Here is a 72089-nt window from a genome sequence, read left to right on the forward strand (position 1 = left end):
TACCTGTGTGCTATTACATGCTGCTCCCTGGACAGCAGGCTGGTGTCTCCTCACTCAGCCTTCTTCTTCATAGAATTCTCTTTGTCTGCTTATCCTGCCTATACTTACTGCCTGGCTACTGGCAAATCAACATTTTATTAAACCAGTGTACAAAAGCATTATTCCACCGCATTTCTCTTTTTCTGTTAAATTAAAATGAAAAATTTTAACTTTAACATAGTAAAATTATATATAACAGAACAATTATGAATCAAGAATTGCAGTTATAATAGGCATTTTTTTTTAATTGCAGTTTTCTTCCTCTCGGGTGATTAGCTTGTGTCAACTTGGCATAAAATTATCCAGCATACCCATATACACAAAATCTAGGCTCTACATATAAAGTTAATACATGTTTTTTTTTATTCTAGAAAGATTTTACTAATAATATGGTCTCCAGTTCTACCCATTTTATATCATAGTTCTTTATTAAAAACATATAAAAGGGTGTTACATTGTTTTAGACGAATTAGTACAATAAATACCTCCAGAATCATAATAACCAAACACTGAATTACAGAAAAGATATAATTTACAGTGTTGGGTGTTGGCAAGCAACTTCACAAAGTTGTTCTTGGACTGAGAATATTGTGTCTCAACAGGACAACTGTCTAAAGTCTCTGCATCCTTCTGGAGAAGAAAGATGAGCTGAGAGTTTCTGAGTTCCGTCCTAGATGTGGTTGGGAGTTATTTATACTACCATTTGGTGAGAAGTAATCATAGGGTATTACTGAGATTCCAAGCACATGCAACCTGCAATGAATAGTTAAGGAAGAACATCCAAGAATGCTGGTAAATGTCAGAGAATTTCTGCAGGACAAGTTATAGCTTTTCCCTTCTGTGTGTCCTCCATCATGTCTGCTGCTCTTTTCCTAAGAGATTTATTTAAATTTTTTACATTTCTGTTCCTGTGTGAGTTTATGTGCACCTTGGGCATGCAATGCTCAGGAGACCAGAGAACTGTAAAGTTGTCTGTCAGGGGGCGAACCCAAGCTAACTGCTTCATCTTAACTAGATGGGATCTCAAAAGGTACTGTTTATTAACAAATTCTCTCTTACACACTCTGTGTGATTCACCTTAAATATGGCATTATGAAGAGGCAGGAATCAATGTGTAGAAGGTCTATAGGATAAACTATACCCAGCTAATTATTTTCTCTGTCTCTTTTGTCTTTCATGCTTCCCATTTAGAGATTTTCTTGTGATTTGATGTGATGTGTGTGAATGAAACTGTGGTATTTTGCATTTGGAATGGAATTTTTTTCTTTGAATTTCTGGAAGAGCATTGCATCCTGGGAGATGCTAGCTCTCCTTTCATCCTTGCCCAACTACAGCATGTGGTATTCCCGCAATTACAGTACTATGTTTTGTCCCAACATCACTGGGCATTACACAGTCCCAGGTATGGGGGACCCAGTCTCTAAGGCCACATCTAGTGTATCTCTTGATACATTTTTGAGGCTTTTCTGTACATTAGTCCACTTGGTTTATTTTGGATATGAATCCTCTGGACATGGAACTCCAGAAACTACATTATGGGCCCATATATTCACTTGTCTCAAGGGTACAGGAAACCAACCTAACACAGTTTGTACATTTGTATTCATTATCATTAAAATAAAACATCAAACCAGCCTCTTCCAAGCACAGACTGTGACTCAAAAATAATTTAAATGTGAATTTTGCCTTTTTCCTCTAAAATGTTGGGAAAGACACTCAAAGACTCTTTTGACCCTTTCTTTAGTTTCTTTCAGGAAAAAGCTTCATATCTTTAAAAAAATCTTAATGTCATAAAGAGAAAAGAATAAAGCTGTATGTAACCAGAAAATTAAGCAATCTTTTACCTGGGAGGGATCATGCTGGGATAACTAATTAAACATCTGAAATATTAGATGTTTGAATTTATAATATTTGCTTCAAGCATGGTTTCCTTTTCTGATTTTCTTTAATATAATTCACCAAAATTAAAGTCATATGAATTCAACACATTTAACAAATGTGCATTCACACACACACACACACACACACACACACACACACACACACATCTCATAATTTCAAAGCAATGATAGCTGTTAATGAGTTGGAGACCTGGGATTGGCAAGGTAGACTTTTAGACGTTTTCAGATAGGATGTTTTCTTTCTTGTGTAGGGACCCTGAAAAATATTATATAGCTGCAGTCTATATTTCTTGATGGCTATCTATTCAAGCAAAAGTTTTAGCACTCAGTGTCTGCAAACTTCCTATAAGTGCTATAAAGGACAAATATGTGGGACTGGAGAAGTAAAAGATTATAATGCTTGAGGATGTGATGGAAACATGATGAAACACTATGCGCCATTGTTCCACAGCCCCGGTGGAGCCATCCAAAGGCTGTTATATTTCTAGATAGGAATAAAGAAATTTATTTTGTCTAAAAATCCTGCCCAATTAATATCAGAGTACAGTGTTTGTAATTTCAACTTTGTAGCTCTCAAATGATCTACAGAGTTTGAATGAATCTCCTTTCATTGTTCTGCTACATTTGTTCTTAAATTTTGTTCATTTCTTTTGGCAGAAGACTTATGTGGAATTTCTACCTTCTTAAATAAACAGTTTCCAACACAGATTAGTAATTTCATTGGAGCACTTATTGGTAAAAGTTCTTTCTTTTTTTTTTTTCGTTTTTCGAGACAGGGTTTCTCTGTGTAGCTTTGCGCCTTTCCTGGGACTCACTTGGTAGTCCAGGCTGGCCTCGAACTCACAGAGATCCGCCTGGCTCTGCCTCCCGAGTGCTGGGATTAAAGGCGTGCGCCACCACCGCCCGGCCTTAAAAGTTCTTTCTTGAGATCCCTCCCCTGGGCCACCAGGTGCCAGGTGGGCAGAAGCCAGCCACAGACCCAACTGGTGTCCTGGCCCAGGCAACCAAGTGCTCACCACTATGATGAACAGGTATGTGGCGGAGAAATGGGAGAGAAGGAGAAGCAGAACTGAAGACACTATGTGAGGAGCAGGCTGATATGGGTGGCCTATGCTGTTACCTGGGGCCATGTGATGTTCAGGCCTGTGCTGCTGCCAAGAGCCATGTCTGGTACAATGGCCCTATCACAGCTGGGGTCTGTGTTGGTGTCTATGGTCCCTGTTGCCACCGAGGGCCATTCAGATCCTCGTGGTCTGGGTTGCCACCTGAGCCACATTGGTGCCAGAGAGCCTGCTATCCCAGACCATGACAATCTGAGTGTTGTGCTCTGCCACCCAGAGCCATGATGAAGTCTGGGCCCAAACTGCAGCTGATGGCCATGGCCCTATTGCTGACCGGGTTTGTGGTGATGTCTGTGGCCCGTGTTACTACTGGAAGCCATGAGAGAGCTTGCCATGATGGCCTGGGCACTAGAGAGCCCCCCCTGCCGCTTGCTGGCTGCCCAGCAGGAGAGCTGATGGGGTGTTGCTGTTGGAGGCCTGGGCTGGCCAACTCAGCTACCACCCAGTCCCATATCCAGGGCTTTGAACTGGCCCACTCCAACATCAACCCCATCTTCGACCTGATGGAGCACACGATGGGACCAGTCCTGTGGAACCATAGCCAAAGGATCACCATGACTAGGGGCAACAGCAGGATATCCCAGAGAGATTTCAGGTCGGGTCCAGTATTGATGGTATACTAGAAGCCAGAGGCCATGAACCAGACCAACACCTCACTGCAATGAACATTTTGTTTGGTCAAAAGGTATACTACATGACATACCTCAGCTCTCAAGATCACCGTGACAAATGACTATGTGTTGGAGAGATGGGAAAGAGAGAAGAGCCAAGTGATTTTTTTGTTTTGTTTTGTTTTTATTTGGGGAGGGGAGGCTCAGGGTGGAGGGTGGACATGGAAAGACTAGGAAATGAGTGGGATTGGGGTACATGATGTAAAATTCCCAAAGAATCTCTAAAAATATGTTAATGAAAAAAGAATGAAATATAAGTGAAAAAAACTTTAAAAAGAATATGATGTATCATTTATTCTGTAGAACTGAGGAAATGTAGGTTAATGTCTTTAAAGCAAAAGAAATGTTCTTTCTTGAAAAGAAAAATGAGTGTCATACACAGTTATTGAATATTTTTATGTAAATATTTTAGAAGAAGAAGAAGAAGAAGAAGAAGAAGAAGAAGAAGAAGAAGAAGAAGAAGAAGAAGAAGAAGAAAGCAGAGACCAAAGACAGCCACTCTGTTCTACAAGCAGAGGAGCACACCTCCAGTCTTGGGGTGCTCATATGGGAGACCTAACCTCCAGTCTTGGGGTGCTCATATGGGAGACCTAAGCTTTTGGAAATTCCATGGCTGTCAAAGCCACCCTGATCCAGGTGTTCCCTAGTTAGCTGCCTCTTGAGCTTGAAGGACAGGTAAGAGTAGAAGAGGTGATCATGGTTTGTTGCAAGGTAGAGAAGCAGCTACCCGGAGCAGACAGGGCTCTGAAATACCAAGTAGTATCACAGCACTAGGGATAGAAGGATAGAAGAAGATAGAGGGCTTCCTTTGTTGTTGTTGTTGTTGTTGTCTTTTGGTTTTTTGTTTGTTTTGTTTTGGAATGGGAATGATGCTGATAAGCTAGTGACACACTTAAAAGAGACAATGATTTGAGATGAACTTGATTAGTTAGTATGAATGTACATTGGGATGCTGATTGGTTGATGGATCTGGTAAAAGTGCACAGACTTAGGAAGGACCTCCAATGAGCAAAGAACAACAAATGGATGAGCTCTCAGAACTGGCTTAGTCCACCAGAACAGGAAAATACTTTGTTTCCCTTGAGCCTGTAGTTCTGTCTACCAGTCCAAGATTGCTAACACCATCAAGACTACATGACCCCGAGTCCTACAGTCTCAGGGACAAATGTCAATTCCCCAAACTCTTCAAGTAAACATCTGCATTTTTACTTCAATGACATAATTGAATATTTCTATTTCCTAAATTACAAGAAAGTAGGATTCTGATTGCATCAGCAAAATTAAATTTCTTTATAAATGTGTATCTACTGAATAGACAATTAGAATCAGGTTTTAAATATTTGAAACTCACTTTGCAATGAGTTTGCCATGTATTTTAAGTATATCTAATTGGTACTATGTATTACAGTCCTTTTTAAAAATAAACTGTACAATCCTAACAAAGAGACATAAAAAGTGGAAAATGAGACAGGATAGACAAACATAAAACAGCCCCCATGGTGACACATACATTTCTCATCTATTGACTTGTTTTACTGTAGAGACTTAAGAATTTTTACTGAGTGTTTAAAAGAAGACAGGCACTGTTGTTGTTCACATAAAAAATGAGCACAGAATCAGAGATCCCCGCCTTTTCAGTCGCTAAGAAAGTAAATTTCCATCTAATAAGAACATAGAATATTTACAGAGCCCAGGCTGGCCTTGAAGCAAGCCAACAGTGAATATCAAATTAAATGGAGGGAAACTCAAAGTGATTCCACTAAAATCAGGAACAAAACAAGGCTGTCCACTCTCTCCATATTCATTCAATATAATACTTGAAGTTCTACCTAGAGCAAAACGACAGCAAAAGGAGATCAAAGGGATGCAAATTGAAAAGGGAGAAGTCAAACTTTCACTATTTGCAGATGATATGATAGTATACATAAATGACCCCATAAGTTCTACCAAGGAACTCCTACAGCTGATAACCACCATCAGTAATATGGCAGGATACAAGATTAACTAAAAAAAAAATCCGTAGCCCTCCTGTATACAAATACTAAATGGGCTGAGAAAGAAATCAGAGAAATATTACCGTTTACAATTGCCACAAATAATATAAAATACCTTGGGGTAACTCTAACTAAGCAAGCGAAAGATCTGTATGACAAGAACTTTAAGTCTCTGAAGAAAGAAATTGAAGAAGATGTCAGAAAATGGAAAGATCTACCATTCTCATAGATAGGAAGGATTAACATAGTACAATGGCAATCTTACCAAAAGGAATATACAGATTCAGTGCAATACCCATCAAAATACCAACACAATTCTTCACAGACCCGGAAAGAACAATATTCAACTTCATTTGGAAAAACAAAAACCCAGGATATCCAAAAGAATCCTGTACAACAAAAATACCTCTGGAGGCATCATGATCCCTGACCTCAAGCTCTATTATAGAGCTATAGTAATAAAAACAGCTTGGTACTGGCATAAAAACCGACATGTGGACCAATGGAATAAAATTGAAGACCCTGACATTGATCCACACACCTATGAAAACCTGATTTTTGACAAGAAGCCAAACAGTATAGTGGAAAAAGAAAGCTTCTTCAATAAATGGTGCTGGCATAACTGAACATCAACATGTAGAAGATTGCAAATAGATCCATATCTATTGCCATGCACAATACTCAAGTCCAAGTGGATCGAAGACCTCAATACAAAACCAGTTACACTGAACCTGATAGAAAAGAAAATAAGAAATAGTTTTGAACGCATTGGCACAGGAGACCACTTACTAAATATAACACTAGTAACACAGACACTGAGAACAACAATTAATAAATGGGACCTCCTGAAAGTTAGAAGCTTCTGTAAGGCAAAGGACACAGTAAATAAGACAAAAACGTCAGCCTACAGAATGGGAAAAGATTTTCACCAACCCTACATCTGACAGATGGCTGATCACCAAAATATATAAAGAATTCAAGAAACTAGACATCAAAATAATGAATAATTCAATTAAAAATGGAAGGAATTTCTCAAAGGAAGAATTTCAAATGGCCAAAAGGCATTTAAGGAATTGCTCAGCATTCTTAATTATCAAGAAGATGAAAATCAAAACAACTCTGAGATACCATCTTATACCTGTCAGAATGGCTAAGATCAAAACCACTGCAGACAGCTTATGTTGGAGAGGCTGTGGAGCAAGGGGAACTCTCCTCCACTGCTGGTGGGAGTGCAAACTTGTACAGCCACTCTGGAAATCAAAATGGCAATTTCTCAGAAAATTGGGAATCAGTCTACGTCGAGACCCAGCTATACCACTCTTGGGCATATACACAAGGAATACTCAATCATACCACAGGACACATGTTCAACTATGTTCATAGCAGCATTATTTGTAATAGCCAGAACCTGGAAAAAACCTAGATGCCCCTCAACTGAAGAATGGATTAAGAAAATGTGGTACATATACACTCAGCAGAGAAAAACAATGACATTATGAAATTTACAGGCAAATGGATGGAACTAGAAAATATCATCCTGAGTGAGGTAACCAGATCAGGACAGATATGGTATGTACATGTGGATACTAGATGCAAAGCAAAGGGTAATAAGGCAATAACCCACAACTCCAGAGAAGCTAACTAACAGGGAAGACCCAAAGAGGGATGCATAGACTGCCCTGGGAAGGGGAAATAGATGAGGTCTCCATGAGTAAACTGGGGATGAGGGGTGGGCAATGGAGGGTAGGGGGTAGGGGATGAGAACATAAGGGAATGGGATGGTCAAGATGGAACAGAGAGGGAGGGGGAAAGCATTAAAAGAGATACCATGATAGAGGGAGACATCATGGGGATAGAGAGAAACCTAATGCTAGGGAAGTTGCCAGGAATCCCCAAGGATGACCCCAGCCTGGACAACTAGAAATAGTGGAGAGGTTGCCTGAACTAAACTGGCTTGCCTCAGAGATCAGACTGGTGAATACCCTAACTGTCATCACAGAGCTTTTCTCCAATGACTGATGGAAGCAGATGCAGAGATCCATAACCTATCACTAGACAGAGCTCCAGGAGTCCAATCAAAGAGAGAGAAGAGGGATTCTATGAGCAAGTGCCTCAGGATCATGATGGGGAAACAAGCAGGGAAGACCAAACCAAACTAGAGGGAACTCATGAAAGTTGGATCAATGGCTGTGGAGCCCACATGGGACTGGACTAGGCCCTATGCGTGGTGAGACAGTTGTGTAGCTTGATCTGCTTGGGAGATCCCCTGGCAGTAGGATCATAATTCATCTGGTGCATGAGTAGGCTTTATAGAGCCCACTACCTATGATGGGATACCTCGTGCAGCCTTGAGGCAGGGGGAAGGGCTGGGACTTGCCTCTACTGAATGTGCCTCCCTATGAAAGTCCTTGCCTTCTTGTGGGTGGAAGTGGAGGGTGGGTTGGGGGCCTGGGGGTGGGAGGAGGGAAGAGGGGGATCTTTGATGTGTAAAATGAATGAAAAAATTTTCTTAATAAAAAAGGAGAAAAAAGAATATTTACAGAAATATATACATATTGGAATAAATCATAAATCTTAGCAGTATCACATGCTGAGTGACTATGGGAATAATTTCATTGATCAAATCAAGGGATACAATTGTACTCCTCAAGGAATGTCAGGAAACAAGCCCTTAACCACAGTGTGCACTGATTATTAAGCACCAAAGGCAAAGACAAGCTGTTCACGGATCAGTGAAAATGTTACTGTGCCCAGAGGTAAAGGGGAGAGAAGGGAAAGAGGCAGGAAGGGAAGGCCTTCCAATTCTGAAAAGCTTTGTCTTCAGAAAATACATGTGATGCATTTCAAACCAAGTACTTTGAAAGCTTGTGTGAGATATTAACCAAGTAGAGAATATGAGATATTAGCCAAGCAGAGAGGCATTTGAGAACTTACTCTGTCCACTCTTCAGGGGATGAATTATAAAGGAATGCATCCTTTAGATAAAGAATAGTTTGTCAGAGAGTGTCATCCACATTAAAAGTGCACTGAGATGAAGTTACCTTTCAACCAGAGTCAGAGGATTCACAGTGAGTAGACACCTCCTCTCTACAGGGTCACCTGGGGCTTAGATATTCCATTCTTTTGCATTAACAATGTTGCCATCTTATACTATCTCTGCTATTTCATAGTTTCTATTCTTTCCACTGAAGCTGCTTCAACAGTATCAAGCTGATCTTCTTGAATTCAAAAGGGAAAATCGGGATCCAGGACATAAGGTCACCTTCCATGGCAGAAAAGGCCAGTCTCCAGAAAATAAAGTCAACCTGTAGGAGATATGATTAGCTTCTAGGACTAAGGACATCCAGCTGGAGATAAAGACAGACTCCAGAAAATAAGGTCAACCTAGGAGGATAAGGTCAGTGACTGGGAGATAAAGGCATGCTTCAACAGATAAGGCCTCCAGAAAATTAGGTCAGAGTCCAGAAGATAAGGGTAGACTCCAGCTGTGGCAAGATTAGCCTCCAGAAGAGAAAGGCAACGTCTATCAGATATGTTCATTACCTTGAAGGTTAGGTCAAAGGCCTCAGGATAAGAGCAGGGTCCTAGAGATGAGGTCAGCCTCTAGCAGATAACAGCAGACTCCAGAAGATTGGGGCAAACTTTGTCAGACATGGGCAGCCTCTAGCAGATTAGGTCTTACGAACCAGGTCAGACTCTAAGAGACAAGGCCAACCTCCAGCAGATAACTTCAGCATCAAGGACATTAGGTCAGATTCCAGGAGAAAGGAACAAATTCCATTACATTGGGCAGCCTTTAGCAGATAAAGCCAGTCTCCAGCTGATAAAGTCAGTCATTTCTCCTTAGAGTAAACACTGTACATGCTGTATCTGCTATCATGTCACTGGTTTCATGTAATTGTAAAACCACATATCCAGTGAAAGCACGTGTTTCTATTATGGAACAGAGAAAAGTACAAGGGGAGAAGCAGAGAAACCGACATGAAAGTGTAGTTAGTCAGTTCATAACAGAAAGGATGACAATAAATAGGCTGCTCACACTCTGTGATCACACAGTCCTTGCAGTTGAGACTCTACAGCCCACACCTCTCTGCTTTTTTTGGGGGGGGTAAGATTCAATCTTTGAAAGATACTTGTACTCTCTCTGATTGATGTTCGATTCTGGAGTCAATCTGCTTCACTTTCAATCCTGATTTCACTTTTACTATTTGTATCTTTCATGAAAGAGACTTCCTGTATCTTCCTGTTCATTTTCAACAGTAGCGAATCTTCTATAGCATCTACCATTTAGAATGATTGCTCCAATTAAGAGTTATAAATGTAAATGTGGTGGGCATGGAGTAAATGTTGAATAAATTCTGGTAATTGTTTCAAATTCAAATCTATCTATCAAATCTATCTACAGCAATACTGGAGATAATCTCCTTCTTTCTAACACATGTTGTATCATTACAGAGTTGTGACCAAGTCAGCCTCCTCTATCATTTGTTTTAATTCCTTCCTTTCTGCCTATACGTCTATGGTGCTAAAGAAAGAAAAACATATTTCTTCTCACACAGAAGAAAATGTATTTTTTTAATCTCAGAGGTGTATGCTATATCTTTTCTAGATCTTGACAATGTTTGTTTAACACAACTAATTTTTATAATAATCTTAACTTTTAAAATTATGGCATAATTTTTAGGTTCAAAGTGCCCCCCCCCCTCCAAAAAAAGGCAGTGCTGATGACAATGTGATAAACAGTAAGACTTTTACCAGGGCAAACAGAAGCTTAAAGGTACATTTTTGTTGACCAGAAAACTGGATCTCATAGAACAGTTTTTATTTACAAGGAACCTCCCTTAATCCACCAGGAACTTTCTTTAATCTGCTCTGAAGGTCAACTACCTTGCTCAGGGATCTCTAGTTTCTGGTCAGTCTGAACAGCTTGTACAAGTTCATATTCTACTGTCATATGAGATCTGCTTACTTTCCCACCTTTTTTCTTCCCTCTGCCCCACTGAGAGATAGCCTTGACATTCTACACTGGGCTATAGAATTTTGTTGAACATTGATTCCCCATGAATTTTCTCTATTCCATGTATGTCCATTGGTGCTGTCATTGTTCCGGTCTTCTTTAAGCAGCCATGTTAGCGAGACTTTATGAATGCAGTTTCTCTGTCATTTCTAGGAGGCACAATTTCACAGCAAATATCCTGTTCATCTGGGTCTTATAATATGGTGGACTCTCTCCTCCATGATCCCAGAGCCTTAAGTGCAGGAATTATGTTGCAGATGGAATTGGGCACCATATGATCTGCTCTCTGCCTTTTGATTGGTATGGTTTTCAAAAATGGTCTCTATCTGTTGCAAAGAGAAGTTTCCTTGAAGAGTGGATAAGAGTTATACTTATCTGTGGGTATAAAAAATATTAGAATATAGTTAGGAATTATGCTAGTTTACTAAAGTGATAGTTGTAGGTTCTCCAAATCCATGACTCCATTGGCAAGGTTCTACTCTCTGAGTGGGCCTCAAGTCTGATTAAGGAACTGTTGGATACTCTTAAGGCAGGCATGCCACTATTATACCCTTAGTTATCATGACATGCTGGTCTTTGTTGTGGTTCATAGGTATTATAGCTGGATAGGACTATTTATTGGCTGCTTCCATCTCTTGGAAGATTGTATGGCACCTTCTGGCACCATGTAAGCTAGTCATCAAGGAAGAAGCTTACAGGTCAGACCCAGCTCAGGCCATCGGGGTCATGTGTCTGAAGTACATGGTGTCTTCAGCAATGGGGACTTAACTTTGACTTCTGGGATATATCCAAGTGCAATAGCAATAGCCTGTAATGTTTGGGAATCCCCTAGGCCAACACTAATCAAGAACTCAAAAAGCAGCTTCACAGACCTCATGTTTGGAGTTTTTGTTAGATGGTTTTTGGCTCTTGGAAGAAACGTTTAAATCCAAGATGGGAAATTTTCATTTAAATTACAAGTGCATACATATGTCTTATATGTATACATTCCATGTAATTTCTGGTAGGTAGATAGCAACATGATGCCTGATGACATTTTCAGACATCCTTACTCTTACTTTTGCCCTGCTTCTTCCATGTTTATCTCCCCCATTTCTAGATGAAGCCCTCACCTTGTCTTTCCTGCCCCCTTCAAATCTCCCATCTCCTGCAGGTCTGGATCCTCTCTATTGCTCCTTAGTGTGACCCCCTTTCATTTTGCACCTGCATGTCTGTTAAGACATGGCTTGTGTGCTAAAGTCTTGAATCTATAAAAACTTCTATATCTGGCTGGTGACAGCTTCCTCATGCCTCACCCCTCATCCTTAGCAAAAGGGCTGCAATTGGTAGAGATCATAAAAAATTAAGACAGACATCCTATCACAAATCCAGGGAAGAGAGGAGTACCTATTTTTATGTGTCAGCAAACAGTCTTGAAAGACTGAAGAAATTAAAGAGACTTGCCTTAATAAATAAAACCAAAGAGAAAGAAAAACCATGAACAACCAGTGCTAAAAGGATCAGGATGACAGGCCATGAAGAACAGGGGACTTGAAGGAGACAGCGATGTTAGTCTAGGAGAAATATCTTTGAGAAAGATGGGCACCATAATGATAACCTGGGGTAGAAAAGAAAGGAGAAGATAATTTACAGTCCATAGAAGCTCTTAAAACTAATCTGGACAGACAGTGCTGGAACAAAGTGGGTAAAGGCAGGCATTAAGATATGCTGTTATTTAGAGGTAAAGAGAATTTCCTAGAGATAAATTAAATCAAATAAACTGGACTTGTGTCTGTGGATTCCTAAAGCATACCCTTCCTTAGGCAACAGGAGACTAAGATGACACGTTTGTTCTCTGTCACGATTCTCACTTGACATGCTGTTGTATTACAGCTGGTAGACAATGGCTTGACACAACTGAATCAGTAGCTCACATGACTATAATTATTAAAGTATAAATAATGAGATTATAGTGATGGAGACAAAGATATCTTGGAAACCATGTTCTAGAAGAGTGGTGTCCCAGACAGAAATTGTCAGTTTTGTATTCTTGATTTAGAATATCCTAAGCCAAAAAAGTTAACAATAGGAAGGTTTACTTAGTTTTAGGTGACAATATTGGAGATTTCTGTCCAGGATTGGGTGCTTGTAATAGGACAGCAGATTGTCACCAGACAGCATAGTAGAGAGAAGATGGCCTCCTTCATGGCTGGGGACAAAAGATGAGGTGCCCAAAATCACACTGTATGACATGCACCTAATGGATGGAAGACATTCCAGTAAGCCTAATTTCTTAAGGTTCTATCTTATCCAAGTTGCTGGATGCTGAGTGTTAAAGTCTTAATACATAGTCTTTTATAGAACATTCTAGATCCAAACAAGAACAGGGGATATTTAAATCAGAGATGTATTATAATTAGGTGTGACTAAAATCTGTCTCCTACAGTGTGAGCAGTATACTGATTGCATTTGACAGTTAAAACATCAGCAGTGAGAATATAAAATAAACACAGAATATTTCAGTTACATTTCTAGGAGATGTTGTTATAAACAGGACAAAATATCTGTAAACCATTAGAAAAAAAATGACACAATTGCTGACCCACATATTAAATTTAAGTTTGCCTGGTAAATTTTCAAATGAAAGAAAGACAAACCCTTGTGAAAATGTAGTTACAAAGAATATAAAAATGAGATTTTCTGTTCACTAAAACAGAACACATATCCTCAAAAGTCAAATGAAAGAGTCCTGCTTAATTATGAACAAAAAATTCAAACCTAAAGGAAGTAGTTTGCTCATCAAGTTTGAACTTTTAAAAAGCTAAACATTTCTAGTTTCAAAAGCAATTCAAATTCATACCATTGTAAATTATTTGAGCAGTGGAATTGCTGCAATTTGCAAGGCCTTAATACTGAGGTAACTATTAAAGCACATGACATTGTTGGACCAGGTATCTATCTTACTCTTTAGAATTTTTTCACAATAGAAAACAAAATAAAAACCTTTATTTAAATATATTTGATTGTATATTTTGGAAATAAAAGTTTTTGATAATATATGGAAAACTGTAAATGCCTGGATATTAATATGCTGCAAAGGATATTTAATTCTTTAGATCTGAAGCTAAAGTTGAATGGCCATGACTATGTAAATGATATCAAGTCCAAAGGGAGTGGGCTGATTTCATGAGCTGCATAAGCATAGGATGCAGATGTTGTTGACCCAGGATTTGTGTGCCTGACAGGGCTAATCTCTGAAAAAACAGTCTGGAACCAAGTGAAAGAACAGGAGAAGTAGCAGAAGAAGGAGAAATGTAGTCTTTCATTTTAAGACACAAAATGCCCCAATTCCAGCTTAGTTCTCTAATCCTTGTTTTTGTCATATGAAAAATAGAGATAATGCCTGAAATTAAGAGCTGTTGTGAGAGTAAATGCATGTAGCTTCCAACCACTGTGCATAGGTCCTGGTTGAGTGCAAGGGGTTGGTCTCATAAGAGGGCATGCTGTGGGTCTATGATGTTTCCCCAAGACTAGTCCACCAATCTGGTTTCCAGACAGAGCTAGGATGCACACAGCATTGGAAGGGAAACAGGACTCGGTGTAGTTCCCAGCATTCCAGAGAGGGAGTGTCACTCTAGGTTTCATTTCTTTGAAATAGTGTCATTCTTCAGACATCCACTGACTATATTCACAAAGGCAACCCAAATATTATAGGTAGAAACCACATTAAAATATATAACCCCATCTTAAGGATTTTCACATTTATTTTATGTGTACAACCCTTGATGTAAAAAATCAATAAAATGGGAAAATGACAATTTTGTTTCGTTCTATTCAAAAGAGAAGAAACCAAGACCTCTGTCCTCACTTCCACCAGAGATTAAAGTGTGCTTCTCTCATCAATTCAGAAAGGCCCTGTACACCCTTGGTTCCATCAAACTCCCATCAGAACACCCCAAGTTCAAACTGTACACAGAAATATATGCAGAACAACATGGCTTTATTCACATGTACTTGCTTTACATAGGAAAGAAATTAGTTTTGTACTTTTGTGATTTTTCTACATGTTTTGCCTGTAGTGTATAGTGGATATCTATGTGACAAATGTGAAAAAATATTTACGTACTCTATCTTCATCAACTTAAGGTCTCGGGTAATCACCTCTAACAACCTTTTAGTTCTAGGATTTCAACGTTTTTTATAGTAGAGTTTCATTTGTAACTGAACTTTATATTCCTCTGCTTTATAAAGGCGCAATGCATATGTGACAGTAATTCCAGATTCCAGGGAAGAATCCTAAGGCAACAGTTAACCATGTGAAAATTGAATTACAAAGACATTCATCATAGCATTTTATGTGTGAATGAAGAAAATAATCAACATAAAGTGTCCTATAATGGAGGATTAGCTTGGAAAATAACAGGCCACTTAGTCAACATAATACCCTGAACCATCAAGTAAAGTTATATTGATGAATATTAATCATTGTGTAATGATGTTTACAATGGCTTAATAAATAAAAAACATGAATTCTTAGTGGATGAAAGAATTCATGCATGATTTAAATATATGCATACAGAAATATAAGCAAAAACATACAGGATAATTATATAAATGTAGAAAAATGTAAATGTAGCTGAGTAATTATCTCGTGGGATATATTCCAACTTAATGCACATTCTCATTATTTCTGAAACCAGAAAGCATTGCCTAATCATAATTAAAATGATAAAACTGATGAAACTAACATTTATTGATGGCTTTCTTTGTGATGAGAATGTCTTAAGAATCAAGTGGAAGTGAGAGTGTTTAATAAGCAGCCTGTTTCTAGAGACTACTTACAAAGTTTGTTTAATTAAATATATAATGAATCATAATTAGTAGTCAGGTGGTCTAGGTGCATGAAAAAGTCTCTTTTTACATGTTCAATGATCACTCTGCCAGTCATTTTTTCCTGTTTACCACACAGCAATCCACTGGGTGTACTGTGTAACATTCTTTAGTTCATTCTTTTTTCAAGCTGCTTGGATACAAAGATAAGCTTGCTGTCTGTCTGTCCTGTCTCTCTGTCTCCAACATCTAAATAAGCATTGCTTGTCAAATGTGAGCATCTCCATCAGATGAATATAATTCATACATATCCTGGAGATATATAAAATCACACAGTCTATAGAAAATGACTCACACATTTGCATGGATATGAAGTTTCAAAATAATTAGTGGCAAGTCCTTCAAAGGAGAACAGAAATTATGTCTTTATGTCCCTGTGTCCTCTCTTACAACAGCTGTAAAGTAGAATCAGCACACAGATCATTGATTTCAAGAGAAGAAGTCTTCAAAGACAAAACACAGGAATATAGGGCCATCTTGAAGAAAAATTCAAAAGACAAAAAAGGACCAATATTTCCTCTATTCTTGCCATAGACAAATGATTACACTCAGAACTTTAATTTTAAAAATGTGTAAGTGAAGATATTTTTATATTTCTAAGCACGTATAATGCATGATCAATGGTGGATTTTAGTCAGATAGTATTGTATTCTTGATGAAGTTTTGTTAATGTTTTAGTATAGCTTCATATAATGGCACTTAGTAAAGTGAGCTTACTGTGACCTCCTAATTTGGGTTTTTCTTACAAATTCCAGATGAATATGCTGGAAGAAAAGCATAAATATTTGTATTCACCTAAGACAAAAAGAAATATTGACCATTACATTATTGAAGTCCTATAAACTACTGAGAGCAAAGATGAGGATTTGTAATTATCCAGTGTTGGATGACAGACCCTGCTGGCCAGGGTTCTGCATTATTGGAAGGTAATCACAGTGTGAATGGATTTCTGGAGATTCTCATTTAATGAGCACTTAGGTTGTAATTTATCTCCCTACTTCCCTGCAAAAAAAAAAAAAAAAAAAAAAAAAGAAAGAAAGAAAGAAAGAAAGAAAGAAAGAAAAGAAAAGAAAGAAAGAAAGAAAAGAAAAGAAAAAGAAGACTGGGTGGTGGTGGAACATGCCTTTAATCCCAGCACTTCCGAGGCAGAGGCAAGTGGATCTCTGTGAGTTTGAGGTCAGCCTGGTCTACAGAGCAAGCTACAGAGATATCTTGTCTCAAAAACTTTTAAAAAATGGAAGGGTAGAGACACTAAAAAAAAAAACATACACTTGTACAAAAGAGATGAATAATTACATTCACAGAATTACATTTTCACTGGCTTAGCAAACACTTTCACATGGGCTGTATAAATGCTGTTAGCTGGTCTTCTTAAAATTTCTCATTCCACATATTACATCTTTATGTATCACTCTCCTTTTCCTATTAACTGTGGTTTACATGACACCTTAGAGCCAGAGTCTGATTGTTGAGTTCAAACTGATGTGTCCAACACTCTTCCTTTTAATTTGTAGGCTTCAGCATTAGTGCCATAAAGTTGGACGTGAGGAGTGCTGTGGTCCTTCTTCCTTTGTACTGACAAATTAAAGGTGATTCATGAGGTGAGACCATTATGGTAAATATAGAAGGGAAACTCAATAAGAGAATATCATAAAGAGACACTTTGTAAACATTCCTGGGTTTCCTTAACCAAACTGCTTGTCTAACAAGATTTATGAGTAGGTTAGAGCCTTCAGGAAAAGTACACAATTCAGAGGTAGTAGTTCACAATAAATATTTTCACCGTCTTACTTCTTCTGTTACCTAACCTTAGAAAGAGATCAGGAAGTGAGCCATTGATCTTTGTGACCTGCTGCCTGATGTAGGCGGATGGGGCTATTGAGGACTCTTACAGGGAGTCACAGAAAAATGAAGTGTTTACTTGATCCATTCGTGATCTGTCCAGCAAAGCCAATGTTGAGGCTGTAAACTGATGCATTTCAGTCATATGCTGGCACTGACATACTGGTGTTTTGCCTTTGACACAAACTTCTAATGTGAAAATTTTAACAATATTATTTAAATGGGGATGGAGTGATGTCTCCATGATTAAGAAAAGTGGCTGTTCTTCCAGAGGACCTGGGCTTGATTCTCAGCACCCACATGGTGGCTCCTGTCTGTAACTCAAATTCTAGGTGATCCCATGCCCTATTCTGGCCTCCATGGGCACCAGGCATGCAAGTAGTGCACAGAAATGCATGCAGGTAAAAACACTCATATGCACAATATAAAACTAAAACTATGTACTATATAAGTCAAACAGTAATATTATTGAAGCTTGATTAGGTGAGATCTAAGAAGAGGCTTGATATCTTGGGTCTTTTTGTCCCATATGTAATGCTTCCCACCCCATTTATCATTGTAGTATGAATGTGAGATTGGGAGCCAAACACCTTTGTTGTTAACTTGATGATGGGCATTGTTTTGAAGAGCACTTGAGATCTTAGATTATTAAAAGTCCTTAACATTTAGCTGTGAAATCATTTCACAATTATGCCAAAATCTCAGTTATCTTTAGATGTACCAGGACTATAATCTTTTTTTCAATTTGTATTTAGCGAATTACTTCATTTTCCATGACAATTCAGGAGAAGTGGATTTATGACAGAGGTGATAGTGTTTTTCATTTTCTTTCAAGATATGATTTTCTGTACAATATAACTTATTGACTCTGAGTCTAAAGGGATTTAGTTTTATTGATAAAAGAGGAGGAAATTGAGTCCCCTATGTGGGCACTTTATTTGATTTCCACATATTGTATGTTCTTATAAGAAAGGAACTTAAATGAAAATTAAAATAATTTAAAGTGCACACAAATAGTTTTTCTGACAAAGCAGTTAATGAAGTGTGCCTTTGAAAGGTGATTGGATGGGTAATGTTTTAAGCACACAAATGACTATGTGCTCTCTCCTGAGATTTAATAAGTATAGGGTATTTGAGATGAATATGTAGACCTCTTTTATGGGTAATCTAAAATATTCACCAGTTCAAGTCCACAGAAGAATAAATAGAAACAGGCATGAGCAGAGGCAAAGAGGGCCTTGTGGGGGGATGTATGCTAAAGGATAGGAAGGTAGAATTTTGTAAGGACATGTGCAGATATGCCATTGGACAGGAGGCAGGGGTAAGATACTGTGTTATATCCTGGAAACATGTTAATATCTGGAGTTATGTGTTCTTACAGTACACACAAAGGTGCTGTGTGGGAGAGTGGTGAGTTATTCACTGAAGTAATCACTTATGTGTGCCTGCCATGATGAACATCTTATATACATACATAGCTAGATCTAGTGTCTTTTTTTCATTTTTTATGCTACTCAGATTTTTCTAAGAATAAAAGTTTAACACTTGCAATAATTAGTTGTCTTTCAAATATAATCTTTCTCAAGTTTTAAGTGGACTCAAATAAATAGATTAATAATTTACCCCAGAAATTAGGCTGAAATAGTTTGAGTTATAGCATGGGAATAAAAATACCATGATTCTTCTTCTTCTTATTATTATTATTATAGTTTCAAGCAGAAGACATAACTAATATGTTTAAGAATTTATGATAGTAACAAACAGAAATGGATTTATAAAAATGTTTTTAGACTTCTAGATTAATAGCCAACATTGTATTCAGTATGGGGGTCTATGACAGAAAAACAGTTACTTATACATGAGGAAGGGAAGATAATCCAGGCAGAGCACAGTGTGAGTGAAGATTTGTCTTGGAAATTACATTGTAAGGATAGATAGACAATGTAAGTGAGACCAGTGAATGACAGAGAGTTAGACAGAGAGAATGCCCCTCTTCCCACTTAGGTAGCTGCTTACCATAATCCTAAAATCAATATGGTCATATTTGAATAGATCATTTTAAATGCTATCTAAAAATAACAAGTTTAAAATTGTTTTATTATCATTTTAAAATGATGATATAGCTAAATCCTACATGTTTTAAATTGAACTTAAATTTTTAAATAAAAACTTAAAAAATTAGATTAGTTATAGTGTTTTATAAATAAAATTTGTTCCTCTTGTCGATCCTCTCTGCATTTTTTTGCCATGTCCCTTCTCCATGTCCCCTTAAGTAATCCTGCATTTGAGCAAGGACTTGAAGACAGCACAGATCTCCTGAGACTGATTGCTTAGGAGAGCTGCCTGACACAGGGTCTCCAGGAGACTCCAACAGGGTTGTTTCAGGTGCTTATGGATACACATACATAAAAGGACAATCACGGGCTAGAGGTCCACAATTCTGAATCTCTAGCTCTAAGTGGCTGTTGCAGAAGATTCTGAAAATATCAGCTAAGGGAAACAAAGGGCACATTTAGGATGACATTTAAACAGATGTGTTAATATCCTCTAAATATATTTTTATTAACTTTCTTCTGAAATTTGCACTATTATAGTGCAGTAACTGAAGACCTTTGCAAGTTCATTCATGTAAGATAACTAATTTTATTGAGTTATTAATGCTTGTAATTGAAGTATGAGAAATTTTCCATACTACAAATTGGTATTTTGATGTTATAGTTCTTGACTACAAAGAAGGAAATCGAGATCTAAAGATGTACAATAATTTGCCAAAGTTCAAACGTCTGACAAATGTCTATGATGAGTCTCACACATAACACTTTTCATATGATAATTTTTTTCTTGCAGCAAGTGGAGATCAGTGGTTACTTAGAATTCTGAGCTGACTTTCTCTCAGACACCATCCATCATAAAATTCTGTGGTTTAATCTACAGAGCTGCCTAGAGAGTTTTATTCCATGAACAAGTGCCGCTGTTGTTCTTATATAGTGTAATAGGTATCAGTTGAGTGTGGGAAAGGAAGGGAAGGAGGAGTGAGGGCACTGTGAAGAGTGGAGGACTGCTTGCCACTGTCTACCCAATGGAAACTCCTCCCTTCTGCTGCCAAAAACATAAGAAGTATGCAGCAAAGAGTTTTCATCTTCTAGCCAGCAGGATGCACCATAAATATCCTCTTCCATTTATAATGATTCCATTAATTTCCTGTTTTCTTTTGGTTATACACAGCTCAGGACCATTTCCAAGAGTGACAGACATGTAAACAGAGACAGCTATCAGCTATCAAGCCTCTTTGAGAATTACATTTGGTCAAAACAGCTTCTTCTCCCAAGGAATTTTCGTTTGATGATTAGTCAGCCTGAACTTGTAAAAAAACAAGACCTCCACTCTAACTTAGAAAACTGAAAACATCATGAGGTTTCCATGATGCTTTGATACCATTGTTACTTGGGCTCACTTCACTCTGCTTGGCCTGTTTCCTTCCTGCCCTGTCCATGGGCCCTGATCCCAAGAGCATTCTCTTGTGAAGACACTGCATGTTGATTCCCATCTCTGAAGCTGAGACCTGGGAAAGCCCATGAATAGCTGGCTTCATCAGCAGAGTCAGCTGACCCAGCCTTGGCTAATGAGACTTAAAGGATGGTTCTCTAGAGAACAGGTTTTCATTCTGGTTAAGAACACAGGAGCTTTATTTATTCTCAAAAAAGATCTAAAGGCACTTTCCTTCCCATCTTCCTCTTGGGCTACATGCCTGTCCTCTCTCCTTCAGAAGGGGCCAATAAATGAAGGGTATGCTCAAGGCTCCTACACCACTGGGTCCCATGAAGCATCTTCACATACTTCATCCTGCAGAAAACTTAAGTTGCTAGTAGCCACTATGGTAACTGCTTGTGTTTTCATAAAGCCATAGGGGATTTAGTATGGGGACTGCTGACTCTATGTGCTTTTCCATATGCTCTGTTATACATGATCCAGTTTCTAAACCATGGGAAAGCATAATCATATGAAAGAGAGGTCACACCAAGTATTGCTGTAAGTTTATCAAAGAGAGAGTTTCACTTGTGGAATTATATTGTTATTCTATCTGCAAAAATAATTTACAAATACAACTAAAAGCTGGCCTACAAGGAAGCAGGATGCATCAAAGCTCTTTTAAAAAATGTTTATAAAATATCTCTCCTAAAGAATTCCAAAGCATGTGCTATGATCTTTTCTACAGTAACACAGGGCAAAGAGTGCTGTGTTAACATTCAGGATGGGGCTGAGAGTGAGCATACTTGGGGAAAAAAGAGAATGTGGAGTGTGTTGAAGCCACACTTTGAAAGACTTCTGCCTTTGCTAAAAGTGTGTTTAGAATATTCATCAGTAAAGTCAGAGGAAAAAAATTGCTGTGTCTACATTACCAAATCAAAAAGAAGTCTACTGAAGGGGGAATTATGGATTGACTTTGCACACTCACTTTTTAGTAAAAAGCAGACATCAGTCTGCATTATGGCAATGCTAGACCTAATGAATTTCATTTTGTGGACAAGATTAGCAGAGAGGAATACAATTTGGAAATATACATTACTTATGTGAACTTTTATAATAAAATGCTGTCAGTGGTTCCAGAGGATGAGATGTTTCTTTCCTTTTAGGTAATTAACTAGTAAAGTGCCTATAAGTCCTTTTTAGTCTTATTTTGTGGTGTCAAATAAATGAAATTTAAATTCAACCATCACACCTGCCCCTCTATTTGAAGTGTGTGTTCACACAAATCATGATTTTCAAACCTTAAAAGTAAAAACAGTAAATGTGGGACTTCAGGATAGTGGAGACTAACATCACATTCACCAGTGACTATCCCTTTTTAAAAATCAAATTCCATTAAAATATGGAAAGAAATAAAAGCCCAATTGGATTATATTTTTTCCATAACATAAACAAGTCATCTATTTAAATGTAGTACTTTTGCTATAGTTGCTGGCCCCACTACCAAAGTCTACACTAACGCAATATTTCATACAGCAAATATTATACTAGTCAAACCAATATGGATATTCCTCTTCCTTCAGATGACTGCCCATTAATCTTTGAATGCAGAAGTGCTTTGACATAAATATAATAAAACTTCTCTTCATTTTTCTAGTAGCCCTTCATAACAAAATGAATGTCTCTTGCTAGGTCCAATTCCAATTTAATATCAAAGTAGAATGATGTCCCTCTTAACAATGCTACCCTAAATTCTATGAGCCAACTAATTTCCTAAGTTATTTCAAAGTTAAATAATTTCTGTTCAAGCTATCAGTTAATGTGATGTATATTTGAGTCACTTCACATGGCTTTGTAGGACTTTAGATTAGCGAGGTCAATGTAGGAAGAAAATGAGATGATAAAATAAACTAGAACGCTTTGCAGTTTGCTAGGATACTGTTAGAAGTTTAAAATAATGCTCTTAGCTTTCCTTACTTCAGAATTTCTTTATTTTATTGATACAATTATATGGTTGTATACAATAATTATTCTTCTGATTAAACCTGTATGTATATTTTTTTTCTTGAATAAAAGGCTTCATGTTGACTAAGCTGGCATCAAACTACCTATGCTCTAAGGATGACTTGAGCTCCTCATCCTCCAATCTCCAGTAGGATTACAGTGCTGGTATTAAAGGTGCAAGCCACCACTCCTGGTGAAATTTTCTTTTCCTCATATACAATATATTTAGCAGTCATAGCAAATGTCCTATTAATTTCAATTTATTTGTGCACTTTCATTAAATTTCTGTATTTGAAAGTTGTCATAAGAATCTATTTAGTTTATTATTTGGTAATAATAAAGAGGCTGTACTAGAAGTTGATTCATATCTATTATGTGTTCAATTTCATCATTGTGTGAGCATCACAGGCCTACACTCCCAGGCTCCATGGTATAGACTATGGCTTCTAGGGCAGTAACAGATACTTCATTCTGTTATTCAATGGCACCCAAGAGAAAATGCTTCAAACAAAAGACACAATAGAGAAAAATGAGATGCCTGAGGCTGATGGCAACATGATATGGCATACGATCTTTGAGTTGTTTTTAAATAAGCAGAATTAGTACACTTCAACAATGATAAAAGTGAGAAAAGATACATGAGCCCAAAGATACATGAGCCCCTAACAGTTGCTTACCGATGATAGGTATGAGATCTAGATGATGAGTACACATGCTGCAGTTACAGGAGAGTAGTGGAGTAAATCTGTGGGTCTCTCCCACCTGGTATGGAAATCAAAGACTTTTTTTTTTTTTCTGAATGTGAACAGGTACCATTCTTGAACATAAAATTTTGCTTTCCACCCAAAATTCAGGAAACTGAGTATTGCACAGATACAAGGAGTGTATTTCTAAAAAGGGGATTTAAATATCCCAAGAGGTTGCACCTCAGCTGTCCTTTCTGTGGTGTAGATGCAGATTCAGGAACCTGGGGTCTCTCAGATCATGCTTGGAAGACTATTATGGCAGGCGTTGGTGGTCCATGCCTTTAATCTCAGCACTCAGCAGGCAGAGGCAGGCGGATCTCTGTCAGTTTGAGGCCAGCCTGGACTACCAAGTGAGTTCCAGGAAAGGTGCAAAGCTACACAGAGAAACCCTGTCTCAAAAAACCAAAAAAACAAAACTGTAGATGTAACCAACCACCTTATTAAATAAGAAACACAGAACCAATGTAAAAGAGAAAGCCGAGAGGTCAGAGCTCAGAGCTAAAATCTTACCCTTCCTCCTGCGATGCTCCTAGCTTCCCGAAAGAGACCTACTTCCTGTGTACATGTCTTTAAATAGTCTTTCTGTTCTGGCTTCTCATTGGTTGTAAACCCAAACACATGACTGCCTTGTCACTGCCTGTAAGTACAGCCCTCTAGGTCTGTTTCCAATGCTGGCTGTATCCCTGAACACACAGAGATCTATGGGATTAAAGGTGTGCGCCACCACTGCCATGCTCTTTCTATGGCTCTAATAGCTCTGACCCCCGGGCAACTTTATTTATTAACATACAATTAAAATCATATTTCAGTACAAATAGAATACCACCATACAAAACAAAAAGACTATTATGTCATTTTATACCTGCCTGCCAGTGGATGCTTAAGCTAGGGAATATTAGTATACCTACAGATGGCTTTGTGTGAAGTAGGTAGTTGATGAAGACAGAGGACATTGAAATGTGATGAGAAAGTGCTGCATGTGTTGTGCTCAGTGGTGACTTTGGAATCCATCTATGCAGGTAGATGATGAACTTTCTACTTAAGATTCTGGGTAGAAAATTCAGAGCTCACACATTCTGCACTCACCTGAAGACTTCACATCTTGAACTGCATCACCAATGTATTTTTAAAGTTTATTTTCTTTGCTGTGAGATGTTCCCATGTGAGTTTTTTTTACGCTATTTTCACTTCTCCCATCTCTCCTTCTAACTGCTCTTGTGTTTCCCAGCATAAATGTCTTATAAATACAGTATTGTGGAATTAACCCTAAAGAAAATGTATATGTTCAGCTCAGATATATACATATATAAAATGTTGCTCGTGTGTGTGTGTGTGTGTGTGTGTGTGTGTGTGTGTGTGTGTTTAAGGTGGACCACTTGGGAATGTATAGCCCATCAGGGGTCTCATCCTTAGAGAAAACTGAACTCCTTTCTCAACAGCAATTGATTGTCTATAGCTCATCATGTAAAGGTGGGATTCTGTGAAATTCCCTGAAAGTTCATTGCTGTGTCCATTGGTCTATTTAGGCAACTATATGGTTGAAATTTTATATGTATGGTTTCCCCATTTTGTTTAGAAGACACTGCCTTATATCAAATGTCCTGGTCCTTCTGCTTTTAAAATCTCTCCACCCCCTATTCTGTGATTTTTTTCCCATGAGTTTTGACTGTAAAAATTGTTTTAGATCCCAACATATTTTAAGTGGAAATTCTATAAAACCATAGCACATTCATTTCCAAATTGTTATTCTTCATTTTCCCTTAAGGTTATTTTCAGTTTTAAGTTTCATGGGAATATCTTTACATAAATAGTGGGCACACATTTTAATTTTTTCATTTTATGCTTGCTATTATCTCTTTCTATCCATCACCCTAGAAAACATGGTAATGCCTCTTCTGTTGTTGATTCTTTCTGCTTCACAAAATGGTAATTCATTTGTGATTTCTGCCCCCAGAATTTCACTTTTCCTCCTTTCTGTATCCACAGAAGTTAAAACACCAAGTTCATACAGCAAATAGGATGCCCACAGTGGGCATGCAAAGTCTAGGTTTAACTATGCTTTGTATCAATAATTACTGAACAGAAGAAGGTTTATCATTTGACTTACTGATTACTTATTTAAATTCAGTTTTTACTTCCATGATATAGCTATTGTAAATATTTGAGAACAAATGATTTTTGGATTTCAATTTTAATTACTCTTTGATAAACATCTAGAAGTGTGGTCCTAAGATGAATTATATTTACCTCCATGGGCTTTGGATGAAGTGTGCTTAGAAGAGCTCTGTCTTCCCTGGGTTATGTCAGTCTACAGTCTCAACATAGGACTTCTTGAAGTTCTGAAGTGTTGGTTACTTTAATATACATTAAAAGATGCTCCATCACTTGTGAGTTTCATTTACATATCCTTTTATGAGGTTTATATTCAACTTTTATTGTCATTTAAGTTTTGCTTGTCTTTTAAATTTATTTGTAAAGTTTATGTATTCATCTAAAGGATCATTGTTGAATATTTCTTCCCACTGTCTATATTTAATTATTATTTATTTTAAAAAATGTATATTAAATTTTAACTTCATACTGTTTTTCTATTATATAAGAAAAGATGTTTATATCAAATTTTATTATAGAGACTTTATAATTATGATTTTTATTATATACTCAGATTCTTTTCAGATTGATTGAGTATTGGATGTATGTTCATTTTTATATTTTTGTGTGAACATCTGTTCATACTCTGTTATAGCCTTCACACAGAAGCACAGCACACTTGCACAGGATCCTAAATTCAAGTGGTGTAGCTATAAGATTTCCTGGTCTTGCCTGGCACCAAGGTGCAACAGCCAATTTATGAAATTCCTGTGTCCTGCCTGGTCCTGCAACCGCTAAGACCCAAGCAAACACACAGAGACGTATATCAAATACAAATTGCATGGCCATGGCCTATGGCTCAAGCTTGTTGGTAGCTAGTTCTTATATCTTAAATTACCCCATTTCTATTAGTCTGTAAGTTGCCATGTGGCTGTGGTTACCAGTCTGCTGGCACATTGTTCCTTCGGTGGCATCTGGCATCTGCTTTGCCTCTCTTTTCTCTTCCTGTCTATCTGTTTAGATTTTCCACCCACCTCTAAGCTGCCTTGCCATAGGCCAAATGGCTTTATTTATCAACCAATAAGAGCAACATATTTTTCACAGCATACAGAGACATTCCCCCATCACTTTGCCTTTTCTGTCTAAACAAAAGGAAGGTTTTAACTTTAACCTAGTAAAATTATATATATCAAGCAAGAATTGCAGTTAAAATATCTAGTCTATTTGTATTTTGTAAAATTAAAGAAAATATTCTATCTATCCTATATTTATGAGTTTAAAGTTTCATATCTAATTTATCTTTTATCGTAACCAAGTAAAATTATAACTCTCTAGTCATCAACTACATCAAAAACCTCAGAAGGATATAACATTACCTAAGTAAACGGGAAGAGCATTGTAAGCAACTTCCAAAAATCTAGAATGACAGAGACAGCTGTCTGCCTGGACAGTCATCTGTGGTGATATTGTGTCCTCCAATATATTATGCACCTTAATAAACTTATCTGGGGTCAGAGAACAGAACAGCCACAATATTAAACATAGAGGATAGGCAATGGTAGCATACACGCCTTTAATCCTAGCATTCCAGAGGCAGAGATCCATCTGGGTTTCTGTGAGTTCAAAGCCACACTGGAAACAGCCAGGCATGGTGACACATGCCTTTAACCCCAGGAAGTGATGGCAGGAGGCAGAAAGGTATTTAAGGCATGAGGACCAGGAACTAGAGCCTGGTTAAACTTTTAGGCTTTTAGCAGCAGTTCAGCTAAAATCCAGTTGGATGAGGGCACAGAGGCTTCCAATGTGAGGAAATGAGATCAGCTGAGGAATTGGCAAGGTGAGGTAGCTGTGGCTGGTTCTGTCTCTCTGATCTTTCAGCATTCACCCCATACCTGGCTCTGAGTTTGTTTTTATTAATAAGACCTTTTAAGATTTGTGCTACAGTCATCCAAAGTTCCTCTGCAAAGTTGGGGCACCCATCTTCAGCCCACAGGCCTAGAGTCTCTCAGTGGCTTCTTCCTGTGTCCTATAGAATGTCTGACAGTTTCTTCTGCAAAGCACGATTCTGAAGGATCATCTTGCCTTGCAAAGTTCAGTGGTCACCTTGCTATGGGTCCTGCATGTCCAGTTTATACAGCATACTGTCAATCAGTCAATGCAAGGGCACTTTTTTGCCCAGTGGCTAACTTTTTCCACAAAGAAAGCAAACTCCATAATGAGTTTCTTCAATGCCCAATATCTTCTCCAAAGTAAACTGGTGTTGCCAGGAGTAGACTTGTCTCAATGTCCAAAAAGTCAAAATTCTTCAAATATTTTAAATGCCATATTTTGTAGGTCTTTGAAATATTTGAAGATTACCCACCTAATTGAAATGTATCTATGTATATCTAGAAAACTTAATATGACTATACATTTTACTATCATAGAAAACTAATTATTGAAATGCATTTCATAATTATCTCTTACAATTTAAATGAGCTCTACAAACATAATACCTTAAATAATAGTAGAAATATACATACAGTATAACAAAATTAAATTTGTATCAATAAACTAAAATCTATACCAATGTAAAACATTTTAAACAAATTGCTCTTTAAAAGTAGGTTTAGCCGGGTGGTGGTGGTGGTGGCGGCGGCGGCGGCGGCGGCGGCGGCGCACGCCTTTAATCCCAGCACTCGGGAGGCAGAGCCAGGCGGATCTCTGTGAGTTCGAGGCCAGCCTGGGCTACCAAGTGAGTCCCAGGAAAGGTGCAAAGCTACACAGAGAAACCCTGTCTCGGAAAAACCAAAAAAAAAAAAAAAAAAAAAAAAAAAAAAAAAAAAAAAGTAGGTTTAACAATCCACCCTTATATCCTATCATATCTATATCTTATATTTCCATGTCATACCCCCCTTTTTTTTAGAAAAATATTGACTATGACCAATAACAATTTGTAACCAACAACCTAAACAAAGACAGACATCCATAATCCATTTTTTGCGGATGTGTGTGTAGTTTTCTATGTTACTTCCTGCTAATAAAGGGTGTTGTATTCTTATGGGCATCCTGAGAAAATTAAGAATTATGGTCAAGTCCTGACTGGAATAGTCTGTGAGGCTGCATTGTCTGAGCCAGTTACCTTGAAACCATTTTGGATGTTGCATCATCTGGGCAATGGTGTCATTGGAGAACTTTCAGGGGGTCTTGGTTGATGCTGTGGATATCACTCTATATAAATAAAACACTGATGGCCAGTGACCAGGCAGGAAGTATAGGCGGGACAAGGAGAGAGGAGAATTGGGGAAACAGAAAGAAGGAGGGGAGACACTGCAGCCACCGCCAGGACAAGGAGCATGTGAAGACACTGGTAAGCCATGAGCCATGTGGCAAGGTATAGATTTATAGAAATGGGATAATTTAAGATATAAGAACAGTTAGCAAGAAGCCTGCCACGGCCATACAGTTAATAAGTAATATAAGCATCAGAGTGATTATTTTATACTTGGATTGTGGGACAGTGGGGATTGGTGGAACCTGGAGAGAAGCCCTCCAGCAACAAATGGCACCCAACAGCTCAAGTTTCCACCTTAAACCTGAGAATAGTTAATAACCAGTTCTAAACAGAGCCAAAACCAGGTTTTGCTTCATGTCTCATACTGGCAGCTAGATGACACAAAACGCAGGTTTGAACACTGGCGGGTTCCTGGCATGTGCTTTTGACCGACAGTATGGTGGGAATGAGGTGTCTGCCAGCGGCACATTACGCTGTGTGGTAGGTTTAGTCTTTACTAGTATTTTAAAAAAAGAGGTTTCTGGGCTACACACTGCTTTGATAAAAGTGTAGACCCACTATTTCTGACACTTGATGGCTCACAGAACTGGTGGAAAACATACCATGGCTATGTTGGGAAGCTGAAGTGGGTGGGACCAGCAGCCACAGCACAGTTTCAGTCTTAGAATGCTACAGTTTAAAGCAATAGGCTCACAATAAGAGTGATCAGATAAAATAGTTTACAATATGTGTAAAATATATGTAGGCTTGAAAGAGACAAAAAAAAAGATAAATTAATATAAAAAAAACCACGTAAAGATGAATATTACACAGAGAATCTGGATTGTGTTATCTTCGGGATTTTTAACTGCAAAAAAACATTTGATCAAAAAAGATGTTGAATTAAACCAATATGTATATTTTAAAGGTACCTTGCCTTCAAAATTTGGATTTAAGGATATGTTGCTTTGGAAAAGAGGTTCTGCTTTTGTTTCCACAGAAAGCCAGAGGCTGTGGATTTGTTCCAGATTAAGATACATCAGGTTTCACCAGCTAAGACCCCCTGAAAGGTCTCCAGTGACACCATGGCCCAGATAATCTAACATCCAGAATGGTTTCAAGGCAACTGGATCACACAATACAGCCTCATAGACTACCCCATAAGCCTAAAGTTTTCTTTGCATCCCCATAAGATACAGCGCCCCCCCCCCCTCCAGCAGGAAGTAGTAAGAGATGCTATGCCTAAATTCCCAAATATACCAAGCTGGCTTTAGAGGTGGAATTGGCTCACCCCCCTCTAAACCCAGACATATTGCTTTAAAAAAAATGGTTAAGAGATTCTTGTGTCCCAAATCAGAAGAGCCCTCTGGTGTGGGACAGAGAAAAACCAATATTTTTATTTAAAACAGGTTGATTATAAATGTGATCTCTTTCTAAAAAAGAAAAGGGGATATGATATAGATATATAGGATATAGAGATGATAAGATAAAACTGTAGATTAATGAATCTACTTTTAAAGAACAACTTGTTTAAAATGTTTTACATTGGTATAGATTTTAGTTTATGTTAAAAATGTTTTACATTGGTATAAATTTTAGTTTATTGATACAAACTTGAAGTTAATTTTGTTATACTGTATATATATTTTTATTCTTGTTTGAAGTATTATGTTTATGTAAGTCTTTTAAAATTGTAATGGATAATTAAGAAATAGATTAGTAATTAGTCATCTATGATAATCATATTTATAGCCATGTTAGTTAAGTCTTCTAGGTATACATAGATATATTTCAGATAGATAGGTAGTCTTTAAACACTTCAAAGACCTACAGAATATGGCATTTAAAATGTTTTAAAAATTTAGACATTCTGGACAGTCAGACATGTCTGCTCCTGACAGCACTGAATTTATGTCAGAGAGGAGGATGGGCATCAAAGACACTCCATATGGAGTTTATTTTCACCTTGACAAAGATAGTCATTTGGGCAAGAAACTGTTCTTGCCTGGACTGCTTGGTCAACTGGACATGCAAGACCCATGGAAGGATGACCACTGAAGTTTTGCTTGACAAGATGGTCCTTCAGGTTCCTGCTTCACAGAGAAAACTGCCAGACATTCTACTGGACATTGAAAAAAATGATGGAGAGACTCTACCCCTGTGAGCTAAAGACAGATACCCCAACTTTACAAAGGAACATTAGGTGACTCTCCAGGCTGTCAGCTGTCTCTGTCTATCCTGCAAGACTCCTGAAAGTTACATACATCCTTCTCCCATTTCTCAGGTAGTATTATATCCTTCTGAGGTCTTTGATGTGGCTAAAGACTAGATAGTTGTAATTTCCTCAGTTATGATAAAAGATAAGTTAGATATAAAACCTTAAACTCACAAATATAAGATAGATAGGACATCTTCTTTAATATTGTAACTGTAATTCTTGCTCGGTAATTGTTTTGTTATATGTAATTTTACCATGTTAAAGTTAAAATCTTCCTTTTTAAAAAAAGAAGAAAAGGGGAAGTGCTGTGGATATCGCTCTATATAAATAAAACACTGATGGCCAGTGCCCAGGCAGGAAGTATAGGCAGGACAAGGAGAGAGGAGAATTGGGGAAACTGGAAGAAGGGGGGAGAGAGACTGCAGCCACTGCCAGGACAAGCAGCATGTAAAGACGCCGGTAAGCCACCAGCCACGTGGCAAGGTATAGATTTATAGAAATGAGTTAATTTAAGATATAAGAACAGTTAGCAAGAAGCCTGCCACAGCCATACAGTTTATAACTAATATAAGCATCAGAGTGATTATTTTATACGTGGATTGTGGGACTGAGGGGCTTGGTGGAACCTGGAGAGAAGCCCTCCAGCAACAGGCTGGTCAAACCATATTAGCCTGCAAGTGATCCACAGGTTCTCATCTTCTGTGGAAACAAAAGCAGAACCTCTTGTCCAAAGTAATATATCCTTAGACATAAATTTTGAAATAAATATGTCTTTATATATATATATATATATATATATATATATATATATATATATATATATATTGGTCTAACTCAGCAGCTTTTACAATTAAATGTGTCTCTGTAGTTAAAAATTCCAAAGACAATATAATCCACTCTCTATGGATTTCCATCTTTACATGACTTTTTTATGTTACTTTTACTATCTCTTTAACGACTTTATTTTTTAAAACTTTTTATTTCTTTAATATAACTGTCTATATTCCTTTTTCTCTCTCAAATCTACATATATTTTTTACACACAGTGTAAATTGTTTAGAGATTTATTTCATCTGAATCTGTTTTATTGTGAATCTATTGCTTTAAACTGCAGCATTACTAGGACTGAAATAGCAGCTTTGGCTGCTGGCTCCACCCACCTCAGCTTTCCAACATGGTAGAACTGTGTTTATGGGAACCACGCTCTCCACCAATTCTGGGAGGCAGTGGGTCTATGCTTCCATCCAGCAGCGTGTAGCCCAAAAACCTTTTCTTTCTTTCTTTTTTTTTAACTAGCAAAACTAAATCCACCATGCAGTATACTGCAAGGCTTGGAGATGCCTCTGTGTACTTCAGTGGGAATCTGCCATGCTGCATGTAGGTCAAGCACACACTGCTGTGAATCCACCATACTGTAGTTCACAGCTTGCCTGAGAGATACAACTAGGGAGCTGTTTTTAGTTCCGTCTTAGAATTTTTTTTTTTTTTAAGCTTTCTCGGGTTTTAGGTGGAAACTGTTGCCACCATGTCTGGGCACCAATTATAGATGAATTTCTAAATGTTCTTAATAAATAAAAACACAGAGCCAAATATAGGGATGAAAGCCTTAGAGAGATCAGGAAAATAGGGAAAGCCACCAGCCAACCTTACCTCATCAACTGTAAACTTTTTTAAGCTTCCAAATACAAGTTACTTCCTGTCTACCCAGGCTTATCTGCCTTGCTGTTCCACCATCTGATTTGCTCTCTGTCTAGCTACATCACTTCCTTTTCCTAGCCAGCTCTGTCACTTCCTGTCTGTATAGGCCTCCAGAATTTTCTGGTTGGTACTGGGATTAAAGGTGTGTGTCCCCACGCTTGGCTCTGTTCCCTAGTGTGGCCTTGAACACACAGAGACCCTGCCTGCTAAGTGATTGGATTAAGGGAAGGTGCTACAGCTGCCTGATTTCTGTGTTTACTTCAAATGGGTTACTATTCCCGCTGATCTCCAGCAAACTTTATTTATTAAAGCACAAGTAAAATAACACCACAAAGTGGTATTTTAATTTCATTCTGTCACTGTGACAAAGTAGTCAAAAGCATCTTGAGGAGGAAAAAGTTTATTTAGTGACAACCCACTGTTGAGGGAAGTCAGAGTGTGAGCTGGAGCATGAACTTGAAGCCATCACCATGCAGGGATCCTGCTTGCTGGAACAGCTTTGTGCTTAGCTGGATTTCTTATGCAGCTCAGGCTCACTTGTCTATGGGTGGTGCCACCTACGGTGGACTGGACTCTTACATGGATTAATAGTCAGGACGCCCTCTCACTGACATGTCCACAGGACAGTCTATCCTGCACAGTACCTCAATTTAGGCTTTTCTCAGGTGAGTCTAGGGTGTGCTGAGTCAGTTATGAAGCTGACCAGGACAGACATTAACACTGATAAGATCGTCTACCAGGAGGTTGCTTTATTACTACCTTCATGGGAATTTCCAGGTAGAAATGAACCATGTTCCTGCTGTGTCTTAAAAGGTCTTCTGAGATAGGGGAAGGTAAGGGATTTGGAGTTTGGGAGTCAAGGAATGAAACAAGAGTAAAAGGTCTTGCTCATGAGGGAGAAAACTCTAGAAATTCTCCATACCATGGTCAGATGTCAGCAGAGTGAAAAGTCAGGAGTAAAGCAAAGTTCTTGGCTGTCAAATATCAAAAGCTGGAGTCATACTGTTGCATAAGATACCATTTGCTGAAAGGACTAAAGTTCCCTTCTGTATTACCATGGTACTTGCATGCCCACCCATGAATGTGTTTGTACACATTATCCTGCACTCCTTCTCATTTTTCTGTGCATTTTTTGCCCTGAAAACAAAAATTTGAGAGTATGGCTTCACAGTGAGCCTCTAAATTAGACAAATCCCCTTGTTCTCTTTCAAAAATAAATTTGATTATATTATGTACATTGATTTTCCACATGAATTTCAGAATCAATTTGTTAATTTTTACAGAAAAAAAGTGTATAGATTTGATGGATACTAAATTAAATTTATAGGTTAATTTGGGTAAAATAGCTCCCTTAATAGTGAAACTGCCCATCTATAATCACATTATGGCTCAACATTCATTTATGTCTTCTTAGATTATTGATTTTAAGACTTTTTTTTTTTTTTTTTTTTTTTACTTTGGCAATTAACAGCACGCCTTCACTTCTAAGCACTCCTTTGGCTGAATACCACATATCCTGATGACTGCTTTCATTATCATTGGTATAAATCATATACTCCTCGGGACACATAGCCCAGTCAGCCACACCTGCAGAGACACACAATGTCTGATTCTCCTCATGTTGAAGAGTGTTCAGAAGGGTGTTACTAACCACCTTTAAAGTTACCCATGGCTAATTTTCAGTCTAACCATGCTGTGCTTACAGAACATATTTTGTACATCTTCAAACTACATAACTTTTGAGGCTCATTTAATGGCCTGGAGTAGGATTTTTAAGTGGAGGTTCCATGTACATCTTCTTTTAATTGGGCAGTTAGATATGGTGTTCACTTCTCTGTCAGTTCATTTAATACTAGAACAGCTCAAATCTTCCAAATATTTACTAATTTTTTCCTTTATGATTGTATGCCTATTCAATAAAAGGGCTACAGTCTGGTACAATGTGCAGTTTTGAGTGTCAGCATGACTATATGTTCCATATGTCTTACATTTCAATCATCTTTTCCATATATTTAAGATTGTTGGATTTTCATCATACGTACACCCAACTGTCATTCCCAGATGACATTTACTATTGTGTTAACCCTTTCCTCAGAGTTATATAACTCTGTGTGTGTGTGTGTGTGTGTGTGTGTGTGTGTGTGTGCTGTGTGTACACACTTATGGGAGGTGCTGGCCTGTAAACACAGGTGCAGACACAAAAGGGCACCTCTGGGTGTTTCTCTTGGTTGCTCTCCACCTTCTGTTTTTGGGACAGGACATCCAAACCTTCCACTTGCCACTTTGTTTCATTAACATGGACTCCAGGGAGGCTCAGGATTAGCCTGTCTTTTAGTCCCACTTCCATACCCCCAGTGCAGGGACATACCACCCATCCATAGCTTTTCCATAGATTCTGGCCATAAGAACTCAGATCCTCATTTCTGAACAGGAAGCATTTTACCCACTGAGGTAGCCCCAGCCTCCAGGTGTCTAATGGGAAGCCGGAGTGGACACTTGAACATGCTGCTTAGCGTTTGCATCTTTCCTCATTCTTGTCTTCACTTGCTTGTCTCCCACTTTGCCAGCTGGGGCACACCTCATGTAAACCAGAGTGCTGTGTGTACCTCATGCCCATACCTCGCTCATTTCTACATTTACTTTTGTTGTCTCTGTTCCTTGCTTCCTCTGTTCTGGCTTGACATGTGCAATTTTGGTTTTCTGTGCCATTTTGGTTTTCTGTACAGTTATGGTTTTCTGTGCTGTTCTCCCTTCGGTTATGAAGCCACCCATAGCTGTTGCTGCTTACTTTTTTTTTTTTTTCTGAGACAGGGTTTCTCTGTGTAGCTTTGAGCCTTTCCTGGATCTCACTCTGTAGACCAGGCTGGCCTCGAACTCACAGAGATCCGCCTGGCTCTGCCTCCCAAGTGCTGGGATTAAAGGCATGCGCCACCACTGCTCAGCTGCTGCTTACTTTTAACTGCTGCTTCTGAAATTGTGGCATTCATTTCTAAACTGTTACAATGTGCTTGAAATTATGCCTGAGTCTGGTTTTCATTTTAATCATCACTTCTTGTGTTTGCTTAAGCTTTCTGGATCTGGGTTGGTTTGTGGTACTGAAATTCTCTTTAGTTTCTTAGACATGGTTCAGATTTCAGCCCAGGACTTAATTCTCACTATGGAGGTAGAAGCCTGGGGATTAAGTTAGAAACCCATTGATTAATTGTTTCTCTCAGTGTCTGTGCCACTGGTGTTATATATAGGAAGTGATCTCCTGTGCCAACGCGTTCAAGACTACTTCCTACTTTCTCTTCTATGAGGTTCAGAGTAACTGGATTTATGTTGAGGTCTTTGATCCACTTGGACTTAAGTTTTATACACTGTGACAGATATGGATCTATTTGCAGCCTTCTACATGTTGACATCCAGTTATGCCAGCACCATTTGTTGAAGATGCTTTCTTTTTCCATTATACTGTTTTGGCTTCTTTGTCAAAAATTATATGTTCATAGGTGTGCGGGTTACTGTCAGGGTCTTCAATTCGATTCCATTGGTCCACATGTCGATTTTTATGCCAGTACCAAGCTGTTTTTATTACTCTAGCTCTATAGCAGAGCTTGAGGTCAGGAATCGTGATGCTTCCAGAGGTTGTTTTATTGTACAGGATTCTTTTGGCTATCCTGGGTTTTTTGTTTTTCCATATGAAGTTGAGTATTATTCTTTCCAGGTCTGTGAAGAATTGTGTTGGTATTTTGATGGAGATTGCATTGAATGTGTAACACCAGTAGCATAGACACTGAGAGAAACATTCAATCAATGGGACCTCTTGAAACTGAGAAGCTTTTGTAGAGCAAAGGACATGGTCAACAAGACAAAGTGACAGCCTACACAATGGGAAAAGATCTTCACCAATCCCACATCTGACAGAGGACTGATATCCAGAATATATAAGGAACTCAAGAAATTAGACATCAAAACGACCAACAGTCCAATTAAGAAATGGGCTATAGAACTAAACAGAGAATTCTCAACAGAGGAAACTCAAATGGCTGAAAGACATTTAAGGAAGTGCTCAACAACCCTAAACATCAGGGAAATGCAAATCAAAACAACTCTGAGATACCACCTTATGCCTGTCAGAATGGCTAAGATCAAAAACACTGAGGACACTTTATGCTGGAGAGGATGTGGAACTAGGGGAACTCTCCTCCACTGCTGGTGGGAACGCAAGCTTGTACAACCACTTTGGAAAACAATATGGTGCTTTCTTAAAAGCAAATTCTAAATGGAACAAATAATTCCTCAAAAGTGAAACCAACAAAAATAATTACAACTATTTTAAGAAACTGAGATGAATACAGCTTGTATGATGGCCTGTGACTGGTGAGTATAAACACTGGCAAAACATGAGAGAGTGCACATATTTATACACTACGAAAGAATGGGCCTTAAAAGTCATTAGTAGTGATGATCAACAAAATTATTAATCACATGAAATAAATTTAAAGCACTTTTAAACTTTGCATATTTTAGCAAGAATGTCCTAATAATCAAGATGTTTGCAAGTCCATTGCTTGTACAGCCACTTTGGAAATCAATATGGCTCTTTCTTAGAAAACTGGGAATCAATCTCCCCCAAGACCCAGCTATACCACTCTTGGGCATATTTCCAAGAAATTCTCAATCATACCTCAAGGGCACATCCTCTGCTATGTTCATAGCAGCATTATTTGTAATATCCAGAACCTGGAAACAACCTAGATGCCCTTCAACTGAAAATGGATAAGTAAAATGTGGTACATATACACAATGGAGTACTACTCATCAGAGAAAAACAATGACATCATGAGGTTTGCAGGCAAATGGATGGATCTAGAAAAAAATCATCCTGAGTGAGGTAACCCAGACTCAGAAAGACAAATATGGTATGTACTCACTCATAGGAGGATACTAGATATGGAACAAGGGTGACTGGACTGCTACTTACAACTCCAGGGAAGCTACCTAGAAAAGAGGACTCTATGAAAGACACAGGGATCCTCCAACAACAGAGAAATGGATGAGATCTACATGAGCAAACTGGACATGAGTGGGAGTAATGAAGAGCAAGGGTCGAGGGAAAGAGAGCTTAGGGGAACGGGAGATCCCAGCTGGATCAAGAACAGAGAGGGAGAACAAGGTAAAAGAGACCATGATTGATGAAGACCCCATGGAAATAGAAAGAAGCAAAGTGCTAGAGAGGTCCCCAGAAATCCACAAAGATACCTCCACAACAGACTACTGTCAATTGTCAAGAGAAAGCCCAAACTAACCTACTCTGGTGATAGGATGGCCAAACACCCTAACTGTCGTGGTAGAACTCTCATCCAATGACTGATGGAAGCAGGTGCAGAGATCCATGGCCAGGCCCCAGGTGGAGCTCCAGGAGTCCAGTCGGCAAGAAAGAGGAGGGATTGTATGAGCGAGAGATGTTGAGACCATGATTGGAAAAAGCACAGGGACAAATAGCCAAACTAGTGGAAACACATGAACTATGAACCAATAGCTGAGGAGCCCCCAACTGGATCAGGCTCTCTGGATAAAGTGAGAAAGTTGATTAACTTGAACTGTTTGGGAAGCTCCCAGGCAGTGGGACCAGGACCTGTTCTTAGTGCACGAGCTGGCTGTTTGGAGCCTGGGGCCTATGCTGGGACACTTTGCTCAGCCTTGGTGTAGGGAGGAGGGGACTGGACCTGCCTGAACTGAATCTACAAGGCTGAGCTGAATCCCCAGGTGAGTCCTTGCCCTGGAAGAGATGGGACTGGGGGTGAGCTGGGGGGAAGGCAGTGGGGGGGGGAGGACAGGGGAATCCACGGTTGATAGGTAAAATTAAATTAAATTATAAAATAAAAAAGAATGATATAAAAAGAAGTTAGAAACTCAGCGTCCTAACCCTTTACAATCGAGTGGGTCTAATTCCAAATGGCTGACAGCTCCAGCTAGACTTTAAGACTTTGCTCATGTATGGTTTCTTGGACCTTGGCATGATTCACTGCTGTGTGAAGGATGGGTCATTCTTATGCATATTAGGGGCTCTTGTTCTTGGTTGTTAACTTACAGACTTTGCTCTGTGTTTCTAAATTATTCTCAGGTCTTCAAAATTCAAAACAAACCTTGCAGTTTGTGTACTATATAGTTTTCAAATATACCAGGCAGAGACTCAGTCTTGTAAGTTCCTCCCTTTTCTCTCTGATTTGCAGCTATTGGATTTCTACCCACTATTTTTCTTTCTGCAAAAACTTCCACAAAATATTTTTAATAGTTTTGTTTATAAATTTTAATGTCCATTGACAGGAGCAAATGTCAGACACAACCTATATTACCATTACTGGATGAAACAAACCTGTGCTTAAGTCCATGCTTACATAGCTTAATTATTATTTTCTCTTCAGGGAAGCTATAAAGGTTCATTATAAAATGTTTTAAAATACATAATGATAAAGCAAAATGCAATCTATTTCTAGTTTCACTGATTAGAAATAGTTTGTATGTGCGCATTTTATCTATTTGTTTGCACATAAACATATGTGTTTATGAATGAATTTCAGATAATTATAGGGATGTTGATGTGTTCTCAAATTAAAAATTTACATTAACATATGCATATTTTCTTCTAATATATTAAATTTTATATTCTTGAAGAATATTTTTGAGCATAGTGCTAATAATATCACATAATACCACATAATTAACAATGACTCACATATATTGTTAAGTGTTTAGTATTAAATTTACAATTTAGAAATAGTTTCTCATGGGAAAACTAATGTTAAATCTCTCTGCACACAACATTTTCTCTATATTTCATCTTCATTTTTCTTCTTTCTTCTCTCTATAGAATGTACTGTGATCATATTCTCCCTGTATCATTCATTATCTTTTCTCCATCCCTGAACCCTTGGGGAGATAGAGGTAGTTAATAACTGATGGAGGAAGGAGCCATAGTCCTTAGTGTTGGAGTCACTGAAAATTTGTCTTTGTTCAAATAAAGAATCTTCCACCTGTGATATGTAGGTAGCTTATTAAATGCAGTGGTCTACAAATGAGCAGACAGACAGACAGACATGAAAACAGGAGGGGGGGTTGTTGCAAGTTATGTTTTGAGAACCTGTGTTGCTTGCTGTGCATGGTCACTGGAATCTCCCCTCGTATGGCCTCATAGAAATTCCTCCAACCCTGAGGCCCAGTTTAAAGGCAAAACAAACAAACAAAAATGTGTATTGCTCTGTGAACTCTGATGGCAAAGGTCACTTGGGACTCCTTCAGTCTAGTTTGATGGATGCTTACCCTGTGGGAGAATTTAGGTGGCTCACTGGCAAATGAATAAGCTCACCATCACCTTACAAGAGCCTGTTCCTAGCCATCTATTCTGGCTGCTTTTGACTACATCATGAGTGTCAGTCTCTTCCTGCATCAAGCTTGCTATTGAGTGCTGCCAGTGTCCCATTTTTTAGTTTTCCAACACAGACATCACTCTCAGAGGGACTAGTTCTTAGAATATCTCTCTGCCATATCTGTGACACCACTTAGCTGTACAATTTCAGACAACTGGATAAAAATGTTTATTTTTAGCACTGAATATCATTCTCTTCCCTTCCTCCTCATCCTCAATTTCTCCCTCCTCTATCTTGCCACTCTCCTTTCTCATACTTTTACTTTTCCTTCTTCTTCATCTTTTTGTTGGTTCTGGGATGTGAACCCGGTCTCACACATGAAGCTCAGCTTCTTTATTCTATGTTATGCCCACAGGACTGCTTCTCAGATTTCCAGTGAGAATTTGGCAAAACTTCCCCGAAGTTCCCTGCTCAGAAGTGTCTGTCTCATTGATGATTCTTGTACATAATATTTCAGATGTGTGAATGAATCCCATTTTCATAGCAATGATGTAACTGCGAGTAATTTTACATTAGAGGATCTGAAGTTTGTAAAGCTTGAGAAGGTTGCCACAAGAATGCAATGAGGACAACAGATCATGTGATCTGGAATCTTGTCTGATCTTTCACTGGGGTGCAGTGTTGATTCTCCCATGTGAGGGAGAATTTCCACAAAAGACTGGGAAAGTCCAAAGGAGGCTGGTTCCACATTTGACACAGAAGAAGAAAAGAGGGAGGAAGAGATGGAGAATGGGGGCTCACTTTGAACAGAGGGGATCTGTGTAACCTTTATTTTCCTTTTGGAGTTTCCTCACTTCTATCCATTTTGTGTGTACCATGCTGAATGTGCAGAAGTTAAAAGACAACTTTCAGGAGGCGGTACTCACCTTCCACCATGCACATTCCAGAAGAATCAAATTCAGACTGTCAGGCTTGGAGGCAAATGCCTTTTGTCCCCAAGTCATCTGGTCTGTCTAATTTAAAATTTTTAGTAAGTTATTATTGAATAAAAGAAAGTTGGGGGATATTAAACCACTTCTACTTTTTTTTTTAAACTTGGAGAGTTCTTCTTTTCATAAACACTATAACCACTTCCTTTGTATCCCTAAGGTCTTTCCATGTAATATTAATATGCATTCTTTTTATGCAAACCCATTTTGACAGCAATAGTGCAAGCATATGACTCATTCCTTATTAAAAGTAATTTAGAGAAAAATTCAGGCAGCATAATTTTTTAGGAAGTACAAAGACATCTGTACCATGATTACAATTCAAACTTGACTCAAGGTTTTAATGTCATTTACCAAAGGAAGGAAACAAATGCTTTCTCACTGGCATATCTTGAAGTTCAAAATACATGCTAGGTATGAAGAGGTACTACACACTCTTTCCTGAAAGATTCACTCTGAAAAATGGAAATACACATGCTGAGAGATTTTCATTTGATTGAGAACAAAAACCTCAATGTGCTGTTGGTTGTAGGTGGGAAGCAGTGATCATAACCTTCCCCAAACACACATTCTGTCACACACACACACACACACACACACACACACACACACACACACACACACACACACACACACACACACCTGTTCTCTTCCTCGGGAACTGGACAGCCTTTAGTGCGCTGCCATCACTTTGACTTCTTCTTGGATGCTCCTCGTGAGGGTGATTGATGAGACCTGAGAGGAAATGATGGACCAACACATTCAGCAAAGTGACTAAGAAATCAGTAGCACCTATGACAAGAGCACAGGAGTGACAATAAAAACAGGGACAAAATGAATTGTTATATGGTTGGTTCATGAGCACACTTACATTGGACTGACTGATTTGGATATTTAAGAGAAAAAAATTACTTAGATCTGGCTTTTCCCCTCTGTTTATCTTGGGATGGCTGAATAATATTTGACAAGGAAAAGAGATAAACTTTATGAAAGGTGTTAATATATTTATTCTTTATTGCAAACTTTCTGTGGAACTGATATTATAGCATAGATTTTTAAAAGAATGATTTATGTGTTATTTTTCCAGGTCTTTAGGGGTGAATATAGACAAATATCACTGTTTAAAAAACAGTGTGGCTGTAACCTAGGACAAGGAAAACATGTTATGTCAGGCATATTGGAAGTTGACTTTCTTGTCAAAATTCTCTTCTGTACCTGAATTTTTTTTATTGGTGACTACAGGCATATTATTTATTAAACAAACCTCTTAAAATTATGTAGCATTCTGCTTTTCAGATGATCTCAGTTTAAAGTCAAGCACTCCCATTGATAAATCTCTTTTATTCCTCTGTTAAAAGCAAAGCAAAACAAAACAAAAACCATGCTCCTGTAGGTAAGATGTGAGTTAAACCATATTGGATGATGGCCTCAATGTTACTTAGATGCAGAGCTCTTGCCTAGCATGTGCAGATTGTGGGCTTGTTACCAAGCACTACAAAAATTATATTAGATTAAATCAATTGACATGAATTTCTGTCTCATTCAGTGGGTCACAAACGCTGAGTCCCCCAGGGATGCTCCACAGTCACTCAGTTCTTCAGTGCTCGGCTTTAATTTCCAAGACTCTCCTGTGTCTCAGATGGCAGCAGCATCAGGCCGCCAGATGTCCATTTCAGAAGAGGACAAATGAGGAGCTACCTTGGCTGGCCTTCAGTCATCTTCTGAGGAAGGTCAACAGAACAATGGTGATTCCCTAGTCTTGTGACCACATCTGACTACGGCAGATGGCAGGAATGGAGCCATCCTAAGTTGTCAGTATTTTTATAACACATGTATTGTAAAAAGGACTTTGAAAGTTAATCACACTGCCCATGTACTCACATCCTGCATCCTCTCTTTTTTCCTTCTCTCAACCAATTTGTCTGTTGGGTATTTTCGTTGGTAAATAAGCAGATATCAGGTCCATGTACTGAATGTGTTAAGGAGCACATATAAATAATGACATGGTAGCCGGGCGTTGGTGGCGCACGCCTTTAATCCCAGCACTCGGGAGGCGGAGGCAGGCGGATCTCTGTGAGTTCGAGGCCAGCCTGGGCTACCAAGTGAGTTCCAGGAAAGGCGCAAAGCTACACAGAGAAACCCTGTCTCGAAAAACCAAAAAAAAAAAAAAAAATGACATGGTGGTTTTCATCTTACTTTCAAATATTTTGTGGATTTAAAATTCAACTGACCTTCCATGCTCTTAGTTTTTATCAAATGTAATCGGGACGTTTGAAGGTGCTAAAGTCTGATAAACACCTAACAGCCTGGGGCAAAACAGGATCATATTACAGATTAAGTGACATGAAGTTAATATATCAATTAAGAGTTGATTATAGGATATCTAAGTAGTAGAAAGTCCCATAAATGTCAGGCTATGTGCACACACTGAACAATTCATAACTGTGGTTTAGTGTCTGTGCAGAGGTTTTTGGGAGGTGATGCTCCTGGAATGATGCTGATAGGGACAACAACAAAGAGCTCCCGAAAAAGGCCGTTCAGGCTTTGAAAGAATTTTCTTATTTTAGCAAAAATACCATTTCATGAAAGGTTTAAAGAATCATTTATTCTATCAAAGACCATTAGAAGTGTGGACTACACTAATGTTAACATAATACCTAAAATTACTAAAAAAGTATATCATTAAAAATTAATATATTTTTCCTTAAAAAAAATCCATGGCTGCAGAATTGCCTAAGTAAATCAGGGTTTCAGATAGGGATAAGAACCCTCTAAGCAGAGATATGTGTTATAAAGCTGATAATTGCTGTGGAATATCATTCTGTATGCTGTGAATACATGTTGCTCTCATTTGTTGATAAATAAAACACTGATTGGACAGTAGCCAGGCAGGAAGTCTAGGTGGGGTAAGAGGACAAGAATTCTGGGAAGAGGAAGGCTGAGTCAGAAGTCATCAGCCAGACACAGAGGAAGCAAGATGACAAGGCAGAACTGAGAAAAGGTACCAAGCCATGTGGCTAAACATAGATAAAAATTATGAGTTAATTTAAGTGTAGGAGCTAGTCAGTAATAAGCCTGAGCCAATGGCCAAGCAGTTATAATTAATATAAGCTTCTGAGTGATTATTTTATAAGTGGCTACAGGACTTTGGGTGAGAGGGATTTGTCTGGACTTTGCAGGGCCAGGCGGGACACTGGAAATCTTCCAGCTACAGATAATTGATAATATGTATTGTTCTTTCATATCAACAGTTTCCATCTTTTTATTCTGAGTCTTGAGAGTACAGATGGGAAAATAGATTTATAGAGCTCAGCATTTAAATTGATGATTTAATATATGCGTGTATTAGCTTGAACTATTTACCAACTGAAAGCTGTTCATTTCAATGTGAGAAAAGATGGAACATATATTAGAAGCCATTTGGATTATCTTGTAACTGTCTAATGCAAGAGAGGAGATTAAGATAATAAAGACCTCAACATTCATCTTGGATTAGATCATCCTAGGATAAGTACTTGTCAGCATCTGCCAGAAGGAAAATCACCTCATGAAGGGTTCTGAATCCTACTGGGGAAGCTTAATAATTTAAGTGATGGAATTTGATCTTTAATTTTAATATTTTAATAAAATATTAGAATTTGCATATGTATTTTCAGCAGTGATTCTGTTTATAATGACCTATTATGCCACAAACATAGTTTATATTGTTTAAGCTTTTCAGGTCTAAAGTAGTAAAAATGATAATTTTAGCTACTGCTTATCTTTGATGCTAACCTAGACATGCAAATATGTAGATTAAAAAAAGAAAGAAAAAACTCCAATATCCCTTTCTGTCTGTCCATAATTCTCATTTGTCTTACAAAGAGGTGAGGTGGCAGCTTCATTACTGAATCCTTGTCTCCAGACAGCATCTCCTCCTGTTAGAATCACTTGTGCATGGCCATGCTGCTCGGGTCAGAGTGTAATTTATTTCTAAAAGACCATGCACATAACTCAATTCTATTTATAAAAAGGAAAGGACCATGTCTCTAAGTAAAACCTCCCCTTCCCTCTCTTCCCACTGCAAGTTAAAAAAAAAAACCCAGACTGGAGGATTGAGATTGTTTTCTAGTAAGCATGGAGGAATGAGAAGATGCTTAGTACTGCAACAGAAATAAATAAAAGTGGAGTGAATTTGTGAGTGATTGAGAAAATAATAAACCATTGCCTCCATGACTTCTACTCTGGACAGCAGGGGACATGGTGTGACCAGTTTCTGAATGCTTTTACACAGTGCCACACACCTTCTCCTGCTGTGATCTGTGTGTCACCTCCTGTCACCCACTTGCATGTGCAGAAATGGTTCTGGTAAAACAAACAAAAGACACTCACTGTGGTTCATTCTGCTTTTCTTCTTTGGTTGAAATGGCACAAACCAGAGGTCTCTATATTTTTCTTCTAGATCTCTAATTATAATTTTGTTCAGAAGTTTTAAAATGTATTGTATATTGAAAACCAAGTACAGTACATTTTCAATTTGGCTTCTTCATACATTTTTAAATATCAAAATGATTAGGTCAGGCTCAAGACCAATTCTCTGAGAAAGTCCATGATTAAAACGCTCAGCCTGTGGCTGCTGTGAGATAATGAAGCAGTCAACACACCTTTAGAATTTCATGAAGAAGGAGGGAAGAGGTGACCGATCTCTACCTTCTCTGTTGCCTAACTGATGCGTGCATGGAGTTTGGGTAATATAATACATATTCATGCTGACAGCTAATTTTCAGGCTAATGCAATTCAAAACAGAAAAGATAATGAACCCTAAAAAAACCCCAGAGTTAGTAAATGGAAATGCTGACAGACTCTTAACTCTAATAGCTATGCTATTGGGCACCACAAAAATAACAAAGCTAATTTTAATGAAGATTTGAAAGTAGATGAGGCATTTATCTTCGGTAATTATGGTGCTTCTGAAGGACCAATATCTAAATGGAATTTAAACCATTTAAATGACCCAAGGGAAGGGACAATTGTAGAAATAATTTCTGCTCAGTGTGATTTCATATAAGTATAGGAATAGGGTAAGTTTCTTCATCGCCATATGAGAATCATGTGCATTCCAAATGCAAGCATACCATTTCTTTATCATTTCATCATCAACTCTAGTTGAAACATTCTTAGATGATAATGCCTGAATCTGATTCTGTTGCTAAAACAAAATTCCTGTGACTGGACAATTCATTTATCACAAAGTTGCAGAGATTGAAACGCATGGCACCAACAGTTGCTTGGCTCTAGCTTCAAGGAAGTTGATTGTGCAATGGTAGTGGCAAACAGGCAGACAGACTAATCCATTTCACAGAATGGAATTAATCCATTGTTTGTGCAGAGCCCCATAACTTAATGGTCTTCCAATATACACCAACATTGAAAGCTTTGAGCACCTCAAAAAAGACATACTTAGACCATATGCTTTTAGGATTTTTTGGCTTAATAAAGCTAATATGTTTTATATGCCTTATTTATACCAACTTAGCTTCCCATTATATTTTGTTAAATGTATGTAGTGTCTTGGTGACACCCTATCAGACTTACCTTCCCACTCTGTGCATCAGGCACATTGATAAGTGACAGATATTCCATATACCTTGAGGACTACCCACCTGTCCATGTTTTCTCTATCACTCAGTCTCTCTATGTCTCTCTATCTCTCTATATCTATCTATCTATCTATCTATCTATCTATCTATCTATCTATCTATCTATCTATCTATCTATCTATCTATCTATCTTTCTTTCTTCATCATTATCTATCCACCTATATCTATCAATCATCTATCTATCTTATCTATTTATCTACCTATAATCAATTAATCATTTAGCTATATATCTATTACTTATCTATCATCTATCTTTCTACCTGTCTATATTTGTCTCTGTCTATCTATCTATTTAACATTACACCTGTCTTGGAGATGAGTGACATCTCTGAGTATATCTATAAGGCATATACAGGAGAGATTAACTAAGGAAAAGTGAACATACTGAATGTAGGTTATATCATTTCACAGACATACATAGAATAAAGAAGAAAAAAAGAAAGTCTTAGAGCACAAATATTGTTTCTTTATGCTTCATTCCCTTTGTGATGTTAACTGTTTTTCCATGTCTTTCCTATTGCCATGGGCTAAACTTTGTTGATTTATTTACACTTTGAATACAATGATAATCTCTCTAACACAAAAATTAGTCCAGGAGTGTGACCATTATTTTGATTAAACCTTGATATTTTTTACTAAACCCTTGGGAGATGTCTAAGGGAAGAAAAAAGTGGAGAAGAGGATCAGAAATAGGATACAATGATGTAAGCAGAGTTTAATGGCATGTATGTACAATGTAGAGTGTGAATAATAAGAAAAGACAAAAGACCTTGCTCATGTGATTTCACATGGGTAAGAAGTCTACTTGTAATTAGACTAGGGTCAATTCCTGTTCTAGTATAGCACAGAATCTGCTTATATTTTATCTGTGTCCTCAGAATTTACACGAAGTTGACTTTTAAGGTAGACATATTTTTCTGGGGTCATATTGAAGTGCCTTGGTTAACAATGGTGACTTTTAGCCACTGCTATAATGAGGCTTAGACATGGGGAAGAAAACAAGAAAAATTGCAGTTAGGATCAGAAAAGTCTAGAAAGTGGAGATGAGGAAGGTCTGATTTTGGAGAGTTTAATAACAATTATAAGGAAGTCAGAATTTTTAAGGTGAAGTAACACAGGTGCTTTCAAAGCCTGGCAAGAAAAGTCCAGATTGGAGCCTAATAACAGACTTCAACTCACTTCAAAGACTACTTTGAAAAGCAAGAGTGCTATGGATATCTGCAGTTTGTCACTCTGATTTCAGCAATCTGGCACTCAGAGGCTGCTGCAGCTGTAGTGTGTGGGGACCTTGCTGTCACTCAAGCTTCTTCCAGACCCTGAAATCATCTGTGTGATGCTGTTTTCAAGGCATATTGAACACAAGAATATAGAAGTCACAGCTGCTTTTTCCCCTGATTCAATGGAAAATGTGGGAGTCAGGGCAAGGTGAAGCATGGTTAGAGTCTCTTTGTGAGACCTTGAGAGGGAGACATGGAAAACTGTGAGAGAGAAGAAAGTCCAAAGTGTCTGGACTGTCTGCCAAGGAAAGACATCAGCATCTCATGTAGCTAGTCCCAAGGACAGGCTGTGTGGGCAGCTGGCATCAAGGCCCAAGCAGTAGAGGCTGTTGGGACTTCTGTCTGGACACCACACCCTCTGGGTGCTGGCTGTGTATTTATGATTTATGCTGCCACTTTTGATGTCACTTTGGTCCCATTCTTCTTTTCTCTACAACTCTTCCTCCTGTTTTGAATGGAACTTTTTACTTTGTGCCATTGTTGTTGCTGGAAAACTGTTTCCTCAAGCCTGATGAGACACCCAACCATCCTGGAGCACTGGTGGTTGTGGTGAATGATTGTATACCTTACCTTTCAGTTGTGGGAAAGTAGTAACAATATTTACAAGGCATTAGTTAGTTATATTGTGAGGATAAAGAAGCTATTATTATTTCCTGATTAGAGGAGTGTGTGGCATGAAATTCCAGTCACCATGTCTGCCATCCTGAGATGCATATGGTCTCGGGTGAGTAGTGGAGTATAGACGGGGTGGACAGTTGTCTACATTTGAGACTTTAATATGTATCTTCCCTGAGTCATCAACAACACTGGGGACGGTTTTGGAATAAATTTTTTTGGGATGTATGTGTGTGCATAAATAACCAATGGGCCTGAGAATAATCCAAAAAAACCTCATTGATTTATCAAGTTAGACTTGAATGGGACTGTTTCTGTGGTCAGTTGGAGTTTTAACTGTAGCAAATTGACATTATCTAATATCTTCCCCTCAAATACAACATAATAAATACAGTGGCACATAAAACTTGTTATAAATTTGAGAGAGAATTCTACAAGTGTCCAAGAGAACACATGGAATTTGAAATTTGGAACAATGTTGGGGTTGTGATGATCATAGGGCTTCCTGTATCTGTACCATTTGGTTTGAATTAAAAGGTTCCTTACCAGCTCCTGATTTTGAAAACTTGACTGGACCTGACTTGGGAATGGGCGACTTTGAGGTAAAAATCTAAGAACTGAGGCTAGTTCTGTTCTTTGCTTTTTGGTCTTCTAAGATGTGAGGAGCAACTTCAACCTGCCACCACTATGCCTTTTCTGATCACTGGATGTAGCTGAAACAGTACACAAAAGCAATCTCTCTTCCCTTAGGTACTTCTGATGAGTAGTTTTTGTCACATCAGTAAATAAAGGAGACTAATACATGGGCTAAATGAATTTCACACTATGAAATAGGCCCAGTCTTTAGAGAATGTGGTGAGATGATGCTTTAAGAAGATTCTCTGGAGAACCAAACTGACAATGGCTAGACCTAGACATAAGATATTTAATCTTAATCTTAGACTGTGCACCTGTGAAGTTCTTGAAATAACTGTCTGGATGTGTGGAGATATAATAAAAGGGAAGGTGGGATACAGAAATACTCTTTACCTCTGGTTAATAATAAAGGCCATGCCATGCCACCCTCTCCACCATAATGATACTTGCAACACTGGAAACAGGAGACGATTAAATATTTTTGTCCTTCAGTTGTTTTCTGAGATTTTGTCACACAGGTAAAACTTCTGCTAGCACAGACGGTTTTATTTTCATCTTCTTAATAGGATTTTCCCTGATAAAAATGTAGACATTCCCCTTTCCTGTTAATGAGACAGTTAGATGAACTACAGACTCATCTCATTGCCTCTTTTCTACCAAAAAAGTTCCCTGAGTTGGAATCCTGGGTAACTGCTACTTTAAGAAGAGCATCTAGGAGACTACAAAATATTTCCTATGAGATATTTCCTTCCTGCCTTATGAAGATTATGTATATTATATAACAAGGTTTGTAGTCCTGACTTACAGTACAAGGGAAAAACAGTGTTCTAGTGTTATAGGGACCAAGGAAAAGAAATGGAAATAGGGACTTGTCCACTCTTTTGAACTGGAAAGATTCTGTTTCCTAATGTTTCTGATTTACACTGAAATTTAGAAATGAGTGAACAGAGTACATGTACACTGTACTTGTTATTGGCATCTTTTTACCAATGTGGTGCATTTGTAATGAAAATGAACTAAGATTGCACTTTTGCTCCATTAGGAATTCTGGAGTTTTGCTTGCCTGGATAGTCTTTTGTTCTAGAATCCAACTGGAAGAGAGCATGCTTCATTTAGTTGTCTTGTCTTCATATCCTCTTCCAAACTCTAGCAGCTTTCCTTACCCTTGTTGTTGATAAATTTGACCTTTTGAGTGTGTCGCTGAAATATCAAATGCACTGATCTACCAAATGTGTTTGTTATCAGTTTGGAGTTTTGAGTTTTCTGAGCATCATATTTGAGATGCAAAGCACCATTTAACCATTTCATAGCCCAAGTATTTACATATCAAGGTGACACGGTGTGTGTGTGTGTGTGTGTGTGTGTGTGTGTGTGTGTGTGTGTGTGTATGATGAACTGGATCAACTGTTGTACATAATGTGGTTCATGTTTCCGACCTTTAAATGTAGTCATATCCCTCCTTCTCCTCTTTGAAAGAGAGTTGTTACAATCACACTCAGGCAGTTAGGAGTTACACCCTTACATTCTCAGGCTTAGTATAAAAAATGCATGACATTCTTTGGAATTCTTCTGAATATAAAAATTGCTTCTTTGCTCAATTTTATAAGCTAGATAGTTTAGTTATAACAATGTGGATTCAGAGATATTTACTATACTACTGTTTCATTAAGAGACATTTTGCTTATAATCCAGTGCTTCATTTTTTTTCACTCACATTGTGTCCTCTCTTCTCCTCAGAGGTCTGTCCCTTAGCGCTTGCAAATCCAAAATCTCAATTCAACCTCTTACATCCGTGGTACATCTGTTTGCCTTGCACAGACTCTTAATTTCTGGCATTCTGAAATGTTCTCAATTAATCATGCACATTTTCTGTCTCAGCCACAGAGCTAGGCATTTCTTGAAGGATCTGTGTTTTTATTTACTGAAGGCTATCCGACATCAGCTCCTGGGAGTGAAGTGTGCTTACTGTGACCTTTCCATTCAGTTCTATTCCTAGTAAACTGCACCCAGCACACCTGAGTGGAAGCAGATGAAGAAAGATACAGGCTTTGCTCTGATTTTTATCTGAATGATCTGAAACTGTTCTTCTTTTGTGTTTGAAACTTTCTACTGCTGGAACCAGCCTCCTTTGTATGCTATTCCTGCTTTAAGTTTTACACTATTCTTCCAAATTTCTCATTAGATACTTATTTCACACATGTATGTCTTAATTATTGAATGCTTATATTTGTAATGTTATATTCAGCGTTATGATATAAATTCAAGTTCAAAATTTTTCATTCCATAGTTTTGTGGAGCAACCATAAGTTGCATCTGTGTTTAATATTGAGCCTAACGCAGATAACTAAAATCAGTATCAGTGTAAGAAGTCAGTATGATCACAGTCTGCTTGCATTTCTTAGATATTGCATACAATTGAAGGAATTCACAGAACTAAGGGAACATATCTTAAAAACAATGAAGTCAAAAGTCTCAGCTCTTCTCTTTTGATGATGATATTCAAAGTTTGTCTGATGGGCACAGTTGTGTAGGGAGTGTATTTCTTACATGCAGTACATAGTTATTAACTTTTAATAAGGATTAATGTGGCAATAAACATTTTCAGGATTTCACCTCAATTAAACAATTATCCTTTAGATAGGAAAATAAAATATTCAAGCAAATAATTAAAATAATATATAAGCAAGTGATTCCTCATTCATGTGGACCTGGGGTGGATACAACAGCTAGAAAGAAAACCAAGGCAGAGAGTAAGCAAGCAGTGAGCAAGTGAGCACGGAAGCAGCATGACTTAGGGTGAGGGGGTTTTATCATAGTAAATAGGAAGTAAACTGGGAAAGCTCCTTTCCTGCAGAGGGCTGTGCACTCCAGAAGCTCACATACCGGGCTTTCCAAGCACAGAACATCTTATCTCTATGTCATGAGAACCAATGACTTGCAGCTGTAAGCTTTTGAAATTGGAACTTAGCGTGGTGCAAGTTCAAGGCTGTCAGTTAGTGTTTCTATTGCTGTGAAAAGACACTATGACCTTGTTAAGCAACTCTTATTAAGGAAAATATTTAAGTGAGGCAGCAGCTTATAGTCTCAGAAGTTCAGTCCATTATTGTCATGGCTGGGAGCATGACATGAAGGCAGATGTGGTGCTGGAAGAGTAGCTGAGAGTTCTACGTCTTGCAGACAACAGGAAATCGACTGAGATACTGGGCAGTGTGCACACCACAGAAAACCTTGAAGCTCACCCCCACAATGACATACTTCCTCCAACAAGGCTGTCCTCACTCCAACAAAGCCACGCCTCCTCATAGTGCCACCCTCTATGAGATTATGGGGATCAATTACATCCAAACTAGCACATTCTGACCCCCAGCCCACAAAAGCTTGTAACAATATTGCAATACAAAATAAATTTAGTCCAACTTCAATAGTCCCCATATTCTATCATAGTCTCAAGAATGTTTAAAAGTCAGTCCATTATAAAAGCCTGAAGTTCAAAGTCTCCTCTGAGACTCATACAATCTCTTAACTGTAATACCCATAAAATCAAAAAGAAAAAAAAAAACAGGTCTCAGACTTTCAACATATAATGGCACAGGATATACATTACCATTCCAAAATGTAGGGAAGGGAGCATAGTGAGGAAATACTGGACAAAGCAAGAAAACCAGCTGAGCAAATTCCAAACTGCATCACCATGTCTGATGTCAAAGCACACTTCAGATCTCCAACTCATTTTAGCTTTGTTGATTGCAACACACTTCTTTCTTTTGGGCTGGTTCTCCCTGTTAGCTCCCTGTTAGCAGCTTTCCTCAGTAGGTATCCCATGACTCTGGCATCTCTAACATCTTGGAGTCTCCAAGGAAATTCAGGTTTCAACTTCACAGCTTCACAAAATGACCTCTCTAGGCCTCCATTTAGGGACACCCCTGACATACGCCTGGACTCAGTGGCTTTCCTTTGCCTTGGAGGCAAATTCCATAACCCATTTCTTCTAACCCTTAACTTTAAAGTCAGATCCAAGTGGACACAGCTGCCAAGTTCTGCTGCTTCCTGGGGCTGGAACATGGGCTCTCATTCAATTACATATTCCCTAGCTTCTGTCTTTCACTGCCTGAGCTTGGCTGTCCTGAAACTGGATCTCTATACAAGGCTAGCCTCAAACTCAGAGATCTGTCAGCCTCTGCTTCCTAGTATTGGGATTGTTGCTGGAGGGCTTCTCTCCAGGTTCCATCAAGCCCTGCAGTCCCACAATCCACGTATAAAATAATCACTCAGATGCTCATATTATTTATAAACTGTATGGCCGTGGCAGGCTTCTTGCTAACTGTTCTTTTATCTTAAATTAACCCATTTCTATAAATCTATACCTTGCTACATGGCTGGTGGCTTACTGGTGTCTTTACATGTTGCTTGTCCTGGCGGTGGCTGCAGTGTCTCTCCTCCTTCTGCCTGTTTCCCCAATTCTCCTCTCTCTTTGTCCCACCTATACTTCCTGCCTGGTCACTGGCCATCAGTGTTATTTATATAGAGTGATATCCACAGCAGGGATTAAAGGTGTGCCCCACCACACCTGGCTCTGAGCTTTTCTTTAAGTTCCTTTTCACAACTTGCTATGAGGTCACCACTTGTCATATTCCATCTCTTAATCCATTTATCTCCTTGAGCACAGGACTTAGTTTCATTCCACTTTTTGATGTTTCTTTTCTCCTTAAATTTTACATTTTGTAATTTACCCTGCTCAGCTAGTTCTTTTTTCACTATAAATCTTTGTTAGAGTTACCACTAATAACCACACAACAGACTCTATACTAGGCTGTTTTGAGATTTCTTCTGCCAAAGGACTTAATCCAAAACTCTCCCTCCGCCACAGTCAGGCAGACTCTTCAGACAAGAGCTAAATACAGCCACTTCCTTCACCAAAATATCACAAGAATGATCTCTAGGCAACATGCTAAAATTCTCCTCTAAAATTTCTTGATATTGCCCCACAGTTTATCAAATCACACTCAGTACCACTGACTTCCATGTTCCTACTAGTACAACCAATTGGACAATGCTTAAAGCATTGGCACACTTTCCTAACACAAACTCCCAAAGTCCATATTACTCCAAACAAAAACCTTGTCTGGCCTATCACATTACCCGAGTCCCTGGAACCAATTTCTGTCTTAGTTAGGGTTTCTATTGCTGTGAAGAGACATCATAACCACAGTGATGCTTATAAAGGAAACACTTAATTAGGGTGTCTCACTTATAGTTTTAGAGGTTCAGTCCATTGTCATCATGATGGAGCATGGCAGTGCGTAGCACAAATCTTTAAAGTTCTTATTAATAAAAACAAATCCAGAGCCAGGTATTGGGGTCAATGCTGGAAAATCAGAGAGACAGAACAAGCCACAGCTAACCTCATCTGGCCAACTTCTCAGCTGGTCCTGTTTCCTCAGACTGGAAGCTTCTGTGTCCTCATCCCAATGGCTCTCAGCTGAACTGCTGCTCGAAAGCCTGAAGCTTAATCAGCTAAAAGCTTAACCAGCCAAATGCTTAATCAGCCAAATGCTTCTAGTTTCTGGTCCTCACACCTTATATACCTTTCTGCTTTCTACCATCACTCCCTGGGATTAAAGGCTCACTTTCTGGGATTAAAGGTGTGAGTCACCATGCTTGTCTGTATCCTTGAACACATGGATTTCTGCCTCTGGAATGCAAGGATTAAAGGCATGTGCTACACTGCTTATCCTAAGTATCTAGTGGCTTTTCTGTTCTCTGACCCCAGATAAGTTTATTAGGGTACACAATATTTTGGGGAACACAATACCACCACAGCAGTGTGCAGGCAGATATGGCTGTACAAAGGTAGCTGAGAGTCCTTCATCTTTCAGGCAACAGGAAGTCAACTGAAACACATTGAGTGGTATTTTGAGGGCATAGGAAACCTCAAAGCCCATACCCACAGTGACATACTTCCTCCAACAAGGCCATAACCATTCCAACAAAGTCACACCTCCTAATAGTACCACTCACTTTGAGATTATAGGGCCCAGTTACATTCCAACTACCACAAAGTCAGCCCATGGCTTAGAGTGTCAACAACCATCAGAAGAAGATTTTAGCTAAGGGTGTGGGGAGTCTTGTATCCTTAGCTTCTTGCAGATCTGTGTAGCTAGAGTTTTCCTGCCTGGCCCACAGTCAGGACAAATCTCTCTCACTTGCCAGTCCCACAGCTGCTCAGACCCAACCAAGTAAACACAGAGACTTATATTGCTTACAAACTGTATGGCCGTGGCAGGCTTCTTGCTAACTGTTCTTATATCTTAAATTAATCCATTTCTATAAATCTATATCTTGTCATGTGGCTCGTGGCTTACCGGCATCTTCACATCCAGCTTGTTATGGTGGCGGCTGGCAGTGTCTCTGACTCAGCCTTCCACTTCCCAGAATTCTTCTCCTCCTTGTCCCGCCTATGCTTCCTCCTGCCTGACTGCTGGCCAATCAGTGTTTTATTTACTAACCAATCAGGGCAACAGATTTGACATACAGATCATCCCACAGCAGATCCGTCCTTGCTGTTTGGGACTCTTCATCTGCCTCTTGGTATTATTGCTTAAAGCTCTGGTTTCTGTGATGCTTACCTCTTGGTGCCTCTTTGAAGTTACATCATTGAACTTTGGATATTGGAACCCTCTGGTGTGTCTAGGTTTTCCTTTCACTGTTGCTGATGCTACATTGGCTAGAAACCCTAAAAATTCTGTTGTTGTAACCAACTCAGTGACCTTTACCTGCAGCAAAGACCACATGAAGCTAAAGCTCACTCAGACATAGCCTTCAATAGAGTTTAATATTGCACCTCCAGGCAAGTGTTTGTGTGTAAGTGCAAGTGTGAGCATAAGTGTGTTTTTGTACATGTGTGCATTTGTACATATGCATTCATGTATACATGTGCATATGTGTGCATGTGTGAGTGTAGATGCAACAAACTTCAGGAGTTTCAGAAGGCTTCTACTTCAGAGGCAGGTTTTGCCTCAGTTACAATTTGTTTAATTGTATGTGAATGAGTAAAGACCCTAAAGGCCATTTTTTTTTATGACAGATGTATTGCCATTCAGCAGCATAACCATATGTACTCCTAATTGTATTTTTGATTTCCTGAATTCTAGATTTTCCTGCCTTATTTCCACAACTCATTAATTAAAAAATAGAAGGATGATTGGACAAGAGTATCTTTTTGTCTATTCTTCTTTTTCAAGGAGAGAAACATTTGATTTCCTTGGCAGCCAGATTTCATTAACCTTTTGTCTTTTAACGATTCTTCATTGTGTGTTCTATAAACAAGTTGAATGTTCCTTTTGAGATGAGTTATTCAGTCAAAACGGGTCCACTTCCATATTATGTAACAAAACAGCAAGCTATTGACTTGGCATTGCAAATGAGTTTGCTTTATTTCTTTTCATAGTCTCATTTGTCTTTTTTACTAGTATCTATGTAAGGATCTTGTAAGCCAATAATGGTTTCACTCACACGAGCTAGAATTTATTTGAACTATATTAAGTGAGAAAATCGAGAAGAAATATACTATCTCAGATAGATTAAATGCACAAGGTCACTAGCATCCTGTAACATGCAAAGGAGGCCTGTCGAGGAGAGACACCAGCCTGCTAGCTATGATAGAAGATGAATGAAATACCTGCAAACATAAAAAGCCCATGTTAAATTAAATGAAATCTCTTCCAGCCATACACTAGATGAATTTTCAAAAACAAGAGGATGGTGAGCTGGAGAAGGTTGCCTTCATTGTTTTATCAGCTAATCTCAGCTATTGATACTTAAAAAGAGGTGGGTGCTGATTCTCATTGCTTGCAAATCTTTGTAAGATAAAATTGAATAAAACATAGTTAATTTTTAAATGTTCCTAAAATGTAGTAACCATGCAAACAATCATTTAATAATGAATTCAAATCAAAATGTGGCTTCATTTTTATTTAAACCTTACAAAGACTGTCATTTTTAACACACTGAAATAAATGTAAAACTTGATGTACAAAAGTTGCAAACTCTACAAGCATAATTCAGAGCCTTGAACATTAATTCCAAAAATATAATTAGTCAAGTTATTTAATTTTTAAAGGCTCAATTTCTCCCCTTAATTAACACCAAATTTTTAGCCCTGTTTTCATGTCCATACTGCCTGTGACAGTGTATACTAAATACCAAGCCCAACATGTAGAGCACTATCAGGTCCTGATATCATTAGCTCAATTAGATCCCTTTAGCTCAATTTCTGTGTTAACCTTATTTGTAAATATCCAATGTCTATTTTAAAGATATTTTAAGTGGACTGAAAAGGTAACTTACAGTATTTTGAACATAGTTTCATTATTACCAATAAATTTACTTATTTGTATTCATGTTTGTGTATGGGTATGCTTATACCACCATTCCTAAACACTCAGAAATTTTATCTATCGTTATGTTAGCTGCCAATTCTCTATGTTCTCACTGGATCTCTCTCTGTCTCCATCATGTGTCTTCATCTCTAGGTATAGCTCTATATTTTCCACCTATAATCTTTTATATTTATATATTTATACCATCTAACCTATATTACCTGTTATATCAATATTAACATTTGTAGTGTCTCTGTGTAGTCTCTTATCCATACCATCTACACTCTCCAGACATAATTTATCAGCATGTATACTGTCTATGTTGAATCGTCAAAGCACCTATTTCTATAGGACCTGTGTCTTCAATGACAGAGTCATCTCTATTGGTATTTTTATTTATCCATGCTTGCATTAATTAATAAGCAAAACCTCATGGAAGCATTACATATTTTTTTTCTTTCAAAATTTCAGTAGTATCTTGGAAATTTCTACTTCCTTATATCTCATATGATGACCTACAAGTCAGAAAGTTGGATGTTACTACTGGCAAAACACAGAGATCAAGCAGAGAATGGTGTGGGAATGTAGCCTGAAACCATGCCTTTCACACCATCTTGTCACTGAAGTGCTGTCTCTGAACAGAGACTTACAAGAAGGTCAGTGGGGCAGGAAGCCAAGCCAGGCAAGCCTGGAGCCTCGGCTCTACAGCAACATGAGAGGCACAGGGGACGGAGCACAGGGCGGCCTGAACCTGGAGAACACAGGGAGAAGGCGGTGGGGCACAGGGCAGCCTGAACCTGGAGAACACAGGGAGAAGGCGGTGGGCACAGGGCGGCCTGAACCTTGGAGAACACAGGGAGAAGGCGGCGGGGCACAGGGCGGCCTGAACCTGGAGAACACAGGGAGAAGGCGTCGGGGCACAGGGCGGCCTGAACCCTGGAGAACACAGGGAGAAGGCGGTGGGCACAGGGCGGCCTGAACCCTGGAGAACACAGGGAGAAGGTGGTGGAGCAGAGGGCGGCCTGAACCCTGGAGAACACAGGGAGAATGCGGCGGGGCACAGGGCGGCCTGAACCTGGAGAACACAGGGAGAACGTCTGGGGACAGAGCAGGTGCCCTCACTTCCTCCTGCTTGCTAAGTTCTACCCTTTGATTTTTATGGAATGTTCATGCTGCAATTAGTGATGCTCGTTAAGATTTTGTCAAGAATTAGCTGCATCTTATGTAGATTTTTTTGTAAAACAAGTAACTTTGTCACCAATCTCTCCTCTGCACAAAGTGAATCTTCCTTTCCCTTCACTCCCTAAAATCACTTACTCATTCATTAGCAATCACGAACAAACTATCAATGTGTGCACCTAATGCACACATGGTTATTTTAAGGAAACATGAATGAGACCGTCCACTACCCAGGAGGAGAGAATTCTGAAACAAAGGTAAGGTTGCTTTCCTGCTGCAGACAATTTGCTTTGTAGGAAGCCCATTCCTGTTGACAGAGAACAGGTTGTACTCAAGTGGATTTCCAGCCTTTGCCTTTGCTTGCCAGGTATGTTTTATAAACTAATTTTTAGGTGAAATATGTATTGAAACTTATCTTCAGATAATGCATTTTGCTAATATAGATAACACTAAAGTACTAGAAAATGTTATAAATTTAATAGATAAGTGGTTTAACTTCTGAACTTACTGTGTTTGGGGGCAAGCAATTGATCCTTTTAAATCTTATCTTCTTTTTAAATGGGTGAAAACCTGTCTCACACAGCTGTAGGGTGGGTATATTTTCTTCCCATCTCTCTCCTAAAATCAAAGATAAAGTTCTGAATGGCTAATGCCTCATTCAAATGCAATACAGAGAGATGAAATGCCATTCAATGAGAAACTTAAAATAAAAACAAAAACTTGGCCAGAAATTATACATAGTGTTCAGTCCTCAACTTTGATGTGTTCAGTTCATAATTAAACATACATGTTCAAAGTGATAAGAACATGTGGTGTATAAATTTTAAATCCAGGCAGATACATAATTCATATAGTTCTATTTTTCTATAAAAAGCACAAGAAATATTTTACCAATTGTTAGCTTTCTTAGGGTTTTATTATATTTTTGTAATAAAAATTCTGTAGAAATACATATCATAGTATTATTGATCTAGATAAAAAATATTTGTTTTTAAAGTGTACAAGGTGCAGACAGAAGTTTTACATGCTCTTGGTTTCTTAGTTTGTATAGTCAAATAAACAGTAAAAACAGACACATGAGCCATGGTATTTTAATGCTGTTTATTTGCATTGAGGTAAGGGCAATTGTCTGGTCTAGATTTAAATGTAGATCAAATATTGGCCATAATGGAAATTTTAAATATATATAAGCAGAATAAAACAAGATAACCTTTCATTTACAGCTCATGAATTGGGTGTCATTGGAATATGATGTCTCCCCTAATTCTCCAGTGTTGAAGAGCTGAAGACTTGATTCCTTCTGTTGCCACTTTTGAGAGGTTTTGTAGTCCTAAGGGCTCTGATGGAACCGGTCTGAATTCACTGATGCATCTTCAGTTTGATGACATTATTAAAAGATTTCAGACCTGAGATGGAGGTGGAGGTAGGTCGTGTAAAGGAGTACCCTGTCTCTAGCACTCTCCTCACTATGCTTCCTGATGTATATCAGGAGAGTAGCCTCCGCTGACATGATCTAAAATTGTAACACTGCATTTCATTGTAGCCCAAAGCAGTGGATCCAGGGAAACATGAGCTGAGCCCTGTGAAACTCGGAACCAAAACAAACCCTTTCACTTTTGACAGTTCAGGGTACAGATGCAAAGTAACTCATACATTCCCATCATCGACTTAGGCAAAGAAGTTTTCCTATCATTGTGACCTGGTAACTTCTGAGCCCTCTTTAAAGAGAGCAAAAAACTCTTCAAAAATGCATCTCCTATAAGGAAAAAAGAATCAGAGATATAGTAAAGCAATTTTAGTATCGAAAAGAATCCAAAGGAACAAAAGACTAAGGGGCCCTTCAGCGATGAGAATATGATCATAAGCAAAGCTGACCAAAGAGATAAATGACTTTAATTACAAGAGAAATACTAGCCAAAATCACAACAATCTCATTGTTGACCCACACGATAAAATTTTAGTTTCTTTCTAATAGTTTTGGCATTTATTAGTTTTCACATGCCACAAATACTTCAGTTTTGGATGAACTACATGGATGTACTCAGATTTGATGAATATCTCATCTCTGAATATACTTCTTAACAGTACTATATGATAGCATTCCCTTTTTATCTCTAACTTATTATTTACCCTGTAATCCTTAATATATTTCCTCATAATTGTATTCATCTTACCCAGACTCATATTTAATAATTAGAAAGAACTTGACCTATGCAGGTACTTTAGTTGAAACCTGAGAACATTGGCTTCAATGTATGTTTGATTTCATTTCATTCAATAGCAATAAGTGATCATTGTCAGCTACATGTTCTTTAAAAAACTTCAGGTACTCAGTCTTCTTTGCACAGTCAGTCAATTAAGACTCCTACTTATTTTTTCCTGAAATTGCACACTGTCAAAGAATCCTATGTGTCATGATTTCATGATGGGGTATGTCTGATCTGGGCCCCTTTCACAGACCCATGCTGTGTCCATAATTCGGTGCCTGTTCATACCACTTCCTCTATATGTATCCTCAGTTGCCCCATAGCCTTCATTGGCAATCCTTGGGGAAAGCAAGGCATGGTGCTTCTTTCAGCCTAGTATGGCTTTAGGAATCTTGCAGATACTTCTCTACTTTCCATGAAAGCCCAGGTCTTTATCATTCCCTTCCCACATCACTACTTGATGTGAGGAAATTGAGTCAATGAGGATAGTTCTAACCAATTAGTGTCACTGATTCCTTAGCAACTCATGAATGCTTCTATGATATTTTCAAATATTTTCACCACCATGTAATGGGAAATTCTGTGATCAATGTTCCTGGCTGTTCATTGTTTCATTTGATTAGAGCATAAGCTGAGGCACATGCAACATGTCTGTGTTTCTTTTATAATTTTTCCTACATGCTGACCCTGTAACACATGTGAGGTCTCAAATACTTTCTTAACTATAAATATATTGTAGTTTAAATGTATTACTTTAAAATGATATAGCTCATTGTGAATTGATTTATTTCTTTTCTGAGCTCACTGCAGTACTAGTATTTTAGGCTACAGTCTGTCTTTTCTTGTTATGGCTCTACTGAATAAAACAGGGTTTCTGTAATGGTAGACAGTCAATCAATTTTTAATTGAATAAATGACACAATACAATCTTACCCCATCAAATTAATTGCAAATTAAAAGTAGAATAGAATGAACAGAGGAATGTATTTGAAACTCTCTTCTAGAAGTTCTTCTATCTGTTCAAAGAACTTTGATCTCAGGCTTCTGAAATTGAATCTATCACACTCAATTCAGTAATACCTTATATGTATTTCCCTAGTAGACTTTGGTCTGGAACAGGAATCACATGTTACTAATCTTCATAGACAACCACAGTGCTTTCCAGTGTCATTCAGAAAAAAAAAAGATAATGATTCCCAAGCAGGTGTTTCTTAGGGTTTTCCAAGTTCATGGAACGGCAAGTCTACTTTTCATTAAAGAAAATAGACTCTAATGGATACAAAACCTGTGTAATCAATGACAGAATAACCTTGTATTAGCCACCTAGAGGGACTGTGCTCACTATATACTCCTACAGAGTCCCAAGTCCTTTGAGGGTCTTGTTTGTCTACTGCAGGACATCAATTGAGTTGTTACACAGCTGAGCTTCAGGAACATAGTGTATTCTGAGAAGAGCTGTTCAAGATTAAACATGGTCCTTGTCTCACAAGTTACTCTGTTGTTTTGAGGGAAGAGCTTGTTTGACAGAAAAAACTTCACTCCAAAGACCAGGCTGACCCTCAACTCATGGTGTTGAGACTTTAAAACACCATTCCTGAATTAATTGTATTTAATAAGACACTTTTGAGTGAATGGGTAGATGATTGGATGCACAAATGATAGATAGATTAATCCAGCTATTTTACAGTCAGTCATCATTGGCTGTGTCTGTAAATGCTTCCATAGTTCATTCTTCTGACCCTTGATATTTTATCACTAATTAATACCTCAACTCTGAGTAGATGAAACTATTTTTAAATTTTTAAAATAAACAGACAAATCAGTGTCTGAGAGCACATTCCTCTATTGTAGAGGACTTGAGTTCTGTTTCCAACATCCACATTTGTTACTCCAATTTCAAGGGATCTGATGCTTTCTTCTGGTCTCTGTGTGTACCAGGCACACACATCAAATATGTACATAGGTGTAAGCAAAGCATTCAGATACATAAAATAAAAATAAATAATTATTTTTAGAAAGTTTTTAATCATGGCTCCTCCTAATGATTAGAGCTGCGTAAATGTTCCAATATTACCTTCTATCCATGAAAATGTGTGTGTGTGTGTGTGTGTGTGTGTGTGTGTGTGTGTGTGTGTGTATATATATATATATATATATATATATATATATATATATATATATATATAAATGTATATATTTAAGAAAATTCCATACTATATAAGCCTGCTCATCTGGAGCTCACAGAAGTCCACTTGCCTCTGTCTCCTGAGTGCCAGGATTAAAGGTGTGTTCCACAATGTTTAGTGGGTACTTTGATGATGTGGGATGGTCTGTATGTCAAATTGCTCTGATTGGTCAATAAATAAAACACTGATTGGCCAGTGGCCAGGCAGGAAGTATTGGCAGGACTAACAGAGAGGAGAAAGCAGGGAACAGGAAGACAGAGGGAGACACTGCCAGCCGCCGCCATGACAAGCAGCATGTGAAGATGCTGGTTAGCCACGAGCCATGTGACAAGGTATAGATTTATAGAAATGGATTAATTTAAGCTATAAGAACAGTTAGCAAGAAGCCTGCTACGGCCATAGAGTTTGTAAGCAATATAAGTCTCTGTGTTTACTTGGTTGGGTCTGAGCTGCTGCAGAACTCGTGGGTGAGAGAGATTTGTCCTGACTGTGGGTCAGGCACGACCAGAAAAACTCTAGCTACATTTTTACTTCTTTTAAAACTCTTCTCTGTTCCCTTTTTTGAAAGCTAAATATTACACACACACACACACACACACACACACACACACACACACACACACACACACACACACAGAATCAGAGGTTGGCTTCCTGGAGACAACCTCAGCTCGTACTAACTTTTCTGAATGTGTTATGTGAAGAGTAAAAAATGAATATGGCGACACAGAACATGAAAAGAAAAAATGGTTAATCAAATCTCAAACTGAAAGAAAAAATTCAGTTGAGGATTAATGTCAAATTGAATCTGAATTAACAGAGCAGTGATTGAGCTGTTCACTTTGCTTGTCCAATGCTCAGCCCCTCCCCTAGAGGTTATGGAATCAATTGAGAAGCTAATCTCAATGAAAAGATACAGAAACACTTTGAGGAAATGCAGTTTTAATAGCAAATTCAAGATAAAATTTTGTACTTCATCATTGTCAAACTGAGCTCTCATCTTTGAGCTCCAAGCTTAAAAATCTTCTAGATAAATATTAATTATATGAATTTATTGATAGATATTAAAATTTTACAGGAAGTTAGACTCCCAAACCTAGAACTATAGAACAGTTTTGTCTTTTTTTTTTTTTTTTTTTTTTTTTTTTACATTTACTACAAAGCTCTATCAGTGATTTTGGTTTTCATTAGTTTCAGCATGAATGCAAATGGAAATGAGGCTCTCATTTGAATCTTGCATGGATAACTCAATTTTTCTTTCCTCTTGTAATTGTTAACCTTCACTGTCAACTTCACAGGGTTTAGATCACCATGGAAACAAAGCTCTGGACACATCTGACATATTTTAAGAATGTTTCCAGGAAGCTTTAACTGATTAAGGAATACTCACCCTGGCAGTGAGTGGATATGTGGGTATATGGGTCCCCGGTTAAATATAAAGAAAGTCCGTGAGCACGGCACTCAGGCTTCACCTGTTCTCATCACACACACATGTAACCACCTGCTTCTTCCCAGCTTCCATGCCTTCCCAGCCATGATGGACTGTACCCCAACATTGTCAGCTCAAATAAACTTCCAGTTGTTAAATGTTCTTCTCCAAGTATTCTGTCATTGCAATAAGGTGTAATGGTTTCACCTTTTTCCAACACCAGGTAATTCTAAGAGCAGCTTACAAATGCTTGGCATATATTAATAAGGACCTATAATAATAGTTTTGAATTTGAAATCAAGACACATTTGACATCATGCACGTACTTACAAAGACATGGTGGATCAACAACAATCCTTAACTGTTCTCATAGTAAGTGAAAGGTACAACACCACAGGTCACTCACTAATGACATCATCATCTAAGGAGAGAAAAACATCTCTTCCTTGATCTGGTGTGTGTGTGTACTGGTGCTTCCCTCCCACCTTGTTTAGACAAGGCTCTGTGGTTGTGTACTGCATGGGCTAGGCTAGCTGACACAGGAGCTCTAGGGAGTCTTCTGTCCTCGCCTCTCAATTCACTGTGGATGTGCTGGGATCACAGGTGCACACTACTGTATCTGGCTTTACCCAGGATCTGGAGATCTAAACTCAGGTCCTCATGCAAGGAGCATCTTTACCCATGGAGTCATCTCCCTCTCTTCTCTTAAACCATTTTCAGTCAATCAATGAGAAAATAAAGAACTTAGAAACTGCATTCAGCACTAAGCTAGGATTTAGTAGTTATCACTAGGAGAGAGAGAGAGAGAGAGAGAGAGAGAGAGAGAGAGAGAGAGAGAGAGAGAGAGAGAGAGAGAGAGAATGCTCTTCTTCTGGAGTTTGTGAGATCCACAGAGGAAAGCACAATCTAGTCAGCATGTAGTATAATAGCAACTTATTTCCAATTTCTGGTCATGAACTCTCAACCTCACTTCAGAGCTATTTCCAGTGGACTCAAACACTGCAGAGTTTGACTGACCCATTCAGTACAGGCATTTATGAAACAAACAGCAAACAAGCTTCAAAACATGTATCTTCAAACACCAAGTCTTGCGCATTGCTGCAGGTCAAATGTCAAGGTGGAGGCCACCTGGAAACTCAAAAGTATAACAGTTTCATGGTAGTAAGGTATTAGTACCTCCATGCAGCAGAAAATCAGACTCAGTTAGGAAGAAATGTTTAGTCCCTAAATTAAACAAGCAGAAAAATCTTTTACTATAAAGTATTGTGTAAATTTAAAGAGTTTTAGCCAGAGGATTACTTCTTTATTCCAAAGAAAAATGCAGACCATAAGCTAACATCAATTTTGATTGTAAAATTGTTAGAAAATTGTTAAATTATTCTCATTCCATTCATATCTCAGCATGATATAAAGGAAAATAGTTGAGTTTTTGAAAAGAAAAGACCCTGGTGTGAAGCTCAAACTTGCTAATTATCATGACTAGTATTAATTTTTAGTGTAGCCATGAGCGATGTTTTTAACTTCTTGATTTCATTTTCTATATCATTGAATTAATATTATTTTGCAAATATGCAAGACAACTATAGCACAATAAAATGTTGATGTTATAATATATGTAATAATAAATATTCATTATCTCCTCTAACAAGTACTTACCAAACAATTAAATATTCTAGCCTGGAGGTGCTGGGGCCCACGAGAAAAACAAACACATACTGCACACTGAACAAGCTTATATTCAGTTTGCACAAAAGATAAACCCAACTGACAAAAGTAGCTCCATAGTATTGGGGACTCATGAAGTGATAAGATAATAGAGAAATAAGGAAGTGACTTGGGAGCAGAGAAGGAATTGAATGAGAGTATCCACATGATCACATTTCCTGGTATAGGATGGACACATACCAAATGTGCAAAAGGGAAAAGTTGACCATGTTTAAGCAACAGTAAGAACCACGAAAGACTGAACCAAGATGAACAACATACGATGAAAAAAGGGTACCTCAGAAGTTACACTATGTGGCTGCCTTCCTGTGAACTCAATGTTTTTGTTCCAAAATTTTTGAACAAATACCCCTTGGTGCTGTTTAGTGGTATTTGTGTGGAGGTGCATGCATTGCCAAATAGTTAGGTCATAATAGGAATTGTAAAATAGCACTGACATTCTGGGATGATAAAGAAGAAAAGACTGTGATGCCTTGCAACAGTATAAGGACAGGGCATGTAGATGGCCACCTGCAAGCCAGCAAGAAAACCTTCAGTAGGTGCTGTGCTAGTTAAAGCCTTGGCCCAGGACTTACTGGATTCAGCACTATGAGAAATATATGTTTACTGAAAAGTAAATGTGCAGCCTATGCTATTAGTTACAGCAACCTTCCCTGACTCAGATAGCTTCCTACACAAATATGATGGGAAGGTACTGGAGAGTGTGAGGAGAATGACATGACACAACTGAACTTATTGCTTTGAGAGTCATGAGAAGCAACTATAAATGCAGGTGGACTCAAGAGAGAGATATCAGTTACCTTGGAGATCGAATAGGTTGGAAATCCACTGTTCTAGAAATAATCTCTTGTCCCACAGACTTAGGAAAAGAAAAATGCAGTTATTGTGAGAAGACTCTGTTCACATCCAGTCCCCACTCAGGGAATGCCACTGCATCACTGGTTCTCTCTTACTATGTACCTGTTACTGTACCAGGTGATATAGAAGAAAGAACCAATAATTACTAAGGAAATTTCTTCTGCCTAAAAGACTGTGATGTCACCATTCAGGTTGACAAATATCACACACAGCTAGTTTGCTTTTCACTGTCAACAGCGAGTAGTTACAATGACACGCCTTGTCCACATAAAGCTATGTACACAATGCTTATGAAAGGAGATGTGAGCAGAAACACCTAGTGTTTTGGAACAAATGACTCCTTCCTAATTTATTAGTGGAAAACTGAGAGAGTTTCTTGTAGAAACAAGTTTGTAAAGGCTCTGTGAATCTGGTAAGTTTGTTTTAACAATTCATCCCAGTGCTCATACAAAGTCCCGTTCTAGAATGTTCCTGGCATCATGGTGTATAATTTAGCAGAACTGAACCCTGACAGAAAGCTTGTTACCTGACTATTTCACACGCACACTTAACAGAATGAGAGGCCACACAGACACATTGAATGTAGTCAAGTGACTTGTTTAAAAAGGGTCAAAGCCATGTACAAATATTTCAAATGATTTATTTAATTAAATTATATTTTTCACCTGTGATATGTGTGCATGTACTTGTGCTTATGAATGAAGGTGTACACATGTCCTGTGTGCATGGGGAGGTGAGAGGAACACTCCCAGGAAATGGTCCTCTTCTTCCACCATGGAGATCAAAACCATTGCATCATGCTTGGCAACAAGTACTTCCTCCCACTGGGCTACCTCACCAGTCCCAAAAGTATTTATATGCACATATATTCTTTATATATTTCAAAAATATAAATTATTTATACATTTATATCTATGTATATTTTATGTGTTTGTACTTACATGTCTATATTTATAGATATAATTATTTCAAAGAAACATTCCTATCCTTAGAACTGAGGACAGTGTTTAACTTTTTCTGCAGGGCTTGGGGTGGTGAGAGATGAAAAAAGAGCAAAGGAAAGACTGAATTCATGATGGTCATCCTACATTTCTCACATGGGGGTGAAGCATTATGAATTAACCATGTGGATATTAACCTCTAAATACACATTTTGGTTTGTGCCATGCTCCTGTAAAATCCTGAAGAGAATAGTTATAGCTGATTTTTTTTAAAAATTTAAAAAAATCATATGAAGCAAGAGAAGATACAAAAAAACTAACATTTTTTTATGAGGGTTGGAAACTCACAGAAGATTTTAAGTGAGACAATTTTTAAAAGTAGAACTGCTATCAGTGATTGCAAACTGTGAAACTTTGCAGAAGATCTTTGAAGACAAAGGGAGTGAAGACAGACGATGGAAAGACAAGAGCCTCTGAAAGCTCTAGCACTTGTGAAGGCACACCCAGACCAGAGGCAGCAAAGCTCTGCATTTGCTTTCTGTTTTGCTCTCACCTTTTTCCATGTGACAGTTCTTCAAATCCAGTGAAAAGTTTAATCATTGCAAAATGTCTAGGAGAGAAAGATTCGATGGGACACTGAAAATAGACATCCTTCTTGTATCAAGTAATATTGTGAGTGAATAAGTTGTGTTCAGTGTTTTCTCAAAATGTTACTTGGGTTCTTTCTTACTAGTATTTAAATACAAATAAAAACAATGGTGTCCAACATTGTTTAGGACATAGTCATGCATACCTGGGCTTTACTGCATCCTCCAAAGGTATTACTTATACTTATTCACTTCATTTCAAACATGATGGCTTCTTTTATGTAAACTTCAACATGCAGTTATACTGTAATTGTCAGAGTCTCTCTCCCTGGAACTTAACACTAGATTTATTACTTACATAAACTCAATTAATCAGTTCTTCATGATATTTATCTACAAAATACATATGACTATCACAATAGATCCAAATTCATAAATTTGATTATATGAATCAAAATATGTACAGTACTAATGTAGCATGTGCACACATGTGTATAACATGTTGAAAATGACTTATGATAGTAGCTTTTTTATTGCCAAATCAAAGATATAATGCATGCATAAGAAACCTTCCCAGTGTTGCAAATCTTTTGTCTGACAGATGGAGAAGACTTTCTGAAGGTCCACACTATGCTGGTCTATGAGAGGAATTCATCAGTAAAGGGCAGAGGTCCTTGGAACATTGCTTGCATGGTTCATCATGCAAGGATAAGCTCTATTTGCTTTGTTATCTTCACATATTGATTTAACAAGCTATTCTAACTTTGATTTCTTATTCAGACTGCATTTGGATGTGCTTAATTTCTAATGTAATTCCAAATAATTAAGCTCCTGAAACTTGGAATTCCCAGTGTTTAAAATTATTTTTTTTATAGATAGTCACACCAACCACAAAATTTCTTTGTTTTTGAATGCTTATTTATACAATTTAACAATTATTTCTTATCACATGGGTTTCATCTAAAACAGCATTTTGAGTGCTAATAATATCTTTTCTCAACAATAATACTCAAGTGGATCAGTAAAGGACAAAATGTGTTCAGTTTTGGAGATGAGGGTTCACATCCTGATGCATCTGATTAAGATTAGCTATAATTTAACCCAAAAGCTGTTATTTGAGAATATGCTTTAGTTTGGATTTATCTTTTACTTTTGAAATTATCAACAGTCTTATCCACAAGTGTAATAAAGAAGATGCTACTAGGAAAACTGGGGACCATTTATTACTTGCTCCATAAAATCACATTGAGAGTCACAATGAAGCCTTTTGTGTGAGTGGCCAGTGACCATATCGTTTTAGCATCACTTACAAACCACATAGTGTAAATTCCCATGTCCCATCCAGATGCATCATAGCAGAAATCCTAATTAGATAATGTAGTAACAAGCACTGACACCAGGCTGGTGCTTGCTGAAGTAGGCTGATAGCCAAGCATAGGAACACACAGATGTGAGGGCTTTGTTTATGCTGAAACAACAGACAGTCACTTACTCTTTCTGTGTGTAGCTGTCATTTGTGTTCTCTAAATACCTATTGATTTCTTTTTCTTCCCAGGTGTCCTTTATGGAGAGCAAAGAGGTCAAAGTTATCATTGAATTTATGTAAAATGATTTGTAGACAGCTTAGAACCAAAAGACACTTAGGAAGATGGATGCTTACAGGTATCTACGGCAGGCCCAGCTGTCTACTAGAACAAAGGGCCTGGTCTAAACTTTAGGAAGCATCGTGTGAATTAGCTCTGCCTCTCACATGTACTCAACATGAGTTTCTTATTTACAAATTGTTTTCCTCGTGAATATGTTGGAAATACCAGGTTCATTGTGTGAAGGTCACACACACACTCACACACACACACACACACACACACACACACACACAACTTTTTTCATTTCTGAACTAAGCAAGAAGACACTGAGCAATACAGAACATAACCAGTGTCATGTTTACAAATTTGAGAGAAAAATTCATTTACCAATGCTGTACCCTCTACAATGTTACAGAAAGTAACTGAGGTGGATCTTCTATTTAACTAGAGAAAAAGAGCTCTGTTACTTTTGCCTCATGGTCCCAGAAGAGAAACTAAATACAATCAATGTACAAATTTAAGAATAAAATAAAATATTATTTTGAAGCATCAGTTATTTAGTTTAGAAACCATGATTCTCGTGAATAATGAAATATAAGTCTGAAGAGTTAAGCACCATTGAGAGTTGATATTATCATCTTATTCTCAGGGAATACCTCCTCCAGTGTCCTTGTTGCTATTGAAACTCCACTCAGAACTATTACTTTTTATTTTAAAAAAATATGATATGTATACATATGTGCTAGTGTCATAACATATGTGTGGAAGTCAGATGACAGCATTGTGAAGTTGGCTCCCTCTTTCAGTTTTTATGTGGATTCCAGAGTTTGCACTTAGGTCTTTATTCTTGCATACCTGCTAAGCAATTTCACCATCCTCAGGTCTAGAACTTTTACAGGATTAGGGATATGTGTGTATGCCTGTTCCCCTTGCAGACTATACATTGCCAGAGAAAATAAGTGGGTCTTCTGTACAGTATTTGTATTTTAAACATAGATATAATGTTACTTGTCAGAAACAATCAGATGGCTTAAGCTACCCCAACTTTTCCTTTTATCCACAGTCATGTTAAAAACTTTGCTAACATGTTTGCAAGTTTGGTGTGAGGATAAAATCAAGTGAACTATACTAAGTACTAGATATACAAAAATAAGATTTATAAATACTTGCAGGGTGTAATTCTAGCAGAAGTTATACCATTTAAGGTGGGCGTGGCTTGGAGAAACCAGTTACTGTAGATGGGCCTTAGCAAATGTAAAAAGATAATACTTGGAATCTCTCTGATCCCTCTTCCACAATGTTCCTTTATCCTTAGGTGTGGAAACTGAGCTGTAGATGTATCTATTGGGACTGGGCTCCACAACGTTACATTTTGATTTGTTGCAGTTTTCTTTAATTGTTTCTGTCTGTTGCAAAGAGAACTTAACTTGATGAGGGGTGAGAACTAAGATGTAAGTACCACTGGCCAATCAGCATTTTATTTATACAGAACAATATCCACAGCCCTTCCCCTTTTCTTTTATCTCAAAAATAAAGGTTTTAACTTTAACATAGTAAAATCGTACATAACAG

The sequence above is a fragment of the Peromyscus maniculatus genome, chromosome 6 (assembly GCF_049852395.1).
Source record: "Peromyscus maniculatus bairdii isolate BWxNUB_F1_BW_parent chromosome 6, HU_Pman_BW_mat_3.1, whole genome shotgun sequence".
NCBI lineage: Eukaryota > Metazoa > Chordata > Mammalia > Rodentia > Cricetidae > Peromyscus > Peromyscus maniculatus.